Raw genomic sequence first — 67,506 nt, forward strand, 5'->3', positions numbered from 1 at the left:
ACAGAATGTTATTTTATAAAATGCATGGAACAAAGAAAACAATGGAAAATAATCTTGTGATGGCTTTCTCACATCTCTTAAAATGTGTTGTTAATTTTATTTATATAGTTGTCTTGAGTATAATATGAATAGGTTTCCTACTTCAGTTTCACAGCATTTACATTCTGAGAAGGCAAAGTATTTCTTTAGTTTTGTTGGATTTTTCTGGCCTGCAAAATTATTCTTCCTTATTGACATACCTGACAAAGTCACTAAGTATCCATTATGATTTCCCATAAAATCAAAGAACCACAGACTGGAGAAATGTAAAACAGACAGAAATGCTGTCATTAATTAAAATCTGCATGGACATTACAATATTCATCTCTGGTTTTGAATTTTTATTGGCCCGAAAAAAAGGATGCAATATGTGTAAAGAAGGCTGCTGTAAAGATAACAAATGCAAGTGCTTTGATTTTAAATATTCTGGTAAATAACAACACATTTTTTGTAAGTGAGTCATGATCACAAAGAGCTGCCACAGCAATAAAGAAAAGACAGGCATGACATTGGAACATGTAAAAAACACAAAACACACTAAAACAATTCAATTTTGGCCCATACAGTATGTCTCTGACTCACACAAACAGAGCCGTGAGATATTGCCATAGTCATACACCAAGTAGGGAGCTATTCAAACTCATTTCAAATTTACTCATTTTTAGGCTTTTTCACTGTGTGTGATTATATGATAGTACTGTAAGTTGAAGAGGTGGAGTAGAGATGGAACTGGTACATAAAGATGTGGTTTACAAATTTAGTCGCTTTCATATTTGATGTGTAAACAAAGTAACGGAAAACAGTGATAACAAATGAACAGGAACAACGGGCTCTGACTCCTCTTTGACTGATTGTCCTGAAGTCGTCTGATATCCGACGTAATGATCCGGAAATATACTCACAAACTTATGCAAAAATTGAGTTTGAGGGTCAGTAGTTATGGCTAGTTTTAGATCAAATTTTTCGTTTGACAAAGATTAATCATATATATTTATATCACTCTAGATTTCATTAGTCCTTGTCATCTTCATTTTGAAGAAGATCAGAGCTTTAACCTGTAAATTTACTACTCCACGGTGTTCGGAGATTAACCAAGAGGCGCTCAGAAAGAAATGTTAGTTTAGTTATCCATAAAATTAAAAATAAAACCACACAAAAAAAAACATGTTTGATGCCAGTCTTCCACTCAGCTTCCAAGTTCCAGTGGGAGACCACAGCTAGGCTTGACCTGTATTGGGAAAACTGGAGAAGTTTTTTTCTGACATTCATTGGACATTAGCAGCATAGAAAATCAGAACACTGCCAACTGTATGAGGATTAATCCCATTACAACAATATATTCATACATTATCTATCCACAATCCCAGTGAGAAGACCACAATGGAAACTGTTTAAAATAAAAAGCTCTTCTATAAAAAAGATCTATTCAAGGCCTATAGAAACATCTATGCCATAAAGTGTACAAAAATGTTATCTTATTGGTCAATTTAATTAAATACACATAAAGTGACTTTGACATATATTACATATTTTTAAACATGAAATTTGTTTGTATATTGTATACATATTTTAGTACATATATGTTATGTTTCATATATGTGGGCACAACAGTCAGTGGAGACGGGTGAACTGTTATTGTCACACTTCTCTGCAACTGATTAACAAACTGTATAAATTCAAAACAGCAGTATTGTCTTAGGTGGAATGGTACAACAGCAGCAGTTCAAAAGTATGGTCCTCTCATTTCTCGGCTGTGCTCAGTCTCTTTGACTTTATGAAGGCCATCCCATGCGTCCTCATGTGTGTATTCAGGTTTCCCTCCGTTTCAAACATCTTCCCACACACTTTGCATTTGGTATTTGGTGTCCCATCATTGTTTTCATCTGTGATGTCCAGCTGGTTCTCTCTTTGACTCTCGTCGCCGCAGTTGCCCCGTCCATTGCATCGGGCAAGACCCTGCGGCTCTTTCAACCGATGGACAATGAAGAGGTGTCGGGCCAGTGAGTGGTGGGAAGTGTAGCAGAGGCCACACTCCTGACACTGGTAGGATGACCCATCAGACTTGTGCTGGGGAATGTGCTCATGGAAGGCGGTGATGTCCTCAGTGGTGAAGGCGCAAACGGCGCACTTGTGAACTTTGAGAATGTTCACCTTGAGCTTCTTTAACGGCTGTGAGTCAGAGCCCCTGGGGTGCAAGCCTGGAGACCCCTCATCTTCTTCTTGCTTCCTCTTGGGGCTGAGGGTCTGTGGAAGAGATTGAGAAGATGGATTAAGGATGAGAGAAGAATTATGCAGTTCACTTGTAAGGTGTTCTGGATAAAAGCATCTACCAGGTTGAATACAGTCATGGGATGACCAATCTCGAAAGAGTACTTGAATAAATGGATATCTGCAAATCTGTGGACACAGCTTTTGTTGTGCAACTGTCTGCGTCTGTCACGCTTAAGTGCAGATGTTCAGCCACAGTACCTGAGAGTGTTCCTTGACAGGTATAGCCTCCATATTATCAGGGTCGACAGTCTTCCCCTCTGGGTCTTTGACTCCATGTATCAGCTGAATGTGCTGGTCCAGCAGCACTCTCTTAGTGAATGGCTGACAGAGGGCTGGACAGTGTCTGTAAAAGTACAACAAAACAATTAAAACCTCTTGTAAACTAACATGTCATTATCACATTTCAAGTTTTATGGAACAACACTACTTTTCTTTGCATACAAATGTGCAAGCACTATCAATTGTGAGTATTGAAGATAATACTAAACATTTTGACCTTGGACTGGACTCAACAGTAGGTGAACTGTAAGGATCAGTCTGTGTACTCACGGGCAGGTGTAGACCTTACGCAGCCCCTTGTGTTTGAGTCGGTTGTGCCGGCACAGACTGTGGGAGGAGCTGAAGGACTTGTCACATTGTCGACATGGATGCTTCTTCAGTATCTGCCATCAGAGAAGAAGAAGATATAAGGTACTTGAACAAATTGCAGTTATGACTTCTTATATCTTAGCAAATGTGACACATGACATAGAAAGTTGTTTTTCTGTCAAAGAGATAAGGTTTATTTGATTGGTTTGCTTTATCTGTTTTGTTTGTGTTACAACATCTCTTTCTAGATTCCATCTAAGTAGTATCTCACAAAAAGACCCTATGACAAATCTGAAACTTCATTTAGAGCATGGTTAAAAATCATTCACCTTGCCATGTTCACGCCTCATGTGAGCCACAAAGACCTCCCTGGACGTGAAGAGGCAATCGCAGTCTCCACATGTATACCCTGGGCCAGGAGGGTTCCTGAGGTCCACTGAGCAATTACTGTTGGATTTCTTGAGGGGCAATGGAGGGGGCTTCTTGTCCCCCCTGTCTTGACCATTTATATTCCCTCCATCCCTATTGTTATTATTACTGCTGGGGCTGTTGTCATTATTACTGTTTGAATTAGTGGGCTTGGTGCTGAGAGGCAGGTTGATGCCCAGGTTAGGTGGACCTTCAATGGTCTTCAGGGTTCCATGTATGGCCTGGAAAGGATCCACAGGGACAGAATAATAACAATTTCTGAAAGAACTATGAAAAAGTTTTCATTTTTACATTTCATAAAGCATTGGAGCCATCATATGTAAAACTATTTCTAAACTAAACGTATGAGTATTATTCATATGCTTGACTATGAAACCTGATGTTATGATCTGTCACACATTATACTGTTAACCATTAAGGAGGGTTGAAACAAAATGTATATCAATTCAAGTCACAGCAGGAGACTTAATTTCTGAGTTAACTACAATGTGAAAAACAGGACTGATTATTAAACCAAAGTCGATCTGCAATACATGTGGCTATGATTTATATGAGCTTTTGACTCCTGGGAATAATTGGCTTTGCAGGCCTACCTTGATGTGGTCCAACATGAGCTGTTTCTGTGCATAGTGCATAGAGCAGTCGGGGCATTTGAACACTGAAACTTTATGATTGACTATGTGCTGGTCAAAGTGTGTGTAGAGCAGGGACTGCAGAGTGAATACGGTATCACACATGGAACACTTGTAGATCAACCTGAAAGACAGAAAAACAATGTCCTTTAAGAGACTTGTGAGCACACTGCAAGATGCAAAAGACTCAATTTATTTACAAAGAAAATAAACAGAATGTGAAATCTGAAATGAGTGTTAAGGCAATTCACTGTTTCTGAGCAAAGAAATTTCATTTTGTGCTCCCTTACATAAGACATGAAGCCATTGATAAACAGTCCTTTTGGAAAAAAAAAAATGCAGCCAACACATTTGCAGTATGGTCAATTTAAATTGATCATACTAACCATGGAATTATACTGTACATCACCTAAAGTACACAACCTCTAAAGTGTGTAATTAAATGTACGCAACACAATTTTTCTTTTTAGATAATGGGATTTGAACAAATAATTAACAATATGAAAATGTACAATATACTTTTAAGTTTTTTTTGTATTAAGGTTCATTGTATATTGTTTGGCATGTTCAGTTTATTCAGCTTTAAGCCAGGGGGGCCAGAACACCTGCTCCTGACAACCTGAATTCATTAGTGGCTTGATGATGGACAGTATGGAAGTCAGTGAAAGGTTGCCATGTGGAAAATATAAACCAAGGTAAAGCCGCCATGTCTAAAACCCCCAAAACCCTGCTATTGATGAGACAGCCAGGTTAAATTTTCTGACCAAAATTAATTAGACATGGGTATTGGGTAACATTACCTGTTGTGTGTGTGTGGAAGGTGTGAGCATGTGAATCGAGTGAGTGTGGTCGTGTGTGTGTGTGTGTGTAGGTGTGTGTGTATGTGTGTATGGGGGTGGGGGGTGGTCTCTGTGGAAAAAGGTAATTTTGGGAAAAAACAAAAAAGAAAGGAAAAACAAACAACTGCAATACACTGAATTTAAAAGGATGGAATTGAGTCATCATGCTGAGTAGAACATAGAATGAGAAAGGCAAGTGATTATTACTTGGTTAGAATAACAATTAATTTAAATCAAAAACATCCGCAGTATTTTTGATGGTAGATGTGAAAACTTACTTGGGCTCCCCTATCTTTACACCTGGATGCTGTGTGTACGCATGGGAGTGCGTTCCTGGTGCAGACTTGAAGGCCATGGGGCAGATAGGACATTTATAGAAGATCTCACAGTGAGTACTCTGGATGTGGGATTTCAGAGTAGAAACATCAGCGAAGATCACACTGCAGTGGATACAGCTGGAAGGAGAAGTGGAGGAGGGGGAGAGAGAAGAAGAGTGGCAAAAGAGAAATAGAGTTTGTAAAAGTCACACAAATTTGATTTTAATAACATTATAGAGGTGAAGTCAGTTTAACTCACTCCTTTGACACAGACACTATTGTGTATCTAATTCAAGATTGTCTTTTTGATCACTTGGTGCCATAACAGCCTAATCCACAAGATTATTTTTATTTATTTATTTATTTTTGTGTGTGACATCTTTGGTGCTAAGCAGTCATTGATATGTTTTTTTGCACTGCACTTCAGAGTAATCACTTTGCAACAGTGTCGCCAGTACTTTGATGACACTGCACTGACGGTCCCTTTCCTTTTTAGCATGCTTGCCTTGCTCTGGGTAATTAATCTGTATCTTTGTCCTTGAATTTTGTTGATGCAGTTCCACTTTTTTTAGGCACAGCTAATTTCTTTGTTCAGCTGTAGTTCATGTCAACTAGTGTGTTTGTCTTTATATTACAAACAGCCCACTGTTGCTGTCTCCGTAAACGTAAAACGTAAACGGTGTTTAGAACAGTAAATGTAAATGCTGTCGGTCAGGTTTGATAATTACCATAGCCTGTTGGTTTTGGAGCTAAAAAGCTGTAAAGGCTTCATCGACTCAATTTGATGTTAAGAGCATACTTCTGACAGAACAGAAGCAAGTCTTAAGTTGAAGTTTTCATCCGTTTTTATCATTAGCATAGGTAATGATGAAGTAATAAAGGAAAATTGTTTCTGCTCGGACAGAATAACAAACCAGAGGTGCCGTTTCCAGGGTGTGTGTTTTCAAACTCGGAACCAATCAAATGGTTGCCTCTGGCTCCACAAGGTCTTGTTATCCAACATTTTCGGACAAGAAGTCCGAACTACTGATCTTGTGTAGCATGACCCATAGCCATGCTCCTTCCTTTCTTCCAGCTAAGGATGAGCAGAGATTGACAAATGGCAGTAGTTTATAATTCCACATGTTGATAAGCCCATAGGAAATAATGAGCACTGATTTAAGGCCAGACTTGGTGTTGTGGTCAGAGACACAATGGATAGTGTATTTTATTGAGCTTGCAGTGCCATGGGAGGATGCATTAGATGAGACATATGAAAGGAAAATGCTTATACTCAGTTGGTAGCAGAGGTGGAGCAGCGGGGTTGGAAACCTAGACTATGTCCCTTAGAGGTTTGATGCTGAGGATTTATAGCCAAATCCGCATTATCAAATCTCATGAGGCCACCGTGGCTGCACTAGGATTGTGTGTACTATGGGGGAAGAGTCAATTAGCATTAAATAATTGATAAAATCTTGTTTTTTTCCACTCACAGAGCGATCACATGGCATCAGAAGACTTGGATTATGCTGCACGAGCCGTATGGAGTACATTTATGGACATTTTTTGCCCTTTTTGAAGCCTAAAGGACAGGACTCCATTTACTGCAATTGTTTGGAAGAAAGCTTCTCCGGAAGTGAGCCTGGTGAACTCCTGGTAAGTTGTATGAAGAAAAAATGTTCATAGGAGTTTGTACTGGCATGAGGATGAGTAGATAATGACCAATTACATTTTTGGCTGAACTATTCTTTTAAGACTACACAAATTAAGCATTTGTGTAGTCAAAGTGTAACATTGGTAGGAAATACCAAGGGACTGTTTCAGAATCAAAAACAATGAACATTCTATCAATGTTTTACCGAGTTAGCACGTGTTCTTTGTTTGATGGACACTTGCCGTGATTAGGATACTGAGATTACCACGTTGTCTGTGGATTTTTGTAACATATCAAAGATAAGGAGCCGCTTTGTGTGTGAAGTAATACCACTTCCCGTGCCCCATACATTTTGCCGATATGCAAGGCAGAAAGAAATTGCAACATTTTTGAACGGACCTTGGCTGTAACAAAGGCTAACATTGAACACAATAACAAAATAATGAATTAGAAAACGTGTAGGAGATTTTTCTAGCAAGGTTAGTTAACATAGTCAATAATGGCAGAAGCAAGCCACTTATTGTTGCTATTGGTTAGCTAGAGGGCTAACTAGTCAAGATAGCTGCATAGGGTTATGAGCCAAACTGCAACTAGAAATGACTGAGTAAGTGGCACTTTGAAAGAAAGGGGGGGAGCAGCAGGTTAATTTCACAGTATGGCCACTTGTATTACAGTTATGAAGGGAGAACTGTGGTTAGGGAGAAATATTTTTAACTTGTTTTCTATCAGGGTTGACTATCTGAAAATACGGTTTCCTTTATGACAAATGATTTAGTTCTGAAATTTGAAAAACCTGCCCTCAACCACTGGAGACCTTAAGTTAATACAAATAAAAAACAATGGCCTTTGAGACTCAAATGCAATGTAATAATGTTGCTGTATCTTTAAAGTGCTGTAGGTTGTTCTCCAGTACTGACCGGTAGCCGACTCTACGTGTATAATGCAGGCAGTTCTTGGTGACATGGGACTGGAAGTGGACAGAACGACAGCTGGCACCACACTCAGGGCAGATGTAAGGAGACTTGTGCTGGTGGATTCGCTGGTGCGATACAAAGCTGCACTGATTGGGAAGAAGCATTTGGCAGATAGTGCATGTTTTCTGGCATGAAAAAGAAGAGATAAAAAAAATCAAAATGTCATCATGATTTATCATGGCACTGGAATTATTGTAAGACAGAACAAGAGGGGTTATCCTATATTAACATAAAGAATACTGTTTACCAATATTAACAGCATGCACTGTCTTAATCAATACATCTGGCAGCAGTCAAGGTAACTCTTTTTCCCATTCAACATTCTGTAGATAAAATGGAAGCATATTTACTTAACAGTTTGTGCTATATACACACACATACACATACACACGCACACCTGCCCGCTCGACTCCAGTGCCTGCTGATAGTGCATGGCTAGGGAGCTCTCATCCTGGAACATTTCGTTGCACTCCAAGCACTTGAGACTATGCCTGCAGAGTTTCGATGCATCATCTTCCAAGGGCATGGCTGCCACTAGAGGAGCACTGCATGGGGCTGAGATCACTGCAGTGTGGGTCCCACCACCACCAACCTTCCCTGGGATTTGACCTGCAGAGCCCTGGGCTTGGGTGTTAGAGGTGAAGTTGGGTTGGCCTGATGAAGGTGATGTGGTTAACATTTGATCTGCAGGGATGGGTTTTAGGATTAGGTGTGAACACTGCATGACCACCCCTTTGTCCTTGTGGCCCCTGGCATGAGACAACAGGCTGCACTTGTTGTAGAAAACCAGGCTTTTGGCACAGTGGTTGCAGGTGACCTCGATCCGCACGCTGCGACGTTCATAGTGCTGGGTCAGGCTCTTCTCGATAGCAAAGGAATCCCCACACTCCAGGCACTTGTAACCACGAGAGGGCAGCGAGATACAGGCTGAGGTTGGAGGAGAGAGGTTAGGCACATACACAGGGACAGGGTTTATGCTGCTCAGGACTTTATTGAAGGCGTCCACCACAGAACTTTGAGAACTGGTGAACACTTGAACCCTGGATACTTTCTTTGGGGCTTGGCCAGCCAGTATTGTCTGCTGCTTGACTTGCTGCCGTGGTTGTTGATGCTGGGGCTTCTTGGAGGAGGACAGGGCCTGGTGGAGCTCACAGGCAGCAGAAGACACAGTCTGAGGCAGAAGATTAAGGTTGCTAAGATGGACTGTCTTTGGAACAAGTTTGGCATTAGCCAGACTGGAGGCGGGTACCATGACAGTCTGTTGCTGGATGGCGTTAGCGGCTTTAAGGATGGCACTGCTAGCACTCTGCACCGAGGCAGCGGGGATCACTGTTGCTTTGACTGTGGTGTTGTTAGCCAGCTTCAGGTTGATAACTTGTGAACCTGCTGTCTTGACTGCTGAGACTGGTAGGAAGGCTGTCGCCACAGGTTTGATGGTCATCTGCTTGGTAATTTCCATGGAATGACCTCCAGTGGTAGCTACTATTGTGGTTGGAAGAGAAGGTCGTGTGGTAGATGAGAAAATTGCGTTGGAGATTGTGGAGGAAAGCATGGAGGAAGCCATGACAGAGGGGATATTCAAATTTTCTCCTTTCTTCAGGCCTTCGGGGTTAAACTCTGGAAGGACTCGGGTGACGGTACGTTTGATCTGGCCCGATGAGGTCTTGATGGTTTTGATTCTAACCTTTGGGATGACAGGGGTGGTGCCTGTGGGTGAGGCAGGGGAGCCTTTACTGCTACCCTCACTGGTGACACTAGAAGGGCTGTCTGGTTCTCTTGACAGCAGCCTCTTTGCAACCTCCATGGCTGATTCCTGTTCATGTGGCTTCTCTGGAGCCCTGGGACTTTCATTGGCCTCCTTAGGGGACTCTCTCTGGGGAGTGATGTGTATGGATTCTCTCTGGACAGTAGGAGAATCCGAGACACCCGAGTCGGCAACACTGGCCTTTTTGGCACTGAGGGCTGCTATGGCTGCTATACAAGAGGAGAGTTTTGCAGAGGACTTGGCTTTGGCCTGGGAGAGATTAGACACAGTAACAGAGCCAAGCCTTGAGGATTCTCCAGCTTCCTTGCTCTCCTGTTCTTGCGGCTTGGGGACAGTTTCTTTGGCTTCCTCCACAGGCTTCCTTGATTGAGGGGGATTGTTAAATTTGGAGCAACCCAAAGTGCCATTGTTGTTGTTTTGATCAAGTTTGGATTGACCTGAGTCTCCATTGGCTCTAGGTTTAGAAACACTGTCCACTGATATAGGAGATTTTGGAGATTTCTGCTCCTCTCTATTAGAACAGGAAGGATGCCCTGTTATGGAGTTTGGAGTGGGCCTATAAAATGATTGACTACCCTGCTTGTCCATAGGGTCATCTACCTCAATCTTGTCATCATCATCAAACTCTTCAGCACTGGAGATAGGGCTGAACTGATTGAAGGTAGATGATGGGTTGCTAACTGGCAGACCTTCCTCTCTGGGAGCTTTCCATCCATTCTTGGTGTAATGATTACTAGGTGGTATGGCTGGTAAGAAGCCATTATGAAGTCCATTGCCCATGGTAACAGCATGGGTGTGGGGATGGGAGTGGAAATGGCCGTCCTTTTCTGATATAGTTCCACCATTCTCACCAGCGTCCATGTTTCGGATGTTCTTGACAATGACGCTAACGCCAATGTCATGTCCTGCCGAGGGGTTGTGGGCCTCGTCCTCGTTGGTAGTCACCCCACCACTGGTTTGTTTGAGCTGGCTCTCATGGTCATCATGATGACCAGACTCAATAGCGGCTTTGGGGTCCACCATGTCAGGGATGTCGAAGGCCGCCAACAGGTCATCAAAGTCTGGTGTCTTCATATCTCCCATGGTCCTGCTCCTGTTCTGCTGTGGAGATTACCTGGAGAACACAGAAGAAATGGGAGAATAATGCATTATGTTAGCCTTGTTTATAGTCTTTTAGCTATATCTACATATGAAATGACGAATGATGACATGATGAGTTCTATTGCAAAATGCTATAAATCCCTTTTGGAAAAAGGGATATATGAGCTCATTGTCAATGTCTCTAAAATATTAAGGATCCAGTTAGCATCCAGTTATCCAAGTAGCATCATTTTGTCAATTAAGGATATGTTACCTATTATTCTTTAAAAACAAACCTATATTTAGTGTTGTGGTATAAATCATCTCATAAGAGAAAGGGTCTTTTTTTTTTCAGTGTTAATCAAATTTTTTTGTGCAGTGGCAATGTTTGTATCTGATTGAATGAATTTAATTGTAACAAAATTAAATGGTGACAATGTAGAAGTAATAATATAAAATATAATATAGTAATATTGTTAATGTTATCTCTGCAACATACTGTCTTGATGACAATGGAATCATCTAATAGAGGGAAGCTTTTCTCTCTGTTGTCTTTACAACAATTGAGAAACTAAAATCAACCCAAATCAATGTAATCTTTTTGTAGTTAGTTTGTCAGTGTTTTACAGAGAACAAAGGACAACAAGATAAACAGAAGTGTGTGTATATGTGTTTGTGTATGTGCCTGAGTGAATGGATATGAGAAACAAGCAGGGCAGTTTGCTGGAGTAAATGACATGGATGCATGGAAGGCAACAAAGGGAAAGAAATGGCAGGTAAGGTGGGAGTTGTTAGCTTCACAAAACAAATGAGTCTTGAATCTGGACTTCAAACAGTATTTAATTCCCAGACATTGGCTAGAAGTTTGTTCCAAAAGCGGGCCTTTTTGTTTTTTATTATGAGAAATTAGTCCTCATCTTGTGAGTAGAGAGTTTACTTAGGTTTATAGGGAATAATTTACGTTGGATTGTGGAGTTAGGGCATCCAGAGAGTAGTGCAATGCAGACACCAGTAATCCTGGAAAAACAAAAGGTCTGGATCAGTTTGTGTAGGCCAGTAAGGAAGACAAAAGAAAGAGACAGTGATTCTTTAAAGGTGAAAATTGATTGGACCCAGGGGGTGATTTGATGGAGGGAGAGGGCATATCCCAGTCAGCATAAATTATTAATGGAAACCCCTGTACTGTAGACTTTATAGAAAAGGTAAAGGAAAAACAATTGTTCCACCAATCCCATTTAAAAGTTAGACAAATCATCCATTGACTGCACCAAACTATGAAAATGTTGGATACTGGAAAAAAAAAAAAAGACATCTTATACTACTTCAATGCTGTCAGAGGGTTTGCCAATACTGACAAGATTGTAGACAGTAGGCCTGCATATAATATCACAGGCAATACCTATGAATTAGATTATCATCACTGTAGCTTTGCATAAAATTAAACAGAATACATATTTTCCCTAGGATTGGACAGTTTAGTTCAGATTTGTGTAAAAATTCACTCTCTAAGCTTCAAGATGATGCAGAATCTAGTATGTGATATCGAGGAGTTTCAGCTTTGAAATACATAATATCAACGTCCTAGTAGTTTTTGATCTGTGCTAACATTTTCCACTATATCCCATAATAATAGTTTGCCACACAGCAAAATTGATGATGCGACACTGATTTACCGCTCCACAGAAAATGACTTGGAACGGAAGGAAAGGTAACTAGTAATTAATAAAATACAAAATATATTAGACAACACATAATCACAAAAGTAATATATACCTTATATTGTATATCATTTGGATGTAAAATTCCAGATTAATATTGTTTGAGTCCACAAAGGCAGTCTGCCATCTATTGTCAGTAGGGTAGCTCCTGGCCTATAAGAATAGGAAAAGTTAATTCTTATTCAGTGTTATTCCCCATTCAACAATACTGGAATGACTCCTTGAACAATGAATAGAGGATCAAGTTATTGAACACTGACTGCAGTAACATTTTAGGGATACAGGTACATTTTTTCATGGTTCTGTGTTTGGGAAGGAGCTGTTCGTATTCTTTAATACTTTTTGAACTGTCAGAATTCATAGGTGTATGTGATTTATGTTTTGGGGCAGATTTGGATGCAAGGCTCTAAGCATAATTCAGTTCAAGCTTTAGTCTTGCAATTTCATTTGTTGCCACATGGTGTGCCACTATCCACATACAGCATATGAAATGGTGTGTAAACCATTAAATAGCCACTGCATTCTGGTGCTTGATGTTTCATTTAGGCATTAGCAGACTTTGAGCTGAATGCTTTCTCTCTTCATCTTTCTTTAAATCAAGCACTTATCTGGTCAAGGTAAAGAGTTAAAAGGCTATGTGCAGCATAACTGTCCAACACACTGATACACAGGGCTCTTGAACAATGAGTCAGGTGGACTTTGCTTTAATACAATTGGCATGTTGATGTTCGAATAGCTCTTTCAAGTGTGTACAATAAAAGTCATCCATCTGTCACTTTCCTCCTTAAGTTAGATTACTTTATTAACCCCTTTCAGAGAGAAACAAAAGGGAACCACAGGCTTGTCCACTCCACACACAGGGAGTAGATGTGACTTTTAATGACATTTAATCTGGGTGCTTAGCGAAACTGATTTCCTCTTCAATCACTTCATGATTAAAATTGCTGGAAGTAATTAAATAGAAAAAATAATACCTGAATCCATTTTTACTTTTCTTGAAAAGCGGCTGATGGACCTACATCATGTCTTTACTATATCAAGCATTTCCTCTTTTTGAATATAATTTTTTGTGATCAGAAGACAGAAAGGTCTGATCAAGGTAACTGCAATACAGAGGATTAGTGTACTATTAGTGTACTCCTATCAGTGGTTGGTTCTGGGGATAAATATGATATGGTAAACAATATTTCAGCAGAATGCAATGTGATGTGCAGGTATATGAATGTGAAGAGAAAATGCAACAAGGCTTATGATTAGGCTATATTAGCAAATGCAATGATCTACAAATGGACAGTCTCTTAAGCATACACATCATGTTTATTTATGACAAACAGACAATGTCCGTAGAACATATTGATAGTGAATATTGTGTGGGGAAAAAAATGTCTTTCATTATGAAACAGTGAAAAACTTTGCTCCTAAGGTTACAATACTTCAGTAACGTGCACAGTCTTTATTTTAAGTGATAGTGAACACAAAATATGATGGGGCTGAAATGCAATGTGTCTGTATGTTATGGGTGTGAGGGACAAAAGGCATCAAAAGGCATGGCCATTGAGCTGCTCTGCTTGTACGTGCAGCCAAACCAGTACTGCTGTTTGATCCAAATTTATGTATCTGCACACACACACACGCACACACACACATATATTTACACACACACACACAGAACCATTCTCTCTTAACATCAGCTTTTGTTGCAAAATGCAACTTTGATAACAATTTTCAATCCAGGCGATGGGGAAGCTTCAATGGTGAGGCAAACATAAACAAAATGAGAGGTACAGATTGAAATTGTATGGAGATAGAGGGCAGGAGAGAGATGAAACGAGGGAAAAAAATGGCTGCTGAGCTGTGAGAAGCTGCAGCAGAAAGGGGCCTGGTGGGAAGAGAAAAAGCTAGTCACAGCCATGACAGCAAAAGTAGCCTGACGTAGGAAGTAAATGAATGTTAAATACTGACAAATATGAAAAATACACAACACAAAACTCCTCTCCACAACACCAGTTTAATAAACATGCATCGTTACAACCTCAAATCCACATACTGTATAATACAGTATCTCAATAAAGTGAAGGCAAAATAACAATAGTGGAAACATGCAATTGAATCAGCCACTCCTCACCCTCTTGCCTCCGTCCCTCTCCAGCCACTAGCCAAACCTTCTTTCCTTCCTTCCTTCCATCCTGCAACAAACACAGTCACAACACTACTAACCCACAAAAAGCCATCCACCCCACCCTGCATGGAAAAAAATCCTGTTTCTTTCCAACAAGGCAAAGGCCCAGAATACAGGGTCAGGTTACATCCAGGGAGCTGGTGAGTGGTGGTGGTGTTGGTAAGGATCCTCCTTAGTCATTCTCTGCACCACTAGCAGCATACAGACACACAAACAGACAGATAGATAATGGTCCTGTGAGGCAGGCTCTAGGCTGCAGATTCACAGACTCCCAGACAGCCACGTCCCCCTGCCCTCGTCCCTTCCCAAATCTCCCTGCTCCCCTTGCAGTGAGCCATGCTGCATAGCACACCGACATCCAGCCAGCAGTCAGCAGCCGCAGGATCTGTGCCTGTGCCATAGTAGCCAGTGGCTGAGTTGTGAAGGGCTGCCATGGAGTAGCCTGGGCTATCTCTATCCCTCAGTGGAGCACAGAGACGGCATTGTTCCTGTGAGCCCTCCGTCTGCCTCAAACCGGTTTCAACTGGTTCCGGTCACCCAACATAAAGCCCTCTGCTGCAGTATGGCCTCAGAAACACAGAGACGGAAAGAGTGTGCCCACCTCCCAGGAAACACTGCAACATATTACACTAAAATATAGGTATAACATCGTGCAGAATTGGTGAAAGAACAACACAAGACATTTTATGGACAGGTGGCAGGGTTCCCACATTAAACTAATCTGGTATCTGTCATTTTCCCTGTCATAAATTTAGGCCTTGATAATGCAAACAACAACAACCTGGGCAGAATGGAAGAAAAGAAACTGAGCTTGAGATTGAGGACAGGTACCCTGACACAAATAAAAAACAAGAAAACAGTAAGGAAAAGGAGAAAAAACACACATACACAATGTAAACAAAAGAATAACTTAGATGAGGTAAAAATTAAAAGATGATAAGTAAGATGATGTGCAAAACACTGACTCACAGTAATAGCAATTGACATCCAACTTACTACACCAACTCTCACTGCAAAGGAGAGGAAAGTAGGTAACCATGATGGTGGTAGAAATCCAGTTCTGTACCTGGGCCTTTTTCTCGACCAGATCCTCCAGTGCTTTCACCCCACTGTGCTGCACTGGTCTGAGGGGCATCACTGGTAGCCTTACTCTGCCATCTAGCCTTGACCCCAACTGATCTTTGTCAATTAAAAACTGCCATCCATGCAGCCCCTATCAACAGTGCATCCACCACTGTGATATAAAGACAAGGAATACAAAAGCCCATCAAAGACACTTTACTTTGTCATGGGCAGGCACAGGTCATGCACGCATCCCCAAACTTTCTTCAAACGCATGCAGCCCCAGCCCACATATACCACCACATAGACACACATAAACATAAACACACATTCATGCATATACAGAGGGAGTAGGAAATGTGGCATACCCTTGTCAGATTTTTTCCACTCTGAGAGATATTCAGTGTGAAATCTTCCTGTTGAGGCCTCAGCACCTGCCCTACTCAGCCCCAACCATTCCAGCCCCCATCCTCCTCCTCCCCTCCCCCTCTTCCCACTGCTTCTGTGGGTCAGTCCCAGATTTAGTCCCAGTCCAGGCCTCGTTTCTCCCGTAGCCCTACCACCACGGCCGTGCATGGAGTGATGGATAGAGAAAGGGGGCAGTGTTCAGCAGGCCTTTTGTCTATGTCTGTGCAGGGGGGTGAGGGGACTCTCCACTCTGGCTCTGGAGCAGCAGCAGCAGCTGGTGCAGGGAGAAGAGAGAGAGAGGGAGAGGGAGAGGGAGGTGGGGGAGATAGAGAGGAAGAAAAGGAAATGAACAAGAGAGAAGCATAATAAGTACATAAATATTTACAATATGCACATATTTTAAGCCTTTCTTTATAGTACAGCATATGATCAAGCGGGAAATGTTGTTAATGTAGGATTGTGCAGATAAAGTAGTCCTAATCCTGTACGTTTTTCTATAGGGATCAATAACGTATCACCTAATTCCATTATTATTAAATAGCCTACAGGCCTCTGTTTAGGCCCAACTGCCCAGCTGCATATGCCAAGGTCATTGGGTCTCGTGTTTGCTTTTCTGTCAAGGGTAGCTAAACAAATAAGTGTCATATACATTCATAGCAATCTATTCCACATCTGCAAACATGATCATGATTGCCCTTATTTCATTATTCATGTATCCCACATAGCACTACACCTACAAGATAAGTAACCCAACAACAAGCAAAAAGTGCAAGGATGGCAACACATTGTCTGCGACAGACTTAGTCCTGTAGGTAAGACATTTTCACCATTCCATTGCCATGGTAAACAAAACATAAACAAACCAAGTATTCCATAACCTACCTGGGAGCCTGCAGAGAGAGGCTTTCAGCAGGTTAAGACTGTCTCTCTATGCTCTGCCACCAGTCCTTGATAGATCTAGCAGAAAAACAGCCCTATCAAAGGCAGCCATGAATACTGCAGCATAATCTAAGTAGCCTTCATATATAAAGGAATATGCCATATTTATTTATCAGACAACACAATTGCATTTGATACACTGCAATGCTACTGCCGGTTGAAATGTGCATATATAGTAAAAGGCCCTCATTGTGACTTCTGCCTGCTCTACAGTGTGATAGATTCAGTGCAGGAGAGGAGGAGGCTGAGGTTGCTGTGCTCCCCACCCCTAACGTAGTCCCAGAGTCACATGACGTCACATGTTGCTTCCATTCTTGTCGACGACGAACTGCAAATAGGAGGCACTAAAACCTTGCACATCTTATATAAAGAATTTCCTGTATGAAACAACCATATTTAGTCGTGACACTTGCAAGCCTAACTTTATCATTTCAAGTGCATGCATGAAAATCTCACTCAAAAGGTCCTGTTTTCTCATACATAGTTTATGCTGCAGATTTTTTTTTCAATTAAATCATGGCTATGATTGTAGTATATTATGGTATAGAATATTTTGATTTGTAGAAATGTAAAACATGGAGAGTATGTATAATTCGTCTACATTTCTTAATAATGTCCTGTGTTTGGAATGTAATGAAATGTTACAAATCTGAAAAGAAGGCCTGATAGGGTAAGGAACAGTGTCAATCAACTCAAACCATCTGTGTCACTCTAATTGCACCATTTCTCTAATTTGCCCTGGAGGCTCTTTCAGCCCATGTGACTCTTCATTCCTATCAAAGTGCTTCCACACACATTGGCTATAGGCTTGACGCTTACTTTGCCCTGTTTGAAATAGAAATAGAATTAGAAGTAACCTCTAATGCTGATGTCATTCCAAGATAGGTTATATCATAGTGTTAAAACTTTACCAGGGCGTCCATAGGTACCTTACCTTTTCATTTGCTGCATATTTCTCCGGCTTTATATTCATACCTTAGAAGTGAGCCCTGTACCGCTAAAAAAAATGATCAAAAAAGAATTTGCTCTTGATTGACTTCCCTTGTTAAATACATCCTTAAAAGGAGTCATCGATAAATTGCTTGATTAGTGGCACATGCTATATCAAAACAATCCAGTTTTAAATGCAATGGTGATCTTGTGCGCACACGCACACACACACACAAATATGTTCCCCATGATTGTTTTCCTCGAAGTCACCTGAATAGTTAGTAAAGATATGTTTATCTGCTATATAAATGTGTTCTGGTAGTTGTGTGGTGTTGTGACTCTTCTTGAATTGTACAGATGGTGCTTGAACAAGAGCAAAAAGGTAAAATTATGAATATTATTTTAAAGCCCTGTGTTACGTTTGAGGTCACTGAATGGGAGGACAGCTGCCAGGTGCTTTAGTCAGAAGTGTGACAGACAGTAAAGGCCTCATAATGGCAAATTGTTCTTTTTTAATTGACACTGCTGAAAGGCTGCCCTGAAATGGCCCAATTTTACTTCTCATAAAGCCAATATTATAGTAGTCATGATACCATCTTCTGGTCAATCAATGTATCTGACATCTGGAATTAATAGGATGGATGAAAGGACATTATTATCACAGCTCACATATATATAGATATCTTCAGTGATAGCATGAGTAGCTTTATATTGTTTAGTCTGTGACTGCTGCATGAAATAAATGAAATAAATCTGAACAAACACTAAAAAGAATACTTTGTATTATTAAATATCTATAATTGTTAAATAATAATTCCAATAAATCTACACAAAACTTCAGATCAGCCAAACTAATTATCCATCTGTAAACCTCTTTAGGTTTGTATTAATTTGTGCACTCTTTCAGCCATTATGGTTGTCTATGGTTGTAAAGTTTTAGGCTTTTAAAAGTTGTAATGCTTAAGATAAACATGTCTATGAAAAGTTTAAAACTGAACTTATTGATGCAGTTATAGCCTTCTGCAGAACAAAGGATTCATCATCCTGTAAAAACAGAAAGTAATTGATGGGAGTGCTGCCTAAATTCACCCTACAGTGCCATCTGGTGTTTCTGCATTGCTCCCAAAAAATGAGGTTAGAATAAACCAGGACTTCAAAGTTATGGCAGGCATCATCTACCTTTCCATTCTACTACTTTTGATGAAAATCTGTCAAGGGTGCAATACATTTCAGGAGAAATCTGCCTAGGAAACTATAATAATCCAGTGAAAATGTCTCATCTTCCGTGCATAGATCCCTTTCAGTACTAATTGAACAGGTGACACAACCATCACATCGTACATTATTCAACCAAAAATCTAAAATCTAAACTTGTAATTACCAGCTGTCAAGTGTCAAATGCTGAATGACGCAACCAATCGTGACTATTCAAACTTCTGAACTAATTAGATTTGGTTTCATTGTGTGACCTGAGATGATTTCCGTGGTCTCTGGTGTGGGTGAGCAAGGAATGGCAATCAGACTTGAGTGGCCATTATTAAAATCATGAATGAGTGGGTAAATGGTTGAAAATCCTTGGCTCCTATGTACGCAGTTACCCATAGTTCATGCCTTCATTGTACAGTATATTTGATTTTGAAGTTTCATTCCAAAATACTATATGTCCATCTTAGAATAAGTTAATTGATGTTCCTTGCTTTATTTTTTGACAAACTCTGGTGATTACATCCTCTAAAAAGGCATTATTTTTAAGTAAATAGCTCAAGATAGCTAATAACTTCAAGAATATAATTGATTTTTACCCTCATCACCAGAATCATTTTGTCAGAGTAGGTGTCACATTTTTCAAATGGTAGATATATCATTTTGGAATAAAACTCTTTATTAGTATATTTAAAAGAAGAATCTAAAAGATTTGTCCAATCAGAATCGTTTAATTCACAAGTATATTTCCATGTACCTGAGATTTAGTAACTTGTCAAAACGTTTTCACATGACCATGCTTGATTTGTTTGTATGCCGTTGTCTCAGATAAAAATAAAAATAAGCCAGAAAATACTGCAGATGCCGCTCCTCGGTGTATGCCATCTGTTACTGTCCTTTGACCATAGGTGACTCATAAGACTTATTCCTGCTCTGTTAAGGTCATTCTTGGATGAGGATACGGTGTATTATGAGCCAGACCCATCAATATCGTCTAGGGACGTGTGGGGTTGTGACCTGACAATACCCAGGGGAAACACTCAACCTTTTCAACGCAAAATGTTACCTACCTGCATAGCGCACAAGGACTCCTTATCTGTCTTCACTTATTCTCTTTCTCCAACAATCTGTATGTCAATACAGTCATGAATGGGATCACTCAAGTATGAGAATTTCACACAGGCATTTACGTAGGTGCCACACTATATTTGAGGATTGCTTATTTCACTTTGTTGATCTTTCCAGAGGGACAAGTCACTGTAATAAATTGCACTGATAAAGGATGTGGATTCTATAATATAACATGCTGTCATACACTGTATTGGCAAATTCTCTTCACTGAGCACAAAACAAGTATTGTCTGCCAGCAACAGACATTCACAGCATCTTCTTTCATTTGTGTTCCTTAGCAGTCACTATTGATATTGACTTCTGCATCATTTCCTCTATTCTGAAAACAGTGTGAGGTTTACAAAACAACACGTACAAGCTCTCTGCTTGACAGCAGTGTGAGATGCTTCATTCATTGCATTTAGCTGCAAAAAGTGTAATAGGTCAGGATGATATCCCATCAAATTCCTTAATATGCATCCTTTCAAAGCGTTGGGATGTCTGCCTGTGCTGTGGTATGCAGTGATGCCACTTAGAGTCTCAGAATAGTCTGCATCAGTGCTATGCTGTTCTGTTCTGTTCCGTTCTGTTCTGCCATTCTCTGCTCTATTCTATTCTACTCTATTCTGTCCTGTCCTGTCCTGTTCTGTTATTCTATATTCTGTTCTGTTCTGTCATTCTCTGCTCTATTCTATTCTACTCTATTCTATTGTCCTGTCCTGTCCTGTCCTGTCCTGTCCTGTCCTGTTCTGTCCTGTTCTGTCCTGTCCTGTTCTGTCCTGTCCTGTTCTGTTCTGTTCTGCTATTCTCTGCTCTATTCTATTCTACTCTATTCTATTGTCCTGTCCTGTCCTGTCCTGTCCTGTTCTGTTCTGCTATTCTCTGCTCTATTCTATTCTACTCTATTCTATTGTCCTGTCCTGTCCTGTCCTGTCCTGTCCTGTCCTGTCCTGTCCTGTTCTGTCCTGTCCTGTTCTGTTCTGTTCTGCTATTCTCTGCTCTATTCTATTCTACTCTATTCTATTGTCCTGTCCTGTCCTGTCCTGTCCTGTTCTGTTCTGTTCTGCTATTCTCTGCTCTATTCTATTCTACTCTATTCTATTGTCCTGTCCTGTCCTGTCCTGTCCTGTCCTGTTCTGTTCTGCTATTCTCTGCTCTATTCTATTCTACTCTATTCTATTGTCCTGTCCTGTCCTGTCCTGTCCTGTCCTGTCCTGTTCTGTTATTCTATATTCTGTTTTTCTGTTCTGTTCTGTCCTGTTCTGTCCTGTCCTGTCCTGTTCTGTCCTGTCCTGTTCTGTTATTCTATATTCTGTTCTTCTGTTCTGTTCTGTCCTGTTCTGTTCTGTTCTGTCCTGCTCTGCTCCATTCTATTCTATTCTATTCTATTCTATTCTATTCTATCCCCCCCCAAATCAGTGTCAAAACACTCATAAATCACATGTGAGCTAATTGTACCCCATATTGCCACCTCCTTCAACAGAGGGAAGCAATTACTCAGAGTTCCTGTCCATCATCGTGAAATGACGCTGACACCTCCCGCGATCACTATGCAATCTCTGGACAAACAAAACCAAGTGGAGCAACAATAATCACCGGCTATAGATCGTAATTTGTCACCATCAGTTTTTCACTCTGGCACCGGCACCATGGTGTATTTTTAAAAACACCGCTGACGTACAACTCTATCAGGAGGGGCATTTAACTTTCATCATTAGTCGTTTCCATCAAAGACATCGCTCATACCGTGATACCAGTAACTTCTCCAACAACTCTCTGCATCACGAAATTGGAGAGGGTTTTTTTTTTTCGCGACATAGGTTGATATAAATAAAATCGACTATGGCTGAGCATTAAGTTAGTTTAAACTGATTAACTGCAACCAAGGATTGCGATATACCAGGCTTTAAAACGCGCATTATCTGATAACATGGGCGAAGTTTGCATCTGCTATTCGTGGACTTACAGACCAGTGTTACCAGTTGTTATTATTCTGGCAACAATAACCTGTATGGTGCACTGCTCAGAAAGTGCTGCAGCAGCTGGTGGGAAAATGTATCCACGCGGCAATCACTGGGCAGTAGGTAAGGGAAACTTTAAAACTTTAAAATTAGTAAAGAGTATTGGCATAACTAATGGCTTGATTTAATATGCATCAGATCAGACAGAAATATTTAGAGCATTAATATCCAGGAGGATCATAACACATTTATAGTAGGGCAAGTGGTATTATTATAGAAATCCTTGACATAAGAGAAAATAATTGAACAACAGTACGGGAATCTTGCTGTTTTGAAACAATATATAATCACCTACTACTACGACTACTACTATACCGTGGATGTAGGCTAATTGTAGATAGTAGATAAGTTTGTTGTTTTTGTTTTCTTTCTTTTTTATTTTGATTTCTTGAAAGATGTATCTTGGTAGACAATCCACTGGTAAGTATTACATACATAGAATAAGAAGGTGCTTAAACCATCTAGCCTTGCCGAGAAATGATGACAACGTGATTGGGCTACAATTGCAATGAAATTACAGATTATTTCATGGATACAAGAAGTTGTCTTATATCACAGTATTGGCTAAGACCAAATGTGGCTCAGCAGATTGTGACAGTTTGGAAATAGATTGCAGTTGATGACACACTAGATTGATCAATGTGCACAGTATCCTACATCCCTTTCTGTTTGACTTCCCAGGTCATTTGATGGGAAAGAAGAGCATCGAGAGCCTGCCTGGACTGCATGACAGCAACCATGACAGTGACTACCCAACACCCTTAGAAAGAGGGGACAAAGTGCTGGGCCAATATGAGCGTCCACCAAAGCTGGTGCAAGATTTTTTCAGGGCACTGGTCCATCACAAGAGCCAAAGACAGATCTCATACACTGCAAACAGGCTGCGCTTGCTCAGGAGCGGCTGGAGAGAGGAGGATAGAGACAAATATCTCAGAGAGGTCAGTAATGTAATTAAGGTGTCCATGTGTTTTGTCCTGCCTCTCCTCATCGTCATTGTGCCACCAATTTCTCATGCATTGAAGCAAATCATAAAGGGGGATATAGACTACTCTTTTATGTTTCTATGACTTGTTAGAGGCCCTTGAGAACACTTATTTGAACAATTTACCATAATATTTCATGGCTCATTTTTTGAGAATGTGATAACATGGTTCCATAAATGTATTTCTCCATTTCCTTCTTGTATTGTAGATGTCAGACCTCCTACTACTGGCTTTGAGCCTGCAAGACAATGGCTCCAACTGAATGCAAGACACTCCAGACTCTGTGGCAACATCAGTCCTTTCATTTAGCACATCATTATCTACAAACCTGTGCTGTCTAATCACAATACTCAGATTGCATATTTTATTTAATTATAACCATCTTAACAATCAGTTGGAAACCCACTAGATGATTGCCTCTTATTTTATCAATAATTTAAATTTTCAATACTTGTTTTTCAATGTTCATGCAATAGTGCTTTGTTTGATTACAGATCAACAAGGATATGTTACAAAAATTGAGAATTCTGAATAAATTTAGAATTTGTGATAACTGCATTGTGGATGTCTGACCGTGCTTTCACACCACTAATCTTGCACATGTGTGCTGCAATGTGTGACTTTTCTGTTAATCTCCACATTTTTCTACTTAAATCAATGGTCATTTTTTGAGTGGGACAATTTGAGCTGCTGTTTTTCTTCGGAAAATGTAATTCTCTCCTTTTGGATTTCACTCCACCTGTGCGCTAACCAATTTATACCACAAGATGGCGTATGAAAACAATGTTAAGAGCACTGATCATTTCTGCTCTTTGTTTTAAATTAAAGAGCAATTTAAGAGTGGCATGCAGCAGGAAGAGTGGAGATCATCATGATTGCAGTTACAGATGACCAAAAGCAGTTTATTGTCCGTATACCAGTGAGCTATGATGCTGCTTTTTCTCACAGAGGGAATGTGTCATTGTGAACATTGTGTTGACAAAAGCATGACTCCTACCACACCCACCCACACACAAACACATACGCACACACACACACACACACACACACACACACACACACACACACACACACACACACACACACACACACACATACACACACTTAGTTCTTAGGGATTGCACACAATGAGAAATGTTAATTGGAACAATGTCATTTGGTTACACACATCTTTTTCTTACAAGCCAAAGGAGAGCACTCTCTTCTGTTCTCTTCCCTTATTTGTCACACGAATGGTGAATAATAGAAGTACAAGCCACTTTCACTCCATCATTATAAATCTAACCCAAGCAGCGAATGGGATAAAGTTTACAGAAGTTAATGAGGGGATCAGGAGGAAATGACAGTCATCAGCAAACTCATTCTCTAAAACTGACAGAGAAAGTGTGAGGTTTGACCTGCTACTTTATAATGGGCCCTCTGTTTGTATAAATGCTGCATCAATGTGATACTGAGATAGTATGAAAGTATTACTGTATACCGTCAAGATATTTGGTGGATGTTTTATCCAAAGCACCTTAGAGTAACACGAGTGCATATATTTTTAGCATCAAACCCCAAACCCTGGCAGTGTTAATGCCATGCTCTACCCACTGAGATAATCAGGACCACAATATACAGATCTGCATCTATCAGAAGATTTTTTGCTATGTTAGATTTTGCAAAGTCACTTCAGTATGAAATAACTCACTATGGCTTGAGAAATCACTGCTGAAAACAGTAGGCACAGCTGTTTTGACTTCATCTTAAATTAGTTCAAATGTAAATGTTTCGGCATGTGAGATGATAATGGCCATGTCAATAGCAAGTTTTTGTTCTTAGAGAAATGCTTGTTTTAAGCATTTGTCAACAGCATGGTAGTTGTGTAATCTACCACTAAGGGGTGCTGTATTCATGTTTTCTGTATTGGTGTATACTCTGGCTGCATGTACCTTTGGACCTGGCATGATTAATAATAATAATTTAAAGATTTTTATGTAAATGTGAGGTTGATGGATCAACCATAAGTCATGACTGCCATTGTATTTTTTTGTTGTGTTCATCAGTCATTTCCTATCCAACAACCATGAGAAACCTTAATATCTACACATCTTAAAAGCTACATTAACATACAAACAAATTACTCCCATGTCTCCCTTTCAAATGTGAGCAATAGTTTGAATGGAGCCATATCAATCAATTCTATCAAGGAACTGTTCTGAGTTTTGAAGCCTGTTGGAGTAAAGACAAAGTTGCAGGTGTATGGGAATATTTGATCAGTCATTATGTTAATTCAATTTACATAGGAAGTTTATTGTATAGAGAAAATAATCACATTTGATAAATCTCTTATGATGAAGAACATATAAAATGGGTCAAAACCAACAGGGATGAATGAATCAACAGTTATTCAAATGAGGCGTGGTCCATTTACAAGAGTAAAATAAATAGATACTGTTGGGTACTAACGGACTTTGCATTTGTTATGTTGGCGACACAACATAGCATGGATAAGAATGTGATTGGGTTGCAAAGAAGAAAAAAGAGAGGGAGAACCACTAGAAAACCATGAAATATCAACATACAGTGGTTTCACATGTTACTTCACAATTAGTGTCACAGCCTTCAGATAGCTGCTGTAAAAGTGGATCTCTCTGATCCTGGATGTCAACAGTAGTTCTCACTCTGAAAGTTCAGCAAAAGAACAAAAAAAAAAAAGTATGATCCCATCAGCATGAGGGTGAAGTCACTCCTCACAAGATGCAACAGATGGATTAGGTCTCTCTGGGTCTAGATGTCCATCATAAACTTCCACACAACATTACCAAGATTTCCCAATAGACTGGATGTGTTCCTTGGCCTTCATCCTCAGTGAGGCAATACTGGAGTTCCTTGGGTCGGATGAACACTGGTATGCCGGGGGCGGGGGACACATAGAGCCTATGTGGGGCAGATGAGGGCCGTGTCCCAGGGCTGGGGAGTTGAGAAAGGAGGTAGGCAAGGAAGAGGGCATGGATGGAGGAGGAGGGGGGGTGTAACTGCCCGGGAGGCCCTGCGACGCGCTGATGAAGCCGGGGAGTGATTGCAGGGAGGTGGAGGTGGCGATCGGGGCGGTGAGCCAGGGATCCAACTGCAGGCCGGAGCCCAGGGAGTTGGTGGGGGAGCGGCTGAAGGACAGCAAAGAGGAAGGAGTGTCCTGGAGCTTGATGGAGCTCACCTCCAGCTTCTCCTGGCGCCGCCACTTGGCCCGTCGGTTTTGGAACCACACCTGAAATTAAAGAGCAGAATATCATTTTTTTAAAATGTATTATCTAAAATCCATTATTGTGTGAAAGTGTTGAAATATTTAGAAATATGGAAGATTGAGTATGAGGGCCAGTGAAGGCTGCTGCTTTCAAGCTAAGCACTACACATTTAATTGTATGCTATTGATGAATGATTTGTTTTTATTAATCATGACTGCTCCATTAAACAAAATATTGTGATAAATTGATTGGTCTATCAAATGTGTTTTTGACATATTTTTGATTGATTTCTGTCACCTCGATAAACCTGTGATTAAAAAAAAATAAAAAATAAAAAATAAAAAATAGAAAAGCTAAACATTCTCCAAATGCGATTTGATTTTTTTCTTTCTCTTGGTTTAAATCCAGGCAAGTAAATAAAATCTGTTAAGAGCCGTTTACTTCCTCCTGCAACGATTCATCTAAACCTTTAAAATTTAGATCTCCAATGATCTAAACAATTTATTTAAGTAATTGTCGGATTGTGTAAGATAAAGCCATATGCTCAAATACAATAGAAAACATTTTCTTACAATTTCATATTTTTTCAGTAAATGTGAGCCCAGAGAAAGGTGAAATATGCTTATGATTTAAATCAACATTATTAAATTAATGTAGCTTAGCGTCCCTCTAAGTTTCTAATTGAGCATTCGACCTGGATGCAGTGGATGGTAAATCCGCCCAAACTCAGTTTGCCCACCTGTTTAGACTAATATAAAATCTTTAAGGATGTAAGGTCATAGTATAGGCTAAATCATAGGCTACATGTAAACTAGGCCAATGAAGGGAAGGTCTCTGTATTTGTGAAAATGGCTTGTAATTGATTTTTGTTGTATTGGTGGAAGTAATGCCATATGATGATCACCAAATGTAGGTCATAGTTTTACGTTTTATTCATTACTATAACTGCATAAAGCCCTATAGCCTACTGTGGTTTCACAGCCTACGCTGGTAAGAAATCCATAGGAGGAAAAAACCCCCACAACGTTTCTCTTTTAGATGGACACAAAATAAAGAGTTTTTCTCTACCTGCACTCGGACCTCCGGCAGGTTGACCTTCAGGGCCAGCTCCTCTCTGCTGTACACGTCCGGGTAATGGGACTTTTCGAAAGCTCTCTCAAGCTCGTGGAGCTGGAAGGTGGTGAATGTGGTCCGGTTCCGACGGTGTTTCTTCTTGGGGTTTTCATCATCAGACAGTTTACCGTCTCCGTCAGGTGAGTCGGGACACACTGGAACTTCAGAAGTGCTGGTGCAACACACACCTGCGGATCACCGTAATAGAAGAAGAGGAAGAAAAAAACATATGGTGAATATTTTGGAATACGATTCTGAGTCTATGGGCCTCAAGTTCAGGCCTTGCTTGAACCTGTACTGCACAAATGTCCATTCTTATTATTATTCTTATTATTCTTATTTACTGTCACATTCTTATTACTGTCATTAAATCTATTTTTTTTCTTTAAACAAGTGGGAAATTCTGCTAGCAGGGTGAAATAATTCCACTTGTTTCCAATTCAGTTTGACTTGTTTCAGGAATTTTCCAAAAAGTGTCAGTATCTTGAAACATAAGAGGCAGAATAAGGCAGATCATTCATTATCAATAAAAAAAAGTTAACTCATGAAAAATGTTGTGATGATTTTCATTGGAAAGAAAGATAATTATCTCACCCAGCAGGCACATTTCTTCACTTATTTCGAGAAAAATAAGATTTCAAGAAATACTTTAATAATCGAATGGCTTGTTAAGATGTAGATTTTATTTGCAGTGTGGCCACAAAATAGCCTAAGGGTACCCCCTTAGGCTATTTTGTGGCCACACTGCGGCCACACTGCTAACGGACATCAAAGTGATTTCGAAAGTTAGTTAGGCTTAATGGCTGCGACGGCCAAAGAGGATATTTAAAATGGGATTTAGAAAAAGCAAAATGAATTCACTGATTTCTACTTACTGTCAAAACTTTCTGAATGATGGCCTTTCTTCATTGGGGTTACAATTACATTCCCGTTACGCGCAGTGTCTTTCACGACCGCTTTTTCTGTCATGCTGTAGGAGGCTGATTTATGAAAGATGTTGTCATCTTTAAATCCCAATATTGCCTCTATGCTGTGGACTCTGGAGGGGTTCCCCGGGCTCTGGACGAAACGCGCAGAGGGCGACAGGCGCTCGTCCATCATAACTTGGGAAGATGATCCAAGAAGCCACATTGATTGGTGAAGTCAGAAGACTGGAAATTACACACTCCGATTTCTTCGCGGGTTTCTTGATGATGTTGAAGTTGTTCTCAATCCTCAATCCTTATTAAAGTTGCAATTCGGAAATTCAGAATCGTAGGCTGTGGTCTGTTGAGAAAAGTTGCTCAAAAACTAAACAAAACAAAAAACAAAAACAAAACAAAAAAAAACAACCACAACCATTCATTGCAAGAATAATACCAGTGTCAACCTTCCAGACCGTCTTCCTCAGTGAATATACCGCATCTTCAGAGGGGGCTTTTAAAGTAGTCCCTGGTGTAAGACCCCCTACTCATGTGGTACCCCCCACAGCACGTCAGAGAGGGGACGTCCTGCGGGATTTGCCCCTGGATTTAGGGGTAACTCACTACTTAGTAGCTGTGCGCCGAGGCACCGGTGCAAACCCTCCCTAACTCCTCTTCATCTCAAGTGCATCACCGCACAACAGTCAGTGCTGGCTCTAAACCTACTTACATAAATCTTAAAACCATCTTTCCCCTCCTCCAGATGTCATGTTCATGTTAGCCTGTGAAAAAAGAGGAGCGGGTTAAAGATTAGGCCTACAGATTAAGGTAGAACAAAATCATAATTACAAGATTTCTTGTCAGGGCATGGATTGCAAGATGACAGCTTAATATTTAATCAAAGCATCAAGACATTATTGCCAAAATGAAGAGAAATTACATTTAGTTGAAGAATGATATTATTTGTTTTGTAGGATGATCATATGCTGCTATTCTGCTATTACTGACCTCATGGACTGACCAGGTTCAGTTACTCAATCGATTGTTTCTTAAAGGGCCTTTAGTTTGTCAGCAGAGAAAACATAAAAAAACATACACAAAAAACTACGTTTTTAAGTTGTTATAATGAAATAGTATATTATACATCCATTTTCACATATTTCATGAAAAACTGAAATACATTTAATATAGGCTCATAATCATTGCCCAATCAAATAATAGGCTATTAAGTATTCAGAATGGTGTTTGTGTTTGAACCAGACCAAACTGGGAGGACAGAGTTGCTTTTACTAAACCAACTGACTTGATCACCACTAAGTGGCCTGAGGAACAGTTTGTTGTAGGTGTTATTTGTTCTGCAAATTAGTCTCAAATAAGATGAAAAAAATGTCCAGACTTTGACAATGTTGAGCTATAAACATGTGTAACTAACACTAAACAAAGATTGACAGCAGTTCAGTAATCCTTAGACCCCATACTGCTTAAGGGGATTACATTATTTTACTCAAAAGCATTAAAACCCCTAAAACTATTTAGCTTTTCCTAATTACAGAAGGTGACATTATCCTTTGTTTGCCTAAGGGAGAGAGAGAGGGAGAGAGAGAGAGAGAGAGAGAGAGAGAGAGAGAGAGAGAGAGAGAGAGAGAGAGAGAGACAGACAGAGAAATGCTAACTACACACCTTTTTAATATTAACACCAAAGGTTTTTGCATATGGAAAGCACACGTTCCTTTTAACAGCTTTTTTATTTAAAGTTTTTCTCTTAATTTGTTGTTGTTGTTTTATTCTAATCATGTCCAGAGTGAAGACTGTGGATTGAGGGTCTGAATACAATGGAGGACCACTAAATCCTGCTTTATTCAGTTCCAGGAACTGCATTACTGTAGTGATTGTTCAAGTGCTTATAGTTGTTACAGCATTGCTTTTTTTTTTTTTTTTTTAAAGACCACTCAGTGCTATTGTGCATAGTAGTCTATGTGTGATAAATAGACTGATAGAGAGAGAGAGAGAGAGAGAGAGAGAGAGAGAGAGAGAGAGAGAGAGAGAGAGAGACTATATCATTACACTTGAGCTGTTTCTTAGGTTGTCTATCTTATTGAAAAGGCTTTTGGGCTCTGCCTATCGTACCAGACTGAATACCAGGAACTGTGGAAAAAGAACATTGAACTGAACAGCTGAACATTCAATTTCTTTCTCATTACTACAATACTCAGCCAGTTGGCCTTGAATGTCATGTAGAGGTTGAAGCTTCTGTTTAGGTATAATGCCAAGTAAAGTCTTGTGTTGACAATACTAATAAAGAGGAGACTAAAAGAAATTTCTTGCAGATTTCATTAATTTAAAACTGTTGTTGTCGTCCCACTCCTCTAAGGATGTGAGAGCATCTATGAGAACTATACAAGCTTTCACCTGAATCTTGTGTATGGGACTGCTCAGTCACTCATCTTGACAGTGAAAGAATGTCTTCAATCCAATTAATTTAAATGAAAACCCAGCCAAAGCCAGTATTTGGCTTTGGTTGTGCTTCAATATGACACCCTTTGTGGAAACAATGTTTTGTCCACATATTGAAGCACCTTAAAGGGGCATTAGGTAATCTATGACTTCTATCACCCTCTATTGGTGATGAGTAGGAATTGCAACAACATTGAGAGAATCTTTCTCCTATACAGGAGTCTCTGGCATAGAGACACCCCCCCCTTCCCCTCCCCTTGAGTGATGGTGGCCTATAATTCACACAAACAATAAAGTAATATTTTACATTACAGACGATTAAGCTAGCTAATTCGAGCATGTGTGTGTAGTATGGGACGTATTACCATTTTAATTCCTAGTTAAGCAGCCCCACAATTTTTTGGAGAATCAAGAGACTTTGCATAACCAAATATGTCTTGGATGGGGATTCTTTGTGTATTTTGTTGCTTACTTGAAGAAGAATATAGAAGGCGGTGAGAGTAACCTTGCTGCCAGCTCCACTACAATTTCTAGAATTGCTGCACACCGACCTTGCAATGAAAGCTTTGTGATGGACTTGGTGAATGAAAAGAATAAAGAAGGAAATCTAAAAAAGCAGTCAAGATGTACTGCTCTATGAGATTTAAGATATTGCAAGACTAAAAATTGTACTGTGATATGTTCCTCTGGTGAGAGACAGAGAGAGAGAAGGGCATGGACTGACAACCTTGCTATGCTGATCCTATTAGCTAGTAATCTCCAGACCTTACAAATCCGCAGCCTTTTAAACTTGGGCTCACGTGAAACTCCAAACATTGAGGATTCCTTCCTCCCCCCCCCTTCTGCCTAATCATCCCAAGCAAATGTTTGAATAATGCCCAATTAAATTAAGACCCATTTCTTCATTCACTTTATCAGCCCCTATTCAAGTAGTTGGGATTTGATCCTAGTTGCTTAATCTTCATGTTTGATGGCTATCTAACAGAATTTCCCCTGAATTCTGAATTGTCAATTTAGGTGAAGTTCATCATCAGACAGCCATTAAGCTTCTGAAATGTAATCAGTGGTGATTTTATCGAAACAGCCCCACACAGTGACATTATAGTTAATAAGGATAACAAGGTCTCCATGGGTCTTTTCCCAATCCAGGAACTTTCCCATATAGTTCTAATTAATGATAATAGACTTGCACATGAATCATCCTAAAGACAACAAAAGTTTGAATTAAGATGTTTGTGTTATGCTGCAGAAAGCAGCTTTATAGCTTCAGCTTCGGTAAGGCATACCATTCAACCTTCACAACACAAACTGACATTGTATGTATTCAATAGACACCTTTATTTTAACAATCCATTTGTATTCTCAATTTGAAATACTTCCATATATTTGTCAGTGTTTATGTACAGCGTTTTTATTTATGGAATAAAAACATACAGTGTTTCCAAATTATGATTTGTGCAAATCTGCAAATGTTTGATCTCTGCCAGGCTCAACTGCTTTTAATGATTATTAGGATAGAAGTGGTCAAGCTTCTAAGAGTATGTGGAGTAGTCTGCAAAACATGTACACATTTTATTGACAATTACTGCCAATATTTGAAGTCAACCATCTCATAAGACTTGTCAAGATTGTCAGCCTTGTAATAACACAGAAAGGGAAAAAAAACCCCATCTAAATATCATCATTTATTCAGACACCACATACAAAAAAAAAATCTAGAATAACATCAACAAACCAAAAGGAGCGGGGGAAGGGGCATTGAAACAAATAACTTAGACAAGATTGTGTGGGTTTTTACCAAGACTTGCTTGTTATTTCTTTGACTGAGCAAAACACTTTTAGAAGACCAGACTGACTCATTTTACAACAAACAAAGAAAAAAAAATGAAAATTATATTAAGAATCATGAACATTTTGAAATCGATTGTGTCTTGTGACCATGTGAGAGAGTTGTGGAAAGAAATAAACAATATAACTTGGCTAGGAATGTTCCAGGAAAATCAGGCCTGGCGTTCTGTGGACAGGATCACGTCTCTACATATTTTCTCTAAAAGAGATGGTCATGAGGGAGAGACACCCTGGACGTGATTCAATCCAGGAATTGTTAGTTGATCGTAATGTTAAGTTGAAAAGTAGGCTACTTCCCATACAGTAACAGGGGGACAGGGGAACAGCTATAGCCTTTGTGGGAGTAGATGCAAAGTGGTAGCAGCAATAATATAATACTGTGCTATGGCTGTGCTAAAGGTTTTGGTACTGGAAGATTATTTGCCTTTTTCATGTTTATAATAAAAGTGAATACTTTGTAGGCATACTACAGTGTAACTGAATCCCAGACCTTTTAACAGCTTGGCCTGTAGATTCCCAGAAAGCGTTGGAATTGTATATTTTCTTGTGTTATCCCCTTTCTTTTCCCTTTCCTTTCTTTTCTTCTTCATTATTTAAAAACGGACGCCTTCGCTGCCTGTTCACATGACGGTGCACTTCTCCTCTGCCTTGGTCTTCAACTCGGTGACAGTAGCTGAGGCCTTCTCCTTGAGCTGGTCCATGTCCATGTTCTGCAAGTTTTGCATCTGGCCCAGGATGGAGTCCTTGCCCTCCTCCTCTGTGGCATCCTCGTCCACCATCTTGAGGAGCTCCTCTGGCACATCCACATCATCCCCAGCCATCTCGATCATGTTCTCATCCTGCTCGCTCTGTGGATGACAACATCGGAGACAAAACGTGGTCAGAACCCAGCTAGGCATACAGTAGGTGTAGCCAGAGAGATATATTACAGAGGCTATTACATTAAATCTGATTATTAGCAAAATCTTTACAAACAGATAGAATATTGAGACGTTTTTAGTCTAATGAGTCTTACAGCCAAACTATTTTAAAGAGTTTTTAATAATTTCTCATCTAGAACGTGGACATGTTATTGTATATTTAATATTTTAGCCTAAGAGAATAATGCATATGAAAACGATGTCTATATTCTAAAGGATGGAGTAGGCTGGTGGGTATTTTTTTCTTTTCAAACCTCTTAGATTTAAAGAGAGTGTTCAGTCGATGCTGCATAATGTCACTTCACTGACAGACCTTATAGACTTTCTATGTACTACACAAGAGAGAAGGCACATTTTGTTTTCCCTGTTTATAACTACAGTAGGTCTGTATGTTATGGTATTGAATTATCATTTTCAGAAGTAAACAACCTGAAGGCTGACATGAGAGCTTTTGATATGATTAGCTGATCTCACATTTGCCAAACTTCCACATTGTTGTAGACATACCTAATTTATCAACCTTGGTTTATCAGAGGATAGTTTATATCTGAGTTGATTTAAGTATAAAACTAGAAAAAAAAACAACCTGTTGACTGTGTTTTGAATAATCATATTTCCCTGCTTCAACCTCAGTTTAGTTTTGCTATAACATTCAAAACCTTTAAAGCACATCAGGCTGGGTTCAGCAAAGAAGAAAAGTATTATTCAATAAAATATTCAAATTCAATTCAATTTACAAACAAACAAATAGATGTAGCTCTAGGATCTAGCTTAATCCACGTCCCAGTAATTGCATTCTAGAAGACATTCTGCATTCTATTTTCAATATTTTTGTGAAGCAGAGATGAGTCTCCTTTTGACATTATATCTTCATTTCCTCAATATTGTGGTGTTACATTATAGGAATACTAAATTCGATGACGTTTGAACATAAACCTAACCACTAAATATCTGGAACACTCATGCAACGCAGACTGTGCTGTGACTACTTTAACTTCAATCTGTGGGATTATCTGAGAACTGCTTTAGCCTTTCCTCTCTGAATCCTAACGATGGTCTAAAGATATCTTCTATAGCGTTGCACGAGACCCTAATTCCATTAGACTATCAGCACCAACTCCTCTTCAAATACTTGAACTACTGAATATATTACTACATATATTCAAGTCATTATGTACCACCACCCCAGTTAAAACAAAGCAGTCAACAGAACAGGATATCTTTAGATTTCTTATATATTTATCTTTCTTTTGGCACTCTAGGTTGCCATGGTGAAAATACACACATGGTCCCAATAAAGACACATCATACACAGTAGCCTTTGTTATATTATCTTTTCAAGATGGCATGGTATGCAATTAAGGAAAGTAATTAGATTTATTCATATTTTTCCTGCCATTTGTCCTCAAGGTTTATGTGTGGTTTCAGACAAACACAGAAAGGAAATGCAGCTATTGTCTAATAGAGAACACTGAACAATTGAGTGTCTATTGCATGCAACAGTGAGCAATGCCGGCAGCAACCATGGTTACCACTGCATTCAACTTTACATCGTATTAGAAAACCCACAATTCATATCCCCTTTGCTATTTTACAATAAAAAAAAACATGCTATTTGTTAATAGCATGTTTTCACCACAAGATTGATTTATGGGATTTAAACGGTGACTATTATGAATCATCTGCAAATGGTTTAAATATAATCCCAACACACCTTTTTTGCTCCTTCCATTGCAGCTACTTTAACTTTTCCCCGATGTAAGAATCCTTCACAATCCTGGAATCATTCAGTTTACATCCGCTAAAGTAGATGTGGTCCCTTCTTAAAGTCAGTTCACACTGCCTTACGTTGCCTAATGAGCCTGGGACACCTGCTCAGTGGCATTTGGCTTTGTAAGACTCAAGGTGCAACATGGGACACGTAAAGTCTTCAGGACTGTTACTGAACATCTTGCTCCCTAATCTGTTGGCATGGCTTCCACCTCCTGTTGTCCAAGCTAGAACCACCAAGTACTGCTGCTGAACGGATAAAGACAACTTCCACCAAGCATGAAGCAGCTATTTGTTCTTCTACCTGCCCAGGCACTATGAGGGTTAAAGGACAATAAGCTCAGTAGTCAATCCTGCATTTTCTGCATTGAAGGGGAAAGTGCATGTCAATTATTTTGACCAGTCCTTGTTAAATGATTAAAAAGATGAATCAATTTAAATAAAGAATACAAATTACAACACTTTTACACGGACTGCATTTTAACTGTCAAAATGTCATTATCTGTGTCTGTTTTCAAAAAGAGCTTAAGGCAGCAGTTGCTGCTAAAATATGTTTAAGCTTGAATACCCTGAACGGCTGGGGACTTCTAAACTAGTTACTCTACTTCCGAAATCCATTCAAATTGTACTGTTATTTCCACTTGCCATATGTCTCTACTTATTGTATCTTACCTATTTAATCAAAGTTTAGACTGATGGAATAAATGTCTTAGGACCATTTAGTAGTACTTTTTAGGGTCTTAGGTTAGTCTTAGGTGTTTTGTAGGTTGTAAGTGTTACTGTATAATACATGCACTTTTTCAAATCTAGACGTGTTAGTAAACATATATTTTAAATACTATCTGCTTAGTGTCTGGGCTCCTATTCTCAAGCTTCAGATAGCTTATCAGGGTGTCCCATTTCACATGTCTCCATTATGTCTCATATATGATTGTACTTGTATTTTAACTGATTTGTGAATAAAACTGAACTGAACTGAACTGAACTGAACTGTCCTGTGTGCAACCGTTCCACAGCTGATTTTGGAGTTATATTTAAGTTGCAGCCAATCATGCTGCTGCTGTGTTTCCGCTGAAGAAAGTCACTTGTGGTACTGAAGTGAACCAAAAATATATATTACTCTACAAATGTTGCATTACAAACCTACTTACCTTTGGCAGCCGGTACTTATCTCTGAGGCAAACTCTGAGTGTTGCCCTCTCTGCCTTCTTGTGCAAGAAATCTGCATCTCTCTCCATCCTGAAATACAGAAATAATAAACATTACTTGCACAATAACTTTTATTGTTGGTCATGAAAACATCTCCAACAGGTTACACTAAATGCACAGTGAAGAATGTTATTGTTTTGAATTGTTTTAATGAAGAATACAAACAGGAAAGCAGCAAGCTATGACCTGGATGTTAATGACCTCTTGGGTAAACACGTTTTAAAAAGAAAAGCTATCCATGTCTAGACTATGTAATCTCAGTGATTGGTTTTTCATTGGAGTGATCATGTGTATTATATGTTTTGTTTTCTATTAATCTATCTGGAGTGGTGAACAGCTACATTTTGACAAGTCCAAGTAGTAGAAAACTCTTTTTTTGTCAAAAGTCGGACCTTATTTCATTTTCCTGGGCATGTATGTGTAGATGTGTGCACAGTCATAGTCAACACATAATCAACATTAGAAGTTCTATCTTTGTGAATCATGTTAAAATCTAGTGGAGTAAGAAGTTAATCCATATTTAAAAAATGCAGTTACACATTTTGAGTCCAATAATTTGAAACTTGGTACACATGTATAGCTGAACTTGCTCTACAAATTTGTCAAAGGATCATCAGTGGAGGATCAATGTATCAGTGGCTGGATCCATTATTATGGATTTTTCAACATTTTGAGTTTCCAGAAAAAATGCTATTTGCCTATGGATTCTTTCATTTTTCCTCATATCCACACCACGGTACACATCATTAACAGTTTGACATGCATAAATGGTATATAAAGCGGTCCAACAACATGGTCACCATGGTCACCATAGCTTATCACAATATTGCCCGTAACTCCACAACACTTTGTCCAATTGTCATGAAGCTTGGCACCTAGGTATCATATAGGAAACCATGTCTGCTGATGCATTTTAAACTCAGGCGGTGGGAGCTCAATCAAGTTTCATGGAATTTGAAACATATTTCTAGAGCCAAATATTAGTCAAAATAAAAAAAAGTTACATTGGTGTGAGTTCATATGGCCCCTATCACAAAATGTCTTTTAAGTCATGGTGGTTTTGGGCTTGGACTATATATATCCTTCCAAAATTCGTATAGACATTGGGACCTCTATTTTGAACATGCATGCCTATTTTTATGCATGGATTGTGAGGGTTTTTGCAATTGTAGGTGTGTTGCAGTCTACTAAGTATCTTGTTTTACTTGAAATCAATAGAGTTTAATGAAAAGCTCTTGCCTTGTTTGAAAGCCCATTAGGATTTGATGTTTAACAGGGTTATTTTACAAGGTAGCAGAAGATACTTATATATAATATAATATAATCCATTATATGTTATTTGCTTAAAACTGTAATCTGTAATGTAATCTACAACATGTCTCTACCTCAGTGATGTAAAATGTTTACTTTCAGTTACTTCTGTATTACTTTACCTCCTTTAGGTCCATAGAATAAAAAAGTTGAACTGAGACTGTATTCTAAGTTACACAACAAATTGAATATCATCATGATATAAATGTTAGCAACATCTATAGCCAACACAGACCATTATTTCAAGATGTCAAATATATTAGATTATTAGATATAATCTCAAAAAGTATTTTCCTTTTAAACATGCTTCTGAGTTATTAAAGCTCATGTATTAAAAGCATCTGTAATCCAATTACTGCTTTTCAGTACCATTTATGAGAGTCTGCATTTTCCTGTATTTTCAAGGAGAGACTCGTGCCTTTTCCCTCAGCCAATTAAAGATGGGGATTATTAGGCCAGATTGAGTGAGGCAGATTTGAGATCAGGCCAAGATACCACAGCTTGCACTGTACTGAAATAACAATGTAATGTACTGAGGCCGTAGGGTTGTTAAACATGTTCAACTGGACTGACTGTATACTTGGACAGATTTTAAATGTCAGCATATAGTCGCAATCTATTATGTTTATTTTCCATCACATATTTTGTTTGCATCAAGAATTAAAGTAGTAGATCTGACATTGTTGCTAGAAATGTCAATTTTTGGAGGACGTTGTCATTTTGAAACAAATGAATACATGTCCCAAACAGCAGAGTAGAGGCTGGACAAATCTTGTTATGTAATTCATGCTGACTGGGTCTGATGGTGAGGAATCTTCTGTGGATTACCACAGTCAAAATTCACATTTGACAAAAAAAATAAATGTTCCCCACTTTTCTCAAAATGGAATTTAGGGTGGATTACTTAAAATATGCAAAATGTGATTTGATAATGATTTGATATTTTCCACCCAAACATAATTTATTTAGAGAATAGCACTTTAAATCATATTGTTGTCAAGTGAACATTTCATTACTTATATTTATGTTTTGGTGAAAGGAGCTTTGTACAGGAAAAACTGACCATACTCTACTGTACTACAAAAGGAGGAGTTATAAACATTTATCAAAATAGTTTTCATTGATCTTCCACAGATGTATATATATCTATATAACAACTAAATAGTTGTGTATAAAGAAAGTGAAAACTATATCCTTTTATTTAATTGTGCAAGTATGTGCAAACACTGTAATTTAATCTTTAACAAATTGTTTTCCTTTACACAACCAAGGATACAGGGAACCAGATTGCTTTTTATCATCTTGGGTCAAACACTGGAACATTTACTCCTATAAAACCCTTTGAAGTGCAAGTAATAAATATGGTGAAATTGTGTGCAATTTTATCATGGGGGCTATCTGATTTTTACATTGCTTATTTGAGTTTGCGTTTAATGCTAGACAGTCTTTGCAAATAAACATCAATAATGTTTCTTGCTGGAACCGCAGATTGATTATGGGAGATTATTGATCAGATTGCTGTATTATAGGGTCTAGCATGACCTTTGGCTTCAATGGATGTTCCCCAAATTATGCAGAACATTCTGGAAAATTATGCATTATGGTGGTACGTCTGCGCTGACCTTGAGCAACAGAAGCATCTGTCACAAAATGCTACATGCTCAATGAAACTTAATAAAAAGTATAAATGTAATTTTAAATTAAGCCTGTTTCTGATGTGGTGAAATGATTTAAAGTTAGAGGCAGATGAAAAAGAATAATAAAAAACAACAATACTTTAAATTGTAAAATGTCGTGATGAAATAAATAATGGCTTGTCAAGGTCAGATTGTCTTGCCACACATTCTGCAGCCAAGCTATCCTCCATGGGCCAGTGACACCAAAACAAAATGGAGTGCTGTCCCGGTTACAACTTACTTCTCCTCCACCAACTGTTTTTGGTACTCCTCATACTCCTCGCGTGTCATCCCTGCTGCTTTGGCGGGGTCTGAAGGGGTGGCCTCCTCTTCCTTGTCACCTCCACCGCCAAGACCCATTCCTGACAATGGGTTACCAATCATGCTCTTGATCAAGAAAGCCATCTTGCCTTATGTGATTATTCGCTCTGCTAGGGTAAGAATATTTTTTTCGATTAAACTGAAGTTGCTCCACTTATGGTGCCCTCCGGTTTGGGTTCCTATAGCTGTCAAATCCAGTGGTAGCTGTCTGGCTAACCTGCCGCTTGTCTATGTAGCCAAGGACACACTGACGACCAGCAGCAGACGCAAAAAAAAAAAAACAGTTTTGCCTCGGCCATAATCTGGATTAAATCCTCCCGGCTCCACTATGCTAAGAGGCAGATGGCCTGTTTTCTCTCTATTTTTAAAACGTGGAGACTTTTCTGTGTGTTATTTTTATTAATTTTGACACATTGTGCATTCTTTGGCAATTCTGGGTGCATCACTATCAAAGTTCACCATAAAAATGGTTTTGAAGATGAGTTTGTTTCCTCAGCCTGTGACAACACATATGCTGCTTCCGCCCACTGGCGCTTAATCATATTAGTTAAGTAGGGGCTGGCCCGTGTGCAGCTTCACCCAGAGATTTCCATTTATACTGCTGAGACGAAGCAGAGCAGAGAGAGGAGCGGGATTACAGGGTTGTTTATCCCCGCTAGAGCCATCCTTCATTCTGCCGTGCTATTGTTCAACGGGACAATGACTGACAGGAGGATGAGAGATGGGGAGGGGACAACTCTCATTTCATTTCATTTCAGTTCATCCTATCAACCCATCACTATCTGTGAGCTTGATGAAGGGCTTGTAGATTACCTCAATATTCTTGAGCACTCGAATACTTCAAAAATGCTCAATTGCAACCAAATATGTTTTGCAACATCTCTGGGAGGGAGCTTAATTGAACGCTTTGGTGTAAAGTTACAGTATGTTAAATGCATGTTTTCTTAAATTTTTCATATTCAAGCAAATAATACTATGTGGTGCTCTTTCCATCACGCCTCAGTGGTTGGTGTTTCGCTTTTTTGACAAAGGGCATGTAGAGCGATAGAACTACATGGAGGAGTTAAGAGGAAGTCTAATATGACACTCTGCCTCCTGAGCAACTCCTTTGACAGTTTTATGCATTATTTGAAAAATATCTGCTTTATCAATCGTTCTAAAGTGTTCTAGGGATTCAAAGGGTGGCTTGATGATGACATACGTCAAGATGATCAGTTTAGGTGCCCCATTGCCCCATCAATCTGCATCCATCTACACATTAATACAAAAGCATTCATATAAGAACCTGCCGTACATGCTATGGAATGCATTATCGTTGTTATTCCTTTATCTGTGTTCTTCAGTGAGGAAAAGATGTGCTTCACTGTATTTGTCTAAATAATCACTGATAGGATTTTAGGGTAGATATTCATTCCTTTATCTGGAAATGTAATTGAATGTTTTTGCTATTGCCACAACTCTGCAGTGCCACTTCATGGTGATAAACAACAATGAACGTCATTGTCTGCTGAGCTGAACACTCCTCTTTTTTTCTCAGAGAAACAGACACAGCCAGGTAAAGTGTTTTCAGCGGGCAACAATAGCTCAAATAGGAGTGTGAATGTAACAAAGAGGGCAGACAATACCATAGCAAGGTTAAACCCCTTTCGGTGATCTTATTCATGGCAGCGGTGCGCACAGACTCTGAAAGGGGCAGAGACAACTCAAACTCAGCTCTAAAAGGACAACTTCTCGCCTGGTTGCTCAGTTGGGTGAGGTGCCTGCCATGAAAGTGCAACATCTTGAGTTCAAATCCAACCTGGACCTTTGCCGACTGTCATAACCCCCCCATCCCATGTTATCTATCTCTTTTCACTGTGAACTTTCTGATAAAGCAGAAATACCACAAAAATAATCCTTGAAAGAAATACTAGGGGTGTCGGGGGCATGATGCTCCCCCAGGGAGAAAATTTAGAAAATCTGCTTTTAAAAACTAATTTCTGGTGAGTTTTGTACAGTATTATGTACATACCCTTCAAAGGGAGAAAATAAAATATACTTGCCTTCAGTGCAATTCAATGCTTTTATGGAGAGGATGAAAACATAAATGTGGTCTTAAATTCTCACTGCTGACCAATGTAAGCAGTTGAAGAGAGGTAAGGTTTGCGCCAGGTTTGAATAGCCTACAGTGGAAATACAGCAGTACAAATGCCCTTTAGACTGGTTAGCTTATAGCTCCACAGGTGATCAGTGTTAGCAATGACTCTTTAACTCTATCACAATATTTCAATCTGAAAAGGTCTAGGACAAAAAGGACACGGGCACACATGATTCACTGAGTCCCTCACTGTCCAGTTCATTGTTGTAGCATTGTTGAGCCAATAGGAAAGACATAAAATCGAATGAGCTGAGGCTATAGGAGAATGGAGAGTCGCTGTGAAGAAGCAGAGACATTGCGGGGATATTTTAGGATGTGTTTGTTGATACAATCAGAAGTTCATGCAATTAAGATATACAATGCCCAAGGTAACCTGCCTTGGGCAGCCAGGTACAATTCAGATATATTATTGGTTCCAGTTCTATTTCACTTTTGCAGAAGAGGACTAAAAAATATACATATATTTGAGTTATGCAATTAACCTCAGAATTCTGACTTTATTCTCAGAATCTAAGAATTATGATTTAAATCTCAGAATCTCAGAATTATGACTTAGAATTCTGAATTTAATCTCAGAATTCTGACTATTCTCAGAAGTCTGAGATTAATCTCAGAACTCAAATTTTAATCCTCTTCTGTACACTTTAATGTTAAAACCTTTAGATAAAAACTTAATAAAAAGCCACTCTAACATTTTGTTGTGAAGTTCTGTGGTGGAACAGTAATAGAGACTGTGAACTTCCTGCAGTGCTGATCCAAACCATAATGAAGTGAACTGAGTCATGCAGGCCTGCTAGGCCTATCACAAGAATTGCTCTGTCCTGTGGACAGAGATGTTTCCCTCCAGTGACCATACCTGACATCAGGATAGGGCGAATCTACAGCATTTAAGCTAGGGGGGATAGGACGCTCTTCTTTACTGCAGCCCCACTTTGGGATTTAAGCTGAAAAGACTGATGTACTTTTACATAAAAATCTTGCCTACTGCAGCTTTGTCTTGGTGGCGTACTCTTGAATATGGGAGGGAATGAAGCATACACAGATCTCTCAAGGTAAATCATGCACGCTAATTGATTCATTCTTGAGCATGGCAGCTAGATATGCAACACTCTAATCTTTGTGCTCAGAGTGAGAGATACAGAGAAAAGTCTGAGAGAGAAAGACAGCAAGTACACTACAGCACAATATATAGCAGATTATGTGAGTAGCTGGGCGGTGCGTGTGTGTGTGTAGGGGTGGGGGGTGGGGGGGGGGTTGACAGTGCATAAAACATGTAGCACACTTTCATCCCACTAATTGTCAGCCAAGAGTTTGCATGCCATTTTTTCATTCTTTGTCAGTCATTTATACCATAAATCATCTATACTAGCAGGCTCAATGGGGATAATGTCAGTATCTGTATATATTATGGCAGGATTAGGAGAGATGGTGATGGGGGTTGGACCCAAAAGTATAGGGGGTTAAAAGTCACAGCTCTGGAGAGGCATATTCAGATCACAGAACACACATTTTCAACAGAGCATAATAATCTTTTAAGGAAACGTCATAGAATTGATTACTGATTGCCCACTAATCCCAACAACCCAGAACCAAACAGATTTTCACTTTCACCAATACTTTGTCAATACAGACATCTGCCAGGAGGGATAATAAGAGAAATGTGTTTTATGTAGTCCAATATATATTCTAAATACATTAACTACTTACATTAACCTCTTTGGTGTAGCCTATGTTATCTGACTTTCGGTACTCCCATCAATATTTAATCCTGTAATGTGGTGATGTTTTGACCTTCATTCCACATTTGACCTGATATACTGTATATTATCATTACTTGCCTCTGGAACTCCACTAACCTCAATAACTTTCCTTGACATCATTTTACGGCTCCAGTCTCCAGTTTCAAAAGTACTGCTTGCAACTCCAGGCTTTGGCTCCACACTGTATATAACCTGTTAGCATCAACGTCTACTTAACTAGGTTGAACATTTATCTAAATTACTTCAACCAAAAGGCAAATTTGCTTTGAAGCACTGGAGACGCTTAGGTGAATTTATCTGATCACGTGAGCGTGTTGAAATGAATAGAAGACTTATCGTAACAGTAGATGTATTTTGCGTGGGGCATGTCATGTTTGACATGATAAAACAATAAGCAGACACTACCAAGTGATTTGTATTTTCTGTTTATGTAAATTGCTTGGGAAGAAAGAGAACATGTCAGATTCTGACATGTTTCAATCATTCAAGACAGATAGACGCACCAGACATCTGCTCTGAGTTGTCATCAACATAGTTCAGCATTTATACAAAATTGCACATTTCAAACCACAGGTTTTTTTCAAACTCAAATAGAGTGGTGTGTTTTATGGAATTGGACTGTGCCATAATTCAGCTGTAGAACACAAAATCTAAAGATCTGACAAAAAATACTGTATTGATAATTTTACATCATGTTGGAAATCGAGAACAATATGTCTCACACTTTGGACAAGCATTCATACACACCTTGTATAACAGATCAAATTAAAACTCTGTAATTAAAAAAAACTTCTTAAACAAAATCTAAATTTTCAAACACAATAATTTACAATTTGAAAACAAAATAATCAAACCAAAAATTACCGAAATGGACATTCCCTCATTTACACACTTGAAATTTATAAATGCGTTTCATCAAAAGAACTTCTTTGCTGCTGCTTCTTGTTGACTTCTAAATAAGGGAAAGGAAAAAGAAAAAAAGAAACAAAACATTACAAAGAGTCACTCAAATCTAAAAGTACAGCCAAATACAAATGACAATAACGACTTACTTGTACATGATGTAGCAGAAGAACAGGACTGATTGGACAACCACGAAGACTGCAAAATGGACGGTGGATAAACAGGAAGGCATGGGAGGCAGCTCGGGGCATTTCACAAGCTTCTCAGCGGGGTTCTTCATGCAAAATACACAGGAGAGAGCAAAAAATTAAACTATAAAACAATAGCATTAATATTTTCCCATGGTGTCTTTGTGAGGCGTGGAGGCCAAATGGAGATAGTCTGTTGTGTTTCCTAAATTAATCTTAAGTCTGATCCATACCGGAGAACGCTGGACCAGGTGCTCCACATCCCTTTTGACTAGGTGCAGATGTTCCTTGATGTCGTTGAAGTGCTGAATGGTCTCATATGTTCCCATGCCCACTGCATTGCCCTGGTGCTGGGCTGCGCCTATCTGCTTCAGTGAGTCATAGAAGGAGTTTCTGTGGAGACAAACGGAGCAAAAGAGCAGTCAGATACACTAAGAAAAGCCCAGAAGTGATGAAATTGCTCTCCAACCATTCACAGGCAGGAGAGCTACTTAGAAGCATGGTATAAAACCAGATAAGGAAAAGTGGAGGTGATCTCCCAAATGACTCAAATAAAAATCTATCTTTCTAGTGCAATAGCCTATTAATATCAAATCAATATCTCAGCAATACAGTCAATGTGTTTGTTTTTTCACTATCCAATAAATCTGAGCGAATCCATGTTGAGAAATATGATGTAAATTTGCTGTGTTGCAGTACTTTAAATTGTCCAAAATTAATCTTTTAATCCCTATTCACTAGAGGCTATATATTCTCAAACTTTGAAAAACAGAAAATTACCATCTGATAAAAGAGGTCATGATTGCTAAATTAATCCCCTCTAAAAACATGTTCTTACTACAGATTATAAATAGGCCTTAAGAAACAGACCACAGAAGAACACGATTTGGAATATGCAATCCACAGCAGTTTAGTTATGATGCCCAAGACAACACAAAAATGCTTATTAGGGAAAAAGTAGATGAAAACTGGAAACAATGATACATTTGCTCACTGCAACTGTATTATGCAGTTCTTATGACAGTGTGAAGTTAATAGGCTGTATGCGTTTCAAAAATGAATGTCATTACCAAAAAGTGTAACAAAGGTGGATTTCCTATGTACGAGTCATTCAAGATCTTCAAATCCCAAGATTCACTTCTTCCACCCCCCATAAGAAAGTTTTGTTTCTAGGTATGGAGCAATATCAAATATACTAAGAATTTTATGTAAATGAGATTCATAACAAGCAACTGGTGGTAAAATAAAGGATAATGCCTCAGACTGGAGGCAAAGCCAGATAGTCCATTGAACTGCATAAGAGGGAATGTGACCTGGTTCTTCTAGGCCTCCTTGGTCTGCAGATTTGCATATAACTATTGATTGATAAATTGACATCAACATTGATAATTGTGCAAATGACACTGCCATTAACTTTAAATGCCATAATCCAATGATAGTCTGGGTATATTTGACTGATAACTCTGGCACTTCCAAACTGTAAATGGACTACAAACATTCCCAAGACTTGTAATAGCGATATAAACAGGAAATCTCTATCCTCATCCATAAAAATTTTCTGTTTAAAAGTTAGCTTAAGATGCTAATATCAGGCTGCAGGATATATTTCACAGCATTCATTTTCTTGAAAATCCATATAGAAAGGGCAATAGAGGAACACGTATAGAGGGTCGTATAGAAGTATAGAGGGTGGTGGGATGGGGAGCAATTAGCCATAAACAAAGTTCCCCCTTGCATTAGTCTAGCGTCCAGCAGGGGAAACCCCTCTAGCTTTGTTTGACTTCTCTTTATGTCTCCCATTGCTTTTCTTTGCGTTACTGATACTGGTGTAAAACATTTCTACACAATATTCATCCATAACGGGGATCATAGCTGGAGCTTTTGGGACTTCTTAAATCCATTATCTGTGGCAAATGCTCCAAAACATACAGTATATGAACAATAGTGATAGTCCAGTGTGAAGCGAAGGTGAAGTACAAAGTACAAACATAGAAGAAAAACTACTAGTAAACAAAAAAGTTCACATTTTAACTGTTACACCACTTCTGAGGACCACTGAATAGCCTTTCAATATTTGACTGTTGACTGTCATGACTATGAACTCAATCAAGGGATGTGAATTCTGTAAGTGAAGACAGTTTCTGACATTAAATCTTTACTTTCACTTTCCCGAGTAAAGAAAGTTAAGACAGTGTACACAAGTCTCAAAAGAGAATGAAGACTTCAAACCTTTTTGATTAATAATGCTGGATCATATTTCTTAAGATGTATTATTACTGATGAGGCAGGACCAAGAAATTTCTCTTATCATCTTAAACATGTCTAAGATGATCATCAAGAAAAAAGTGACTGGACAAATGAAAGGAATTCCAGTGCCATAAGTAGGAAGTCCTTGGGGGGGAATTGTGACAAGAAAGCAATCAGAGGAAAACCATGTTCTGGCTGTGTATGACAGATGTATTTAAAGACTACTAATCTGATAAGGACAAAATGGTGCTAAGATGTGGCCTTTTCTTGCTTGGCCACATGGCTAGGGTCTAAAAGATGGACAGGGAACATATAACATATAAACAAATTCTAATTTGTTTCTCAGCGAGGAAAAAAAAAATCTCCCTTGAGAAAGTAAGTGAGCATTTATTAAACCCTACATCTAATCTTCATCCACAACAAGTGACCCATTTATGGGTAGAAACCCCTCCTTGGATATAGTAATTTAGAGACTCTGAGAGGACGTCCTATCATAAACTATGTGTTTAAAAGAAGGGTCAGGATAAACTGAGTACTTAATCTACAAAATAATACAGATCAATCCCTCACATTAGCACATTGAGAGAGCAGCTGCAGCTCTATGCTAGGTCTGAACTTATTTATTAATCAGCTTACTCCCTTGTACCGCCTCATCTTAAAATTGCCATTTTGGTAATGTGCTTTCTTCAAATTGAATCATTATAGAAATTTTGCCTTTCCCTGCCCTCTATAGGATTTGACCATACAAGTCTTATGAGAGTTTACGGTAAAATGAGCAGACTTTTGCATTTGACAGTCTATGCCCATTTAGGCTGTGGGTCAACAATATAATAAACAAAATCATATATGCAAAATCATTTGAGGATGAATGTCCTGTTGGATTTAGGGCATACAAACAGCTTGGTTCTTTTATGATACACGAGACTAAGAGATTAATGTTACATAAAATAAAATCTTTAATATCTTATGATTCTGATTAATTCTTTATGCAGATGGTGTGTCAAAATTAATTTAAAGCACACAATCAAACTATACAGATCGGATAAATATGCAGTTATCAAATAATGAATGTGATTTCTTTGTTTATAAATACAATTGATTTTCAAAGGGGATAAAGTATTGAAGGATCAATTATACAAGCAGACTTTGATTTCTCTTTGACTTGAAATTAATGGTGTTAGAGAGAACCGAGCTAAATACAAAAGCCAGAAAAATTCACAAGCTAGTAATACTGAGATTGATCATTGTTGGATGTGTGTCACAAACATAACATCATTTGGAGAATAGTGATTAAAATCCACCCATAGCCTACAAGAAGAGTCTTGAAGAAGTCATTTTTTTAAATCTGTGATCAAAATGGCTAAGCCCACAAGCACCTTAGGCAAAGCAATACAAAAGTACAAATATGTTATTGACATTGGATAACAAAATACAAGATCTAAACATCATAAAATTAAATTTCGTACACCTAATCAGGCTTACATAAGTACCAAAATCAAGCATTCACTTGGATCTTTGCCATGGGAGGCACACATCATACAATCTCTTAAGCTGTATTATCTTAAAATGGTGTAGCATAAAAATCTGTATAGCCTGACAACTGAGAGAGGTAAGAAAGCGTATATTTTATACTTAAGATTCAAAAGAAGATTACAACTGGATATTAATGTACCTATCACATAATACTTATGTAGCAGGAATAAAATAATCCTTACTCTCACGTATGCTACCTTATGTGACATTATATTTTGCAAAAACAGAGACATTCTTACTTAGTCTCCCTTTAGGTTTCTCGCTTGGTTTAAATAGCTTTGTGACATCTAAAGAGAGATATATCACAGCCTGCTGATAAACTGTGTGAGAATACACCCAAACTGTAAATATCTGCAGGGAAGACATTTGTTTGCATCAGACTTGGCTTGCAACTTCTAAAATGTCATTAATCTTTTTATTTTATCGTGCCAATTCCACAAGCAGAGACAACAAACTACAGTTGTGAGTAAAAATGGTTTAGCGCCAAGGTCAAGGCAGTATGATGATTATCCCATTTAGTGTGTGTGTGTGTGTGTGCACGTGCATGTGAGTGTAGTGAGGGGTCATTAGGTGACATACTGAGCAGGGTATGGATGGGGGGGGATTTCATAGGAAGCTGTTACTGCAGCTGGATTATCAGGCTGGCAGACACCTGTGACGTTAGGGCCATTGTATCGTGAGATTAAATATGATTTGAGGGATTTAACAGCCAGGATTTCCCTTGTTTTTCTGGAGTATCACAGATCTCTTTTTATGTTTGTGGCAAAAACAACAGCTAGTTTTTAAGAATGGCAAAACATCAACAACTGTCCCTGTTGTTACTTACTTCAACTCGTTCAGGTTCCTAAGCACCTCCTGCTGGGTGGCAATGACTGAGCCCAACTGTTGACCGGCAGTATCTGGCTAAAAGAGAAATGAAACATGATTGACTGGAGGTTAAATGCTTCAGTATTGACATTAATATAAAGTAAATAAATAACTCCCATAAAGAACAAGTTGACTTCAGTAGGAATACAGAGAAATAACAGTTCCATTGTTTGAGCAAGTTGCCAGTGGTGTGTTACAAATTGCATAAATTAATAAACTGGTCACAAGGCATCTTTTAGATACCAGCATTTCTGTTTGTGTTGGAAAAGTGAAACAGGCATTTCTAAATGTTTGCAATACACAGATCAAGCATATAGAGTGGAAATTATGTAACCCTATACCCATCGTTGTGCATACCCATTTCCTGGCGATGTTGTGCATCCTACCTGTCCTGACTCAACATGGGTCCCTTTCTTGGCAACCTCATCTGTGATAACAGAGACATATCGCCGCTGTTCGTCCAGGATCATGGCGAGCTGGCGGTGGAGCTGCTTGATCTCCAGGTGGATTCGATTCTGGCCCTCAAACACCTGGCGGATCTCCCGGTCATTCACGCTCTCATATATGTCCTCAACTGAAGGGGATACACACATTAGCAAAAAACTCCTGACATGTACTCAAATACACAATATGACAACCAACCATACCATCATTGCCATCTACCTAATGCGAGGCATAGCAAATGTAAGTTTTGGAAATAAAAATGCAAATTGAAATGGAGAATATGGAATTACAAATACTTCTCAAATTGTTTGCATTTCCCTAATAGTTTAATTTGATTTAATTTGGTTCAGATCATGTAAAACACAGATAATAAAGACTTAGATTCATTATTTCACAAAATGTATTGGGTGCATTTGCTTTGAGAAAACTAACTTGGTTCTCCTTGGACGTCCGGGTGCTCTTTCTGGAACTCCTCTTTCTTTTTGTCGAGCTCTTGCTGGAAGTTCTCAAATTCCTCCTGGTACTTGTCCTTCTCTTCTTTGGGAATCTCGGCTTCAGGTGGGGGCTTCAATGGGAGAAACAAAACAACCACTCTGAACTCAATAGAGGCCCTGCTTAGGCTATATTGTGCAATGCATGCATGTGCACACAAAGACACACAGCTACAGAAAAATGAATGCCACATGCAGGATTGGGAAGTATTAGGAACTTTAGGAAATATAGTTACCAGTTGCTGGCCTGGTTCTGTTAGTCTGAATAATAAGAATGACAAAACATCATGGTCATCTGATGGAAAAAAGAAATTTTACATTAGAAAATGAGAAAAAATACAAATCAGTGTATTTCAGTTCACGTTTTATGATGATTATTGATTTTTAAAGTGAACCATCAGGATGTTTTCATAATTGATGCTTATTCCGAAATACTTTTTTCCACTGAATTATTTGTATGACATCCATTTCAGCTTAGCCTAGACATCTAGCCTGAATGCTAGATGCTTCAAGAGGGATTAGGGTGACTCCTATCACTTTGATAAAGCAAGACTAATTTTAGAGTACCTTACTTTTTGAAGTAACTGAAGTAGTACTTAAAGTAAAGTTTACTTTTTGAATAAACATGGACATATAAGATTCTAAGTGTTTAACATACGGAATAGAAAAATACCTGCTAAACCACCGGTGGCAGCTGAAATGCCAAAGAAGCCCTCTGTGGGAATGATCATGTTGTCGACCTTTGTGCAGAACTCGTAGTCCTCTTTGTCTGGAGTGAAACCGTTGTTGATCAACACCTGAAAGGAAAGAGAGAACGGTGCTGCAGTTCAACACAATGGCATCAAAAATGACCATCAAAAGTTACGTAATGTAAAATTAAGAATGTCGTCTCCACAAGAGCTTTGGACACTATGCAGCTACTGGCTGAGAAACTGCCAATTTTCAGTGTACTGGAAGCGTTACCTTTTGGCTTTTCTTATTGGGTGAACTGATTATTCCATTCATACAGCAAAACTAGACACATAATGACAGGTAATAACTAATAACTCTTCTATTTGATGCTCATGTGAGTGTGTGTGTGTGTGTGTGTGTGTGTGTGTGGTTGTGTGTGTGTGTTTATGGCATCTCCTACCGTCAATGTCTTCTTGTAGTATGTTATTTTGGCTCTGACGGGGTACGGTTTGTTGCGGAAGTCTCTTAAGCACGTTCCAAGGGCTTGTGTTGTGCCATCACTGGGTTAAAAAATTGTTTTTAGACAAAACACATCACAGCTATTATTTTCAACCATATACTACACATAAATATTTATGGAAAAGTGGGCACAAATCTGAAGGAAGTTCATGAAAGGGGTGAATAACATCAATACCAATGTATTTTTTGCATGTTTTTGTAAACACTCCAGTAGTGACAGGGAAAACAGTGTGAATTCTAAGACACACTGGAATGGCATTGAAAAAGTGATTTAAAGCTTTCACTGGCCCAGGGGAGATTAGGAAAGATAGAGGATTATTTACTTTCCAAGCAAATGTAATCATATTTCCTAATCTTCTTTAAATTGTTAAAATTTGAGTTGGTGATCATATCAGAACAGCAAAGAAATGTTTACTTACTTTTGGTGGTCATAAACAAGTTTGCCATTGTTTCCCACAACAATTATAGCTGGGTTATTTTTCTGGAATGAAGTCGAGAAAACAAGAAAACATGTTAATCCAAATCTATCTCATCTAACCTGGTCTCACGTCAGACCACAAGTGGTTTTGCTTTTTGGCAGTTTTATTCTACAGTATCAATCCTATACCTGTGCAAACAAGGTATTTTGATATTAAAATGTGATATAAAAAGGCGAATAAAAAGCAGTAATGCAAGATCTGTTTTCCATAACCGCACAATATAAAACAGACAACTACGGAATAATTAATTACATACCAATACAGAATTCATGGAGTATGTTAGATTTAAATGACAAATTGCTACTATAATAGCAAAGCCATCTACATTCATTGTACAGGCAATTTTTGGGGAGGAAATTTGTCTCAATAATGACAAATCTAATGAGATAAATACAAATACAAATGAGAGTATTATGTTCTGTAAAATGTCATACAAATAAATGTAACATCATTTACAAAAACAGACACATATCTGTGAATAAAAGTTTTGTTTTCATAAAAAAGGGACTTTCACAAAAGTTACAAACTTTTTCAGAGTATAAAACAGAAATTTAAATTGCTGAATCTGCATTTGTGAATCAAATTCCGCGCATAGATTGGCTTGCATGTATTCTCATTTTTGACACACTTGTTTGCGCCTCCTGACTCCACCAGTTGAAAATTACCAAAGCGGAAGCCTTCCTAGTGTTGGTGTGGGCTATCACTGTGGCAGAGGATCTTTGGAAGATATTGATGCCACCAAAGAAGAAGAGGAAGGAGAGAATCAATATGGCAGCGCCATGGCATTAGCAGTATGCCTCTACAGAGATTTAGTTAGACCTATTTTTACCAATCAATGGGCCTCATTTATCAAACTTCAAACAAACAAATTTTTTCGTAATTCTTTCATACTGACATTTACACATGAAAATTGGGATTTATTAAAGATTTCAGGAGTCTGACTTGTTCGGATGTCCAAAGGAAATTTACGAAAACCTGACACCACACATAGGATGTGTGTAAACTACGCAGTTCATCTTTTACGTCAAGTCTTTCACTTTTATTGATGAAACTGGACATTAAAGGACCAATATGTAATATATTTACTGTACTAAATCATAAAATGACCATGATATCTCATCAGAGATTAAGGAAACATGCTAAGTTGAAATACTGGCTTCTCCGACAACAATGCTACAGCCAGTATGTTCTCCTCTGACATTTCCGTTCCGGAGCGGAACGTCTGTTTGTGTTTTGGCCTGTGTGATCCCGCCCACTGCCCATTTCGACACCCCGGGTTGCCAGATATGAAACAAATTGGCACGCAAACACAGCGTACTGCAGCCATGGAAACAAGCAAACGAACTGGATCAAATGAGTTGGATTCTACCCGACCTAAAAAGCCTCGTCCTCTTTCGAAAAAGCTCCATGACCAGAGCCGTGGTAAAATACGGGTAAATATTGGAGATGTATTTGAAAGATGGAGACTGTGAACATATCTTATCCAACATTTACTATTCTGATGCTGCAAGCTGCAGCTAATGGAAAATGCTACCGCTAACAAACTTGACTAAACACAAATCAAGTAACATAATCGGAGTATGGAGTTGTATTAAATATGGCGATTACGGCCGATCGAGCTGGCAGAAGGCAGGACACATGAACCGGACACAGGACGTCGGAACCAGACGCCAAATGCGGACTAAACGACGCGATTACAACCTGCACACACACTGTAAGTGTGCTGACAAATGTAAGTCACTATGATAGTTTCATTCCCTTCTGTACCCCCACTCTCTGTCGGCAGCTGGCTATGTACCGACAAAGTGAAGCTAATTTGCTAGGCTAGGTTACATACTGTAGCTTAGTAGCTTAGTAGCTGTACAGGAGCCTGACCGGAGTCTCCGGTCTGCCGTGTCGCAGGGGGCCGGGGAACGGGAACTTCAGGCCGAACGATCCGCGGGGCTCCCGGGAGCTCCGGGTGTCGCGCTCCCCTCCCTCTCCCTCTTAGCTCTTTTAGCCTCGTCTGTTATAGGCTTATTGTTTTGTTTTGGTGCAGAAGTTCCAGCAGTCAGAGTCCTGTCTTCCATGTTACCACTATCTACCATACTGATTAGCTTCACGCTCTTCAATCTATGAAAATGGAAACTGCGTCTGTTTTCTTTCTGTTTTCACCTGGCAACCCGCGTGAGCTTCGAGTCTGGGGAGGAGGGGGCGGGGGGAGACAACTCTCTCCAATATTTTGAATTTGGACTGCAGTACCCATTTTAAACACTGGGTGTCATTGTTACATATAGGTCCTTTAAATAGGCCACATTGAACATATGCCTAGTTTTCTTAAATTATTACATAGCATAAAGAAAGCAATATTTAAATCAAATTGCTTTCTTTTAACTTCTTGCACAGTTCCGTGAGTGGGAACACTAATGGCATTATACACTAATTTTGTTACATATACTCATGGAACCTTTCCAATAAAGTTAAGGTACATAAAATCTTGGAAACACGGACTCGACACCAACCTTCCCATCGTTGTCAAAAGAGTCAAAGAAAATTCCAAGTCCATTCCATTTGTCAGCTGCACCGTAGACTGGACCATCAAGGCCTTGTAAAGACGTGAACCACACAGCCTGTTAGATCAGAAAAATAATGGTACATACATTATTGAAAACATTTGATCATCTACAATGCTGGTAACAAATTAAAAATTAATTAAATGTCTGTCATCTGATGGATACGGACACATCATCAGACCACACCTCTCAGTGGAAATGACACACCGGATCAGTGTGGTTGCCCCCTAAAGTATGGAATTCTATCTCAGGACTCAGGCTGGGGACACACTGTACACGAATCCGGCGACGGATTTATGCGTTTTTCCCTCTAGTGACGCCACCATTGCTGCGGTGGCAAAGTCGTAGGGAATCACTACTGCTGAAAGTGAAAGCATGGATCGTTGGATCGTGGCCTCCACTGACGGATCAAGGTAGCTTATGTGGATGTGGATCTTATTCAATTTTAAAATATTAGTTAGAAATTTGTCATGACATCGGCCTTGGGAGAAAAAAGACCACTTTTGACCGACCGCTACATGACATATGGTTTAAGTGCTGTGTAACAGCCATCAGAGTCTTGAGACTTTGCTAGCGTAACATTATCAACCAACAAACAGTTGCATTTCATGATTTCTTGCATTCAAAACATGGTTATTGGGAACAAAGTCCTTTCTGTTAATGTTTTTGATCCACTGCTGGTGAATGTCTTGTTCTTCTGTATAGCCAGGAAACCTGTTCAGAGAGTACGATCTAAAACAGGGACATCCTGCATGCAAATTCAAGTTTGTTTATTTCTATAGCCCTTTATCACATGCATGTTTCAAAGGACTTTATAGAAAATGAGCCTAACTAGATCCAACTGATCAACATTCAGCCATAGAACAGAATGATATAGGACAAACACCAGGAAAAGCACAAAAGCAGATTTTAGCAAAACATAACAGCCTACGCTCAGTAAAGGCTTGAGGATTTCGCATTCGTTTTTTTTCCAACGTTTTTTTTCCAAAGTTGAAGTTTGCCACTACTGTTTTGCCACTACACAGCACAGGTCCTAACTGATCTCCTGGACATCGTTTTTTTTGGTCAAAGTTGTATAAAGAAGGTAAATAAGTAAAATCCTCAGGAAAGTTTGCATACAAAACAGTGTTATTACGTGGGTGTAGTAGGGAGATGCCACCACAGTAATGGCGACTTGTTTACTTCCGCCAACTTCCCCGGATTTGTGTATACGATGGAATAAACAAACAAATATTGGACAACATACATTTAAATGACTCCCATTTGCAGATATTTTTTCATCTTGCGTCATAGAGGCACACACTTGACACATTTGATTTGGGGATCACACACAGAACTTCTAAGAGCTCCAGTGGCATGCAACCTGGAAATATGAACTCATGTGCTACTACAACATGGAATCAAAACAAACATGGAAGTGGGGTATTTTTCCTTCTCTTGCACTCTCTCACTGCCAGTCTCAGACTTGAGTCATTGACCAGTGTGATAATGGTGATGGTCCCAACTACATGGGGATCTTAACCCTCACACACTATAAGATCACCTCTGCTGACTGTCCATTGCAACTACCCTAAACTAGCGCAGACTTGGTCTGATAAAAAAAAACTGTTGTGAATGCCAAATCGTGGTTATAATCGGCCTGAAAGTTGTGTAGTGTGTCCCCAGCCTGAGACAGGAGTTATATATCATATGATGGCATAGCTATGGTGACTGGAAGTAGTCATACACCATTCTCAGCTCTTCATGCTGCTGATCTGGCTTTTTCACTTTTAGCCTTTGCTTCTTGGTACAGTTTAGTGTCTGAATTCCTGAATGGGCTGTTTCAAACAAAGGGGTCGGCTAGGAGTAATCCAAAATGTAGGTCCAACGGTGGGGTAGTATAGGTGTATTGATGAGTTTGTGTTATGTCTGAGTGAATGTGTTGCTGATCGGAGCAAATATGGTTCTGGGATGCTTACTGTCGAGCCTTAGTGAAACACCTGTGATGGAAAGTAGAGTCTACTTTACATCACAGTCTGTGTATTGGTAAATTGTATGTCACATGATCCAACCTACTGCAGAAAATTGTGTTCTCTGACTGTACCATGAATCCACCCCAAAGCCCCTCCTTACCAGACCATCCGCTCCCATTCTCCCTCTTCCAGAAACGCGGAAGGTCACCTCGGCCTCCCAGTGTTCAAAAGTGACTGCGTTTTTTGTCCACACAGAGCCCCTCTGACTCCTGAGGGATGGCGTAATGCGCACCTGGTCTGCACTAGGAATGGCATCTAGAGAGGAGAATAGAAGAGAGGAAATTTCAAGCAGGATGTCAGCGAGTGTTCAGGTCTAACAAGAGGGATTTGGAAAGGTAATGTGCAACGGCTAATCTAAAATAAACATCCTATCTATGAATGTTTATAAAAAATAATATTCAATGTACCATTTTCCTCTTTAAGTACCACACTGCAGTTGTCACAAAGCTCAATAGCTTAGTAGTAACATCATAACAAAGCATTCATGCAGACATAAGTCTATTAGCCATCCACCATGTCTGTGTGGCTGCAGGCTTCATTAAACAGTGCCATGAGAAAAAGGTAATAAGGATAAGTATAATTTATTAGAAAATCAACTTATTGAGAATAACTTGTGTCCAGTGATCAACAATTACACCAAAGCCTATGTGAAAACCTAGCTAACTTGCAGTATTTGTGATTATAGGCCAGCATTCTGCTAAAAATAAGGGTGTGCCTACTCTCTAATCTTTGCACTTGTCTACGTAACTGATTTAGCAACTTTGGTAGGATCTTTTTCTCACAGACTTGCACATACAAAGTGTATTAGCATGTTCTCTTGAGCTTTTTCGGTGTCACAGAAAATTCTCATTTACATTGTTGGCTTAAAACTACCTGATGTAACCAAATTGTGTCATGCTTGGGGCATTGCTCACTGCAAAGTAATGCAGTGTAGTCTGGTGTTATTGAATGTCCATGTCAGCAATTGTATGCGTTTGTGTTGCAAGAATCCAAAGGCCCAAAGATAAAGGAAAGTTCAATACTCCAGTACCACAGGCTCTGGCAGCAAGCAGCTGGGCCTCTGCTGTGTGGCAGCTTATCACCCGTTTTCATGCTATTGGGATGACGAAGGCTAGCTTGCTGTTTTCTGTGCACCTCCTGATGCAATTTCTCATGAACACAGTTGCAGTTTAACACCGAGCCTCTCTCACTTCTGAGCATCACTGGCTAATACACATGAATAGCAGCCGCAAACTGGCGAAAAGCTAACACCGACGGCTTCATCTGTGCTCGTCCCATGTTGTGACAGCAGTACAAGTTGAACGAACAGTTTCCTGACTGTCAACGTTACAACATCTCTGTGTGATGACAGGTCGCTACAAACTTACTTCCAGTGTGCAGCCAAAAGGGAATGCTGCCATCGGACTGAGACAGGTGCGGTCCTTTGAAGCTGTATTTGTATTCAAATCGGCGGTGAGGAGTCTCTTCTGACGTTGAGGCACCAGCGGCAATATCGGCGTCACAGCGATGAAATATTAACGTTATCAAAAAAGTTAATATCAATACACACGCATTTGCAGCCGGGCGCTTTGCTATGGACACCGCCATGTTTCGGTATCACTGCTGACGTAGCGCTGAAGCGTTGAGCATGACGGGATGCCTGTAGGGCCAACAGGGCGTTTTCTCATTGGACGATTTCTTCTTTATGTTTTTTTCCCTTTTTTTTTTGACAGAGCTGAGGTTTGCTAGCGGGCTCTAGGTTTGCTTGGGGATAAGGATAAAAGCATAGTAGCTACATCAGCACAGGCGACCAGCCAGCCAAAATGTAATTTTAGTCCTGACTGCTGTTACTAACAGGCCACTGTACCTCAGTCAGTGTCGCATGTTTTCGTTATCTGCACCCAGAAAAACACATTTCACATGTAGGCTAGACTGTTTACATATGTTTCAAAAAATGGAGATGTGGCTCGCGTTCAGAATACAGACTATTTTGAGTGGCCAAAACATACTTCCAGATACAGTGTGTTGTCAACAGAACATTGAAAGAAAATGTACTTACAGTGTCCAAAATAAACTTTGAATGAACGTCATCTACACACAAAAACGTTTTTTGCCAATATTTGTACATTTTGAAACATCTAAACATATTCTGTATTTTTTATAGTAGCCTATGGGTTTTAGTGAGACAACTAAACACAAACTCAGCTGAGCATTTAGCCACATTAAAACAAGATCAATGTGTCAGCACCACAGTATTGTGTGAGGTCTGGTATATCGTATTCATCAAAATAAGATATCCTCTGAGTATTTCACTTGTTTTTATACCAAACAGAAACCTTAGCTTATTATCAGGCCTACAGTTAAATCAATTAGTGATGAAAGATCCACAATGTAATGAGCCACAAGCACATCAATCATGCCAACTGCACCTATGCACACAGTGTTTTGAGTCCTTTGAGCCACTGTATAGTCCATGTTCTGGACCGGAGTGTAAGCCTGTCTAAGGTCAGTGAAAGGTTAGCTGTGCCGGCTGCAGGAGCTTTCACTGCAGTTTGAAAGCCTCAGTGGGAGATGGGAAGATGACACAATTATGTGCCACTCACTCTCTCTATTTACCTTCATTGCCTTCTTTCTATTGCTTCTGGAGGCACAGCATCACTTTCTATGCGAGGCTGTGATTATGGGTTTTGGCATGAACCCCAGAACAAAACAGGCTATTGTGGTGACTCTAATCTGGGGATGCTGACTATTCTGGCAAATTATCAGCAAATGGCAACAAATTGATGCTTAATACACAAAGCATAGATTTTCTTCATATTCCTACAATATATATGGATAGCAAGACCCCCCTTTAACCATAAGTCTCAGGTTCGATCACTGTAACAGCATATATATTCTGCCGAAGTGAGCAAAATACTGAACGCCTACCAGCTCAGTCATTGTAAGTCATTAGCTAAATAAATTAATAAATTATAATTTGAATTGTATGGTCACCTTGCTGTCCCAGGCATTTTTGTGGCATGTACTGTATATTACCATATCATTTCATACCATGCATCACCATACCATGCCATGCCATGCCATACCATATGTAAGAATTGTTAACTATGTATTAACACATAATCACAAAATACCACAAACTGTAAGGTTAAACTTATTAAGATAGGATATCTGGACATTTAAGGAGAAAAATGTAATGTTTTCTACAGCCAGAATAACAGGAGATATTTCTGGCCGGCACAGTGGCACAGTGGTTAGTATTGTCGTCTCACAGCAATAAGGTCATGGGTTTGAATCTCCGCCCCGGTCCTTTCTTTGTGGAGTTTGGTTTCCCACAGTCCAAAGACATGCAGGTCAGGTGAATTGAACTAAAATATATGGGTAGTATGTATGTGATGCAGTTAATGATATGACGTAGTATATACAGTATATGTAGTATGTATGAGGTACTGTATATAATGCTATGTAAAGCATCTCTTTGAGACATGCTTGTGATAAAGGGCTATATGAATAGATTAGACTAGATATCAGATACAGATACAGGATCTCTCGTACAAATGGAGAACTCTTGCAGTGGGCCGTATCTTTTTGCTTCTGTCTTCAAGGGGTTCATGCCAGGGTTAATGTTGGAGGGTAGCCAGAATAAAATCCATTCTAACTTTCATGCCAACTATGGCTGAATGCTGTTTGTTGTCAAACTGAGTCTTTTCTAGTGTCTTGAATAGACATGCAGTAAATGTATAGAAATGTCTCTGTCAGAGGGGCTTTACAGACGTGCTACACTGAAATAAAATAAGATAGGAAAAGATTAAACTTTAATGATCCCTGTGGGGAAATTGAGCAATTGCAGCAGCAAATAGTAGTAGATACCCTACAACACATAAAAATAGAGTCTAAATAATAACATAGCAAAAGGGTCTCATAAAAATATCAACAACACTAGAACATACAGTATATAGACATATGTAGAATTATTTTTATATATAACATATATAGAATAATTAATGAAAATAGCAAGCAGCACAGATTTGAAACACTAAATTATAAATTATATGCCTTTTTAAAAAATTTTTTTTTTTTACATAATTCATTATTGTAACATTTTCAAATCTAACACTACGTCAGTAGCTTCAGAGAGCAGAGAAAGTAGAGTAGAGGCCTCTGGTCTTTGTCTGAGGAAGTCCTCATTAGAGAGTTAATTCCCACTCTTTGTTAGGAAATGCAGGATTTAAATAACAATAGCAATGCTAATGGATCCTTTGGAAGTAGACAATGGAAACCTGTAGGATGTTAATGGGTCACTGAGACTGTGAATAGCATAACAGATGACTCAGCACAAATATTTGGCCAGTGAATTACACCAGAGCCATAGGAAAAGGTCTCTGGGGTGTAAGTGACAGTGAGTTGATCAGATGAATGTGGTGTACTTACTGTAGCGTATAGCATTAATGTTTAAGCAAAAGTAAAATGGAAAAAGAACAAATTTACTGTATAGGAAACACTACTTGGACATAGAGGTTAACTCTTTAGATCATGAATCTGTAACACTGATAGACTATAGTTTGATTAGGTTTCTTCCTAAGACCAGTATTGAACATGATGAAATTTCTCCACTAAATATCTTAGAAACCTTTAGAAGAAGCTTTTAGAAACTTTCCCTCTGCTTTTTCTGTTTAGGTAATTGGTAAAAATCTGTAAAAAAAAAAAAAAAAGTGCTTAAACCAACTTATACCAACAAATAATAGCTTTGCTGTGCATGGGGATACTTGTCCTCTGAGGATCTAGATATCTCAAGATGTTTACATTGCCCATGTCACGTTTGGGGGAAAGGGAGAGTGGCTTGTCACCTCCTGGTGTGATACCATGGCTTAGCTAAATGAAGCCTGTTGCCTCATGTTGTTCATTCATACCTCACAAGCACAAAGCAAACCATTATCACATTAACAAAATGTCAGCTGAGATGACTAAATCCTGCATGTGTAAGAACCTGCTGTGATGTAAAGGTTATCATCGTGATGCAAAATCTCTAACATGAATGCTGCAGACCTTATGTTGTAGTGAATATGATTTTTCCTTGTCTGTAATGTCACACAACTGCATCCCTGGGAGACACACAGGCCCCCTTTTTTCTTATTTAGGGCCAGAGTTGGGATTGGATTAATGATAATTTGAAATGTAATAATCTACAAAGGATTTCATGATTACACCGCATTGAGCGTTAAGTCTTTCTAACTGATAGACAGGTCTCACTGTTATATTATTTGTTGGCTCAATTCTGCACACGTAGGCTACATACTCACCCTTAACAATGTGGGAGGACTAAACCTTTATTTCAGATTGGTTCAACACAGTCCAGTGTGGTCCAGGGAAGAGAGGGCACTTATTGTCTCTAAGGACTTTGCTACATTCATTTGAGGAGCAGCCCTTTCCCATTATTAACAGACACACTAAACGATGGGCCCCAAACAATACAGAACAGATCCCTTTATGCACAGAAGTGCTCAACATTTCAGCAACCACTGTGTGCCCTCCACCACTCCCCCTTCTTTTCAGATACCTGCACATAAGTGAAAGATGTGGAGGAGACAAAAGATATCCTCAACTTTCATTTTCTCCCATTCTGTGAAACAGGCCCATTTTAAAGCCTTTATTTGTGCAAAGCCTCTCATTAACTCCGCTCATGCTGCCTCCCTCAGCTTGCCATTGCTTAAGTACTGGGTGTTGTAAAAAAGCTACCAATTAGTCCCTCATCAGCTCCAATTAGGGGAGACAAAGCCTGAGTAAAGATAACTCAATGAGAGGGAGAGGTGGAGGGGTAAGGGCTGTCTATGTGTGTGTGTGTGTGTGCGTGTGTGTGTGTGTGTATGTGTGTGTGTGTGTGTGTGTGTGTGTGTGCGAGTGCATACGTCTGTGTGTATGTGTTTGTGTTCATGTGTGTGATGAAGACTGGCCCGGCACAACACAGTGTAATCATTTAAGAACTTCTGGCCATTCAGCATGACTCGCCGCAGCACAGGTCCATTCACTCCGCAGGCTCCTCAGCAGACCCTTTTCTCAGGGCCAAGTGTTGTTGTGCTGGGAAGACAGGCCCCCCAGGAGTCCCAGAAAGAGAACCATTCAATCTTCTCTACCTGTTTGCAGCATATAAAGCACTCAGGACCAAGCCGATCTCTCATTATTGTCTCCTTCAGTCTCAATACTTCCTTAAACTTAGGCCCCAACAAGAGCAAGCCTTCAGTGGTCTTTTTAGAGGGGGGAAATAGGGGATGTATGTTGAGGGGGTGCCTTTCGCCTCATTAGAATTGAATTTGCACTGTCTTTCAATTATGTTGGAGGGCAACAATGTATTTTTTCCCCCATCATAATCTTCAATGAATGGGGGATTTTTGGGGCAGTTAATTTGCTGCCTGCACTAATGCATTAATTAATGAATTGGGTAGCACTAATTTCCTCTATGCTGCCTCCCTCTGTTTGTTTCCCCCCTCTGTTTCCAACAGTTCTGGGCGGCCACTACTAATAAAATTACCTCATTAATGCCTTTATTCCAGCACAGTAACTCATTCATTCATTTGCTATTAAGCATTTGCTTTGGGAGGGGGCTGGGTGTGTGAAGGTTCCCATTCAATTTCGCATCTTTTTGTGGGCAGTTCTAAATAATGAGGGGGACAGGCAGGGAGATATAATTAGGAACAAGGGGGCACTTCAGCAAATATTTGAAATCTTTTAAGGCATGCTCTTGTATGCTGGTGATTAATTACTTCCAGAAGGGATTTTGGACAAATATATTGCCAAGTTTTTCCTGTCTTTTTCTGGATGGGATGCTCCAAGCTTGTTATAGGGATGTGCACAGGCCTTTTATTTCGGTCCCTCTTTAATCAAATGCAAATTATGACATGTACTGTTCACTGAAAATGGGCTCATTACAAAACAAATGCACAACATGTAAACAATGATGTAGTGTTTAATGAGGCTGGCATCTGACTAAGTGTTTAGAGTTTGTTACATTGATTGAAGGAACTCTTGGCTGTGTTGGGAAAAAAAATGGAAAACCAGTGTTGTTGTTTTTTTTTGTTGTTGATGACGATGACAACAATGGTGTTGGTAATGATGATGATGTTATTGTTGTTTAGTTTAGTTGGTTTAGTTTACAGCAGGGACCATGCATGAGTTTTTTTTATGTACATCTGTTGTGTCCCAAAAATGTAAAAAAAATAAAAATAAAACAAAACACAAAAAACAAACAAACAAAAATATGATTATTGTCTCCAAAAACCAAGTGTAACAGCGTTTCAGAAATTGGTTATAATTGTCCCTCTGGTAGAGATAAGCATAAATGCTGCCATCATAACAATGACATTGTTTATCATGAATTATCAAACATTTTTGTAGAAGAACTTGTAATTTTATTAGATTGGTAGACAAAACAAGGGAGAAAACTGTCACAAGTTGCATATGCTAAACCAGCAGCCACAAAGCTTTAAGTTGTCAATGTTTTGATTATCTTCATGTGAAACTATTCAGTCAATTGTTCTGTAAAGTTTAATGAGACTTCATTGAACACTGCCTGGGTATGCTGTCCATGAGTCTACAGGGTGAAAAAATATATGACTAAGAAATGACTGCCACCTTGTGGATTTAGGGAGGTACTGAATGACTAATGGAAGGAGAGCCAAATAGATTCTTCCATTGAAATTCATTTTAAATGTTTTACATTATAGCAAAATGAGCAACATACTTTTGACAACAGTTAGATATACAAAATTCATTATCACCAAACATATATATATTTTTTTGTAATTTTGTAACTCTTTTGTCTACATCCTAATTCTAAAGGATGTGAAAAAAGGAATTTACTGATTGACCTGCTTCAGTGTTTCTGAGGTTCCAGTAGCACCCTTAATATTGGCCCATCTACAACTATGGATGAAACACACAGATAATCTATCATAATGAGGGCCAGCAAATGAAAAACTATGTAAATTGTGAGTGGCAGCAGCATACCCTCATCACATTTGTTGAGGTCTGAAACAGTAAAAAGTAAAATAAATAAATAAATAAATAAGGTTGAAAGATGACAGATTTAGCAAAACTGTGTTTTTATGTGAGATTAACTTGATGGATAGATTCATTTTTTTTAACAAAGGATGGGTTGAATGTGATTGATGATTAATTAATGCACACGTGTAAAAAAAAAAAGGAAGGAAGAAAAGAAAAGAAGGCACATTTTCTCCATGATGTCAGTGATTTTTTTAAATGATGGTCTCATACTCACATGACGTGATAACAGTTGTCATCAATTGATATGCAATACTGAAGGGTTTTGAGCAGGGCACTTTGAATGTCATTGCATGATCTCTATGAGTCATGAAAATGAAAATGATATCACCTTGTTTTGGTCAAGCTCCCAAGATTACATCTGCTCCTTTTGCTACTAAAGACAGACAGAGAGAGGTAAATATATGTTATGAGTAAGAGAGACAAAGGTGAATCAGAAAGGGTGAAACAAGGAGTGCATGCCTTCAAAAAAGGTTATCCTTTCAAAACCTCACTCTCACTTCAAAAGCCCAGCCTCTCTCTCATCCTCCTCCAGCTATGACATCAGAAAGAGAACAAAGGATTGTCATTGCACACTTCTCAACATTTGTTATGTGAGCTAACAGAGCTACGACAGATACCAGAGAGATATGAAGTCTGGGGAATGGCCGGGAATACAGTACATTGTGTGATCCTATTGCTGTTATCAGGCAAATGATTTTCAGGAAGGAAGAAAAGAAGGCACACTTTCCCAATGACGTCAATGCTTTTTTGAATTCATACAATGGGGTTTAACAGATTGCAGTGGTCATGAAACTAATTCAATTAATAGATAACCATGTTAAACAGAAAAAACCCAGAGTGCTTGTGATAGAACTGTGATTCATCCATAGTCCTGCAGTGAGTTTTTTCAGCTTTGTCTGTGTAAATATCTCTCCTGACTCACCTCCAGATGAACTGTTTTTTTCACTGTTCTAAAAGAGTCTTAAGCCTTGGAGAAGGACTGCACTATACTTTTAAAAAAAAAAAAATCTGGTTTGAATTACAAGAATCAAATATGTATTTATTTATTGAGATTTATTGAGATTTATTTCTTTATTTAGATCCAACATTTGCTTCAGCAAGAGCAGATGCTATCTTTCCTGGGGTCCACATGACCTTTCAGGCACTACTGTGCAACAACAGAACACATATCAACTACAAATAAACACAAACAAGACCAGCCTCGATTTAGTGAAGACAAATTCAACAATCACGCAGAGGGATTAGGATTAAAACCTGCATATAAAAAAATGCAAAAATATTATATAAAATACAATACTACTACTACTACTACTACTACTACTGCTACTACTACTACTAATAATAAATATAGCTATAAGCAGCCATTAGTGGGGTCCAAGCCTATAAGGAAAATGATCTGACAGTGAGAATATAAGGTTGATTTATTATTTTGGAAAAGTTCGACATGTCAACAACAGATCTTTCAGTGACAGTCCTGCAACTGCAGGTCAACTGTTGCCTGACATATTTCCATTTGAAAAATTGTCAATTCGTCCTGATGGTGGTGCTATTCATCATGACCAAATGTGGTCTGAGGTACTTTGGAGCCCCTTGCAAACAGGTGCTGAGTGCAGTTTATGCATCTCTTCTTATCTGTGCATCTTCACCATCAAATACTTTTGTGTGTCACAGCCAAACTGTTGCAAGTATCAAAATTATGTGATACAGAGATGATGCAGGCAGTCAAATTATGCTATGTGTAAAAATTTATTGCGATTAAGGCAACATTGTAGGAAAAATTTGAAAGAATAGTTGCTGTTGCAAGGTTGGGCTGATGGTGGCGCTATGGAGTGCAACCAAATGTGGTCTGTGACACATCATTTTTGCACCAGGTGCGGACTTTCAAAACTCTGGGTAATTCTGGGAAATCTTTATTAAAGATTCAGTGCAATGAAAATTCAATTTCCCAATCTCATGGTATTGTTTTACAGAGGGCCTGTTAATGTAAAGTTAGTCAAAATATTGTAACTGTCACAACTGTGGAAATTTGACTAATACCCTTGGAGAAGGTCTCCCTCTGGTGGTTAACAGAATCAAAGCGTTTTACAAGTCCAGAATAACAATGTCACCCATACCCAGATTGGAATGAATGCTCTGATGCCAGACATCCTCCGCTGGACTTCTCCATTTAAAAATCTGACATTTTAATGTTTAATGTTATGTATTGTGTGTGTATGTGCTTGTATGTGTGTGTGTGTGTGTGTGTGTCTGTTCATATGTGCAAGTGTATATGTGGATGTTGTTTGTGTATGTATGACATATGTATGTGAATTTATATAACGTATATATGTGGGGTGGTTTTTACTACAAGCCCTTCAGGTTTTTTTTTATACCACCTGTGCATTGTATATCATTGTACATATTTGTTCATAGTTTTTCTTTTCCAAATTGCATAACTAAGGGGAACTGGATGAGCATAGAGCAAGGGTTACTAAAGCAGTTTGAAATTACATGAACAATCAAAAACTGAAAACATTACACTTTTCATCTTAAAACTCCATAGCAAGCTATTCCTGACTGAATTAAAGTATTTTCACTGTATCTTTAAGAAACGGGATTTCTTCTTCTTCTTCTTCTTCTTCTGCAGCCATAACCAAACACTATTGCTGTCATAGTGCTATAGTGAGGTGCCTTACTGACAAAGACTAAAAAATTAGGGTCACAATGCAAATTCTTCACACTCTCATCCAACATTCATGCTCCTTTAGTCCCCCTGGTGAATTTAAGAATGCTTGTGTCAACTGATTTATCATTGAGG

At 39.0% G+C, this 67,506-nt stretch overlaps 5 protein-coding genes across 8 annotated transcripts; 1 reads left to right on the forward strand and 4 right to left on the reverse strand.

Annotated features, from left to right (window-relative positions):
- Nucleotides 1–1,779: 1,779 nt before the first annotated feature.
- Nucleotides 1,780–10,570, reverse strand: znf532 (zinc finger protein 532). 4 transcript variants are annotated; one of them, XM_071914474.2, is made up of 8 exons: nucleotides 8,120–10,570; nucleotides 7,666–7,847; nucleotides 5,077–5,253; nucleotides 3,921–4,083; nucleotides 3,228–3,548; nucleotides 2,860–2,972; nucleotides 2,509–2,653; nucleotides 1,780–2,283 (listed from the first exon to the last, which is right to left on the reverse strand). In XM_071914474.2, exons 1-8 carry the CDS (start codon nucleotides 10,568–10,570, stop codon nucleotides 1,780–1,782), a joined length of 4,056 nt encoding a protein of 1,351 aa, XP_071770575.1. The 4 variants fall into 4 exon arrangements, with proteins under 4 accessions (XP_071770575.1, XP_071770583.1, XP_071770591.1 ...); XM_071914482.2 differs by lacking the exon at nucleotides 5,077–5,253; XM_071914490.2 differs by lacking the exons at nucleotides 3,921–4,083; nucleotides 5,077–5,253; nucleotides 7,666–7,847.
- Nucleotides 10,571–21,878: 11,308 nt separating this feature from the next.
- On the forward strand, nucleotides 21,879–23,382 carry grp (gastrin-releasing peptide). The gene is made up of 3 exons (XM_078286120.1): nucleotides 21,879–22,200; nucleotides 22,819–23,075; nucleotides 23,329–23,382. Exons 1-3 carry the CDS (start codon nucleotides 22,047–22,049, stop codon nucleotides 23,380–23,382), a joined length of 465 nt encoding a protein of 154 aa, XP_078142246.1. The 5' UTR covers nucleotides 21,879–22,046.
- Nucleotides 23,383–25,920: 2,538 nt separating this feature from the next.
- rx3 (retinal homeobox gene 3) lies at nucleotides 25,921–28,588 on the reverse strand. The gene is made up of 3 exons (XM_071914510.1): nucleotides 28,333–28,588; nucleotides 27,413–27,645; nucleotides 25,921–26,367 (listed from the first exon to the last, which is right to left on the reverse strand). The coding sequence occupies exons 1-3, from the start codon at nucleotides 28,586–28,588 to the stop codon at nucleotides 25,921–25,923; spliced, it is 936 nt and encodes a 311-aa protein (XP_071770611.1).
- A 4,527-nt stretch (nucleotides 28,589–33,115) lies between these two features.
- Nucleotides 33,116–39,952, reverse strand: cplx4a (complexin 4a). Its single transcript, XM_071914528.2, has 3 exons — nucleotides 39,789–39,952; nucleotides 36,503–36,590; nucleotides 33,116–33,509 (listed from the first exon to the last, which is right to left on the reverse strand). Exons 1-3 carry the CDS (start codon nucleotides 39,950–39,952, stop codon nucleotides 33,282–33,284), a joined length of 480 nt encoding a protein of 159 aa, XP_071770629.1. The 3' UTR covers nucleotides 33,116–33,281.
- Nucleotides 39,953–44,179: 4,227 nt separating this feature from the next.
- Nucleotides 44,180–58,266, reverse strand: lman1 (lectin, mannose-binding, 1). The gene is made up of 13 exons (XM_071914454.2): nucleotides 58,040–58,266; nucleotides 56,773–56,927; nucleotides 54,610–54,717; nucleotides 52,049–52,110; nucleotides 51,571–51,670; nucleotides 51,112–51,235; nucleotides 50,675–50,733; nucleotides 50,380–50,512; nucleotides 49,890–50,077; nucleotides 49,463–49,539; nucleotides 45,090–45,249; nucleotides 44,818–44,942; nucleotides 44,180–44,717 (listed from the first exon to the last, which is right to left on the reverse strand). Exons 1-13 carry the CDS (start codon nucleotides 58,257–58,259, stop codon nucleotides 44,681–44,683), a joined length of 1,548 nt encoding a protein of 515 aa, XP_071770555.1. The 5' UTR covers nucleotides 58,260–58,266; the 3' UTR covers nucleotides 44,180–44,680.
- Between the last annotated feature and the right edge of the window lie 9,240 nt (nucleotides 58,267–67,506).

The sequence above is a fragment of the Centroberyx gerrardi genome, chromosome 2 (genome assembly GCF_048128805.1).
Source record: "Centroberyx gerrardi isolate f3 chromosome 2, fCenGer3.hap1.cur.20231027, whole genome shotgun sequence".
NCBI lineage: Eukaryota > Metazoa > Chordata > Actinopteri > Beryciformes > Berycidae > Centroberyx > Centroberyx gerrardi.

What these genes read in the sequence shown, in the direction of transcription:
- znf532 (XM_071914474.2), bottom strand. Translation starts at nt 10,570, where the DNA reads ATGGGAGATATGAAGACACCAGACTTTGATGACCTGTTGGCGGCCTTC. An exon ending in TGAGGCGTGAACATGGCAAG is followed by an intron (nt 2,973 to 3,227) that starts GTGAATGATTTT and finishes CTCTGATGGCAG; the next exon opens with ATACTGAAGAAGCATCCATG. An exon ending in CTGTCAAGGAACACTCTCAG is followed by an intron (nt 2,284 to 2,508) that starts GTACTGTGGCTG and finishes TCTCTTCCACAG; the next exon opens with ACCCTCAGCCCCAAGAGGAA.
- grp (XM_078286120.1), top strand. Translation starts at nt 22,047, where the DNA reads ATGGGCGAAGTTTGCATCTGCTATTCGTGGACTTACAGACCAGTGTTA. An exon ending in CGGCAATCACTGGGCAGTAG is followed by an intron (nt 22,201 to 22,818) that starts GTAAGGGAAACT and finishes TTGACTTCCCAG; the next exon opens with GTCATTTGATGGGAAAGAAG. An exon ending in GAGACAAATATCTCAGAGAG is followed by an intron (nt 23,076 to 23,328) that starts GTCAGTAATGTA and finishes CTTGTATTGTAG; the next exon opens with ATGTCAGACCTCCTACTACT.
- rx3 (XM_071914510.1), bottom strand. Translation starts at nt 28,588, where the DNA reads ATGTGGCTTCTTGGATCATCTTCCCAAGTTATGATGGACGAGCGCCTG. An exon ending in TCATTCAGAAAGTTTTGACA is followed by an intron (nt 27,646 to 28,332) that starts GTAAGTAGAAAT and finishes GGTGATCCGCAG; the next exon opens with GTGTGTGTTGCACCAGCACT. An exon ending in TGCCGGAGGTCCGAGTGCAG is followed by an intron (nt 26,368 to 27,412) that starts GTAGAGAAAAAC and finishes CTTTAATTTCAG; the next exon opens with GTGTGGTTCCAAAACCGACG.
- cplx4a (XM_071914528.2), bottom strand. Translation starts at nt 39,952, where the DNA reads ATGGCTTTCTTGATCAAGAGCATGATTGGTAACCCATTGTCAGGAATG. An exon ending in AAACAGTTGGTGGAGGAGAA is followed by an intron (nt 36,591 to 39,788) that starts GTAAGTTGTAAC and finishes TCTGTATTTCAG; the next exon opens with GATGGAGAGAGATGCAGATT. An exon ending in ATAAGTACCGGCTGCCAAAG is followed by an intron (nt 33,510 to 36,502) that starts GTAAGTAGGTTT and finishes TGTCATCCACAG; the next exon opens with AGCGAGCAGGATGAGAACAT.
- lman1 (XM_071914454.2), bottom strand. Translation starts at nt 58,259, where the DNA reads ATGGCGGTGTCCATAGCAAAGCGCCCGGCTGCAAATGCGTGTGTATTG. An exon ending in CTTTTGGCTGCACACTGGAA is followed by an intron (nt 56,928 to 58,039) that starts GTAAGTTTGTAG and finishes TCTCCTCTCTAG; the next exon opens with ATGCCATTCCTAGTGCAGAC. An exon ending in CTTGTTTATGACCACCAAAA is followed by an intron (nt 51,671 to 52,048) that starts GTAAGTAAACAT and finishes TTTTTAACCCAG; the next exon opens with TGATGGCACAACACAAGCCC.